The sequence below is a fragment of the Haematobia irritans genome, chromosome 4 (assembly GCF_050003625.1).
Source record: "Haematobia irritans isolate KBUSLIRL chromosome 4, ASM5000362v1, whole genome shotgun sequence".
NCBI classification, from domain to species: Eukaryota; Metazoa; Arthropoda; class Insecta; order Diptera; family Muscidae; genus Haematobia; species Haematobia irritans.
Genome location: NC_134400.1, coordinates 65274742 through 65345893, shown reverse-complemented (window position 1 = coordinate 65345893; position 71152 = coordinate 65274742). Strand labels below are relative to the sequence as shown.

The 71152-nt window shown below is 35.3% G+C and overlaps 4 protein-coding genes across 4 annotated transcripts; 1 reads left to right on the top strand and 3 right to left on the bottom strand.

Annotated features, from left to right (window-relative positions):
* Nucleotides 1–18: 18 nt before the first annotated feature.
* On the bottom strand, nt 19–494 carry LOC142235499 (neuronal calcium sensor 2-like). The gene is made up of 2 exons (XM_075306750.1): nt 224–494; nt 19–174 (listed from the first exon to the last, which is right to left on the bottom strand). The coding sequence occupies exons 1-2, from the start codon at nt 332–334 to the stop codon at nt 19–21; spliced, it is 267 nt and encodes an 88-aa protein (XP_075162865.1). The 5' UTR covers nt 335–494.
* A 41807-nt stretch (nt 495–42301) lies between these two features.
* Nucleotides 42302–43375, top strand: LOC142235497 (uncharacterized). The gene has a single exon (XM_075306749.1). The coding sequence runs from the start codon at nt 42302–42304 to the stop codon at nt 43373–43375; it is 1074 nt and encodes a 357-aa protein (XP_075162864.1).
* Nucleotides 43376–43520: 145 nt separating this feature from the next.
* LOC142234530 (uncharacterized) lies at nt 43521–50488 on the bottom strand. Its single transcript, XM_075305697.1, has 2 exons — nt 50400–50488; nt 43521–44345 (listed from the first exon to the last, which is right to left on the bottom strand). Exon 2 carries the CDS (start codon nt 44341–44343, stop codon nt 43741–43743), a length of 603 nt encoding a protein of 200 aa, XP_075161812.1. The 5' UTR covers nt 44344–44345; nt 50400–50488; the 3' UTR covers nt 43521–43740.
* LOC142235496 (uncharacterized) lies at nt 44398–49620 on the bottom strand. Its single transcript, XM_075306748.1, has one exon. It carries the CDS (start codon nt 49618–49620, stop codon nt 44398–44400), a length of 5223 nt encoding a protein of 1740 aa, XP_075162863.1.
* Nucleotides 50489–71152: the final 20664 nt, after the last annotated feature.

Here is a 71152-nt window from a genome sequence, read left to right as displayed (position 1 = left end):
TTAATACATATCGACTTTCTACTCAGTTACCTTAAAATCTATGTATCCATTTTTATCCATATCGAATGTCCGGAAAACATGATCACAAAATTCCTCTGCATTACCAGATGGGAAAAACATTTTGTACATATCAACAAATTTAGCAGGAGTCAACCTTCCATTTGGGCAATCTTGCTGCAAATGGAATGTATTATTATTGGAACATATGTATTTCAAAATTTACCTTGAATCCTTTATACCACTCCTTTATTGTTGATTCGTCATACCGAGTATGGGACTTTAAAAATTCCATATCTTCTTTGGTCAAACGGTCTTTGCTACTTAAACACCCCATTCTACAAAAAAATTATGTTGAACTGTTTTAATTTTATTACAATTTACAATTCTAAGTTTCTAAGCCTGGTTACTATGCATGTGTGAACAAAATTAAAAAAAATCTTCAGAGAGAAGTGGGAAACAGTAGCCGTTGTACAAGAAACAATGTTATTCTTATGTTTCAGGCATGCGCGATGCCACTCTGAAATGTATGTATTTAAAATGAATGGGCTCAGTGGGCAATACGAACGTTGCCCATTAAACACAAAGATTATAAATCCTTACCAATTTACAAAGAGGTTGTTCGTATTGTAATAGGCGTGAGAGCAATGAAATTACTTAGACCTACACTGAAAAAACTGTGAACAACCAGGAAATTTTAGTTAATTAAAAAAAAAAAAATAGATTAACTTTAGAAAATTTTATCCAAACTGTATTAGAAACGCAGATGTCACGCCGATTTCATAAAATTAAGTTAATAGTTTTCGACAAATTCAAGAAAATTTATTAGACATTATTATTATTTTTCCCTTATTAAAGAAAATTTCGTAGTTGGCAGGAAAGAATTGGAGTTCAAAATTGCAAAAATGTCTTTAGTGCCATACGAAGTTAAAGATGGGAGCATTATTGGTAAAATTTACTAATTTTAAGAAATTCTGAACTATTTTGTGGGAGACACGTATTTAGTTCATCTTTATGCTTCATTTTTGTATAATTTGTTCCTCTATTTTAGTTAATTCAACTAACGTACGCAACAAATGATTAAAGTCATGGAAACGTTATAAAAACGTAACGTAATGAACTAAAATAGAATTAAATCGACTGTAGTGAAATATAGGGTTCACCTTTTTTAGAGTGTAGAAATCTTTTTTTTCTTCTTTTGTTTCTTACCCAAAAAAGTGAACCCTATATTTCACTAAAGCCAATTGAACTTTATTTTCGTTCATGGAATTATTATTTTTGGAGAAAGTTTCCTTTACTCTAATAATTTTCTGCGTTAGTTAGTTAAATAAAAAAAAATGAGAAAAAAATACACACAAATGAAGCATAAAGATTTACTAAATTCGTACTTCTAACAAAATAGTTCATTATTACCTTAAATTTGTAAATTTTACTACAAAGGAACCTATCTAAAAACATTCTTGCCATTTTGATTCCAAGTTTTTCCGTCAAACTACAAATTTTTTTTAACAAGTGGAAAAAATAGTTCTGTCTAATAAATTTTCTTGAATTTATCGAAAAACATTTACTTATTTTTGTAATATCTGCGTTTGTAATACTGTTTAATTAAAATTTTCTAAAAATAATTTAAATTTTCTAAAATTAACCAAAATTTTTCTTCCTGGTGGGTTCGCCGTTTTTTCAGTGTAAAAACATTTTTATTCTAAAAATGCGTGCCAAAATTTGTTGAAATCGGTTCAGATTTAGATATAGCTCCCATATATAGCTTTCGCCCGATTTACACTCATATGACCACAGAGGCTAATTTTTTGTTCCGATTTAGTTGAAATTTTGCACAGGGAGTAAAATTAGCATTGCTGCTATGCGTGCCAAATTAGGTTGAAATCGGATTTAGTTGAAAACAGATTTAGATATAGCTCCCATATATATGTTTTTCTGATTTCGACAAAAATGGTCAAAATACCAACATTTTCCTTGTAAAATCGCCACTGCTTAGTCGAAAAGTTAAACTTCTAATACATATATATCGAGCGATAAATCATAAATAAACTTTTGCGAAGTTTCCTTAAAATTGCTTCAGATTTAAATGTTTCCCATATTTATACCCTTCGTTTGTGCATTTGTATGTAACGCCAAGAAGGAAAGTCTGAGACCCATCGTTTAGTATACCAATCGTCTTAGAATTAAATTCTGAGTCGATTTAGCGATGTCCGTCTGTCTGTCTGTATGTCTGTCTGTCGGTCTGTCCGTCTGTCTGTTGATGTATTTTTGTGTGCAAAGTACAGCTCGCAGTTTTAATCCGATTGTCCTAAAATTTGGTATAGGGTCCTGTTTCGCCTCAAAGACGATCCCTATTGATTTTGGAAAAAATCGGTTCAGATTTAGATATAGCTGCCATATATATTTTTCACCGATCTGGTCATAATTGGCGTGTATATCAACCGATCTTCCTCAAATTCCGTACATACGAATATTTTATGAGTCTCGAAAAACTTGCAAATTTTCATCCAAATCGGTTCAGATATAGATATAGCTCCCATATATAGCTTTCGCCCGATTTACACTCTTTTGTCCACAGAGGCCAATTTTTTGCTCCGATTTAGTTGAAATTTAGCACAGGGAGTAGAATTAGCATTATAGCTATGCGTGTCAAATTTGGTGGATATATAGCTTTCGCCCGATTTACACTCATATGACCACAGAGGCCAATCTTTTACTCCGATTTAATTGAAATTTTGCACAGGGAGTAGAATGAGCATTGTAATGAGCATTGTTGAAATCGGTTCAGATTTAGATATAGCTCCCATATATAGCTTTCGCCCGATTTACACTCATATGACCACAGAGTGCTTAAGTCTAAAGTCGGGCGGGCCGACTATATTATACCCTGCACCACTTTGTAGATCTAAATTTTCGATACCATATCACATCCGTCAAATGTGTTGGGGGCTATATATAAAGGTTTGTCCCAAATACATACATTTAAATATCACTCGATCTGGACAGAATTTGATAGACTTCTACAAAATCTATAGACTCAAAATTTAAGTCGGCTAATGCACTAGGGCGGAACACAATGTTAGTACAAAACCAGTAAGGAAAGTCTAAAGTCGGGCGGGGCCGACTATATTATACCCTGCACCACTTTGTAGATCTAAATTTTCGATACCATATCACATCCGTCAAATGTGTTGGGGGCTATATATAAAGGTTTGTCCCAAATACATACATTTAAATATCACTCGATCTGGAAGAATTTGATAGACTTCTACAAAATCTATAGACTCAAAATTTAAGTCGGCTAATGCACTAGGGTGGAACACAATGTTAGTAAAAAAATATGGGAAACATTTAAATCTGAAGCAATTTTAAGGAAACTTCAAAAAAGTTTATTTATGATTTATCGATCGATATATATGTATTAGAAGTTTAGGAAAATCAGAGTCATTTTTACAACTTTGCGACTAAGCAGTGGCGATTTTACAAGGAAATTGTTGGTATTTTGACCATTTTTGTCGAAATCAGAAAAACATATATATGTGAGCTATATCTAAACCTGAACCGATTTCAACCAAATTTGGCACGCATAGCAACAATGCTAATTATACTCTCTGTGCAAAATGTCAACTAAATCGGAGTTAAAAATTGGCCTCTGTGGTCATATGAGTGTAAATCGGGCGAAAGCTATATATGGGAGATATATCTAAATCTGAACCGATTTCAACCAAATTTGGCACGCATAGCTACAATGCTAATTCTACTCCCTGTGCAAAATTTCAACTAAATCGGAGCAAAAATTGGCCTCTGTGGTCATATGAGTGTAAATCGGGCGAAAGCTATATATGGGAGATATATCCAAATCTGAACCGATTTGGCTGGTATGTTGCAAGTTTTTCGAGACCCATAAAATATTCGGATGTACGGAATTTGAGGAAGATCGGTTGATATACAGGCCAATTATGACCAGATCGGCGAAAAATATATATGGCAGCTATATCTAAATATGAACCGATTTTTTCCAAAATCAATAGGGATCGTCTTTGAGCCGAAACAGGACCCTATACCAAATTTTAGGACAATCGGACTAAAACTGCGAGCTGTACTTTGCACACAAAAATACATCAACAGACAGACAGACAGACAGACAGACAGACAGACGGACAGACAGACAGACGGACACCGCTAAATCGACTCAGAATTTAATTCTAAGCCGATCCGTATACTAAAAGGTTGGTCTATGATTACTCCTTCTTGGCGTTACATACAAATGCACAAACTTCCCTTCAGTTCTTGGGACTGGTCCCAAACCGGTCGATTCACCTGTCCTTTATAGCCGGTACAGGTCCTTTAACTGGTTAGGTGACCGGTGAAATTAACATGGGGTTGTCATAGGAAGGGTCAATTGACCCCCACATAGATACCTACAAACCAATCCTTTAACCGGTTGTTTTCAACCCATCAATTAACCAGTTCAAATAGACATGTTAGAGAGACAGTTCTAAAAAAACAAATTTTCCACCAATTTTACTTCTTATTTCTATCAATGTTGTTTTTTACTTTTATTTGTCTTATTATCTAATTTTTACAATTTGAAAAACTGTTTCGCTCCGCCCAGGTTTTGAACCTGGGTTTACTGGCAGCATAACAGAACGCCTTAACGCATTCAGCCACAAACGCCATTGAACACACAACATTGAAACGTCAATTTAAATGTTTGTGATATTGGTAGAAAATGAACAAATGTAGGGAAAATATAACAGACAAAAAATCTAAAAATAGAACTGTCCCTGTTATAGATGCAAAAGGGCCAGAAATGTGTTAATTAACCCTGTGATAGAGACATTTGAACCGGTTAGGGGATGGGTTCATTGTGGTCTAGAGACAAATGCATGAAGCGGCTACCAATTGGCTAAATACAACCAGTCCCATGACCGGTATAAAATTCCAATTGCTTGGAAAAAGGGGTCAATTGGCACCAAAAAAACTGAAGGGTTATTATACCCTGTACCACAGTAGTGGTGAAGGGTATAAAAATATGGGAAACATTTAAATCTGAAGCAATTTTAAGGGAACTTCGCAAAAGTTTATTTATGATTTATCGCTCGATATATATGTATTAGAAGTTTAGGAAAATTAGAGTCATTTTTACAACTTTTCGACTAAGCAGTGGCGATTTTACAAGGAAAATGTTGGTGTTTTGAACATTTTTGTCGAAATCAGAAAAACATATATATGGGAGCTATATCTAAATCTGAACCGATTTCAACCACATTTGGCACGCATAGTTACAATGCTAATTCTACTCCCTGTGCAAAATTTCAACTAAATCGGGGCAAAAAATTGGCCTCTGTGGTCATATGAGTGTAAATCGGGCGAAAGCTATATATGGGAGATATATCTAAATCTGAACCGATTTCAACCAAATTTGGCACGCATAGTTACAATGCTAATTCTACTCCCTATGCAAAATTTCAACTAAATCGGAGCAAAAAATTGGCCTCTGTGGGCAAATGAGTGTAAATCGGGCGAAAGCTATATATGGGAGCTATATCTAAATCTGAACCGATTTTGCTGATATTTTGTAAGTTTTTCGAGACACATAAAATATTCTGATGTACGGAATTTGAAGAAGATCGGTTGATATACACGCCAATTATGACAAGATCGGTGAAAAATATATATGGCAGCTATATCTAAATCTGAACCGATTTTTTCCAAAATCAATAGGGATCGTCTTTGAGCCGAAACAGGACCCTATACCAAATTTTAGGACAATCGGACTAAAACTGCGAGCTGTACTTTGCACACAAAAATACATCAACAGACGGACAGACAGACAGACAGACAGACGGACATCGCTAAATCGAATCAGAATTTAATTCTAAGCCGATCCGTATACTAAAAGGTTGGTCTATGATTACTCCTTCTTGGCGTTACATACAAATGCACAAACTTATTATACCCTGTACCACAGTAGTGGTGAAGGGTATAAAAATATTATATGCAAGCGCTGTTCTTTGCTGAAGAATGAATGGTTTTACGCCACATATAGCACATCTTGAACATTTTTTAACTGAACTCCCAGCAGAAAGTGTCTTCGAAACTAAAGGAAAACAAGTATATACGACCAGGCCGAAGATTACGTACCCTCCACCATGGATTACGTAGAAACTTCTACTGAAGACGGTCATCCACAATCGAATTACTTGGGTTGCGGTAACACTTGCCGATTAAACACCTCTTGTGTGAGTGTCCTGCTTTTTGTGTAAGGCGTAAGCGAATTTTAGGAGCATATAGCTTTAGATTACTGGCGGACCTGGAAAACGTTAACTTAAGCAGTTTGTTAATGTTTTTTTGGAGCAATCTGGTTGGTTCCACAAAAGTAAATAATAGAGAAGGTTCAGTGGTTAAGACTAGAAGTGCCCATATGTAATAGGTACTTTTAGTTAAATGTGGTATCACAATGGACTGAATAGTCTAAGTGAGCCTGAAATTTAATCGGGCTGCCACATTAACCTAACCTAACCTAACACTTACCGATGGCAAGGTATCTTAAAACTTCCTAACACCGTAATATATACCACCCCAGCAAAAAAAGTGTCGCCAAAAAAGTAATGAAAATGTTCTTTTTGGATCCGGAAGTGGTGCAAAATTGGCGCAGAAGCGATGAATTTAACATGGGCTTGTCATAGGACGGAAGTCCTCCATTTCAACAGCCGTTGCACTGAATTTGCATCATTTCTTTAGGTATGATCCGAATTCAATGTTTTGGATGTAAATTAAAAAATTCTGTGATATTTTGTCAAAGAAATAATTTTTATAGTTTTTTATTCTTTTTAATGGATTCTAACGCTTGTCGCAAACGTTTGACCTCAAATATTTTCAAAAATTCACTATTTTTTCTGATTGGATTTAGCATGTTCCTTCCTGGGTAGTTAAAATAAAGATCATCATTGGAAGTGCATCTTCTGGAAGTGCTTTTAAAGTTGTGCCTGTGGAAGAACTCCCAAATGTTGTTGCTGGGATAGTCCATACGTGGTATATATGAAACTAAAAAAGGACGATTAAATACGTATATAATTAAGTTTAAAGTTTCTATAGAAATAAAATTTTGACAAAATAAAATTTTGACATTTTCTATTTATTTATTTTTATTTATTTACTTATCTTCTTGGCGAATCCAAGCCGCACAGCCATATACGGATTCCAAAACTACACAAACATAGCAATAATTACAAATTATAAAAATTATGAGCTTAAAAACTAGAAATTAATAACAAAAATAGTATCAATAAGTGACTAAACAGAATTTGAAACAAACAAATACACAATAATTAAAACAATTAACAAAAAAATTATGAAAATTAAAATTATTAATAAATATAAATTAAATTATCAATTTAAAAAATAAGAACAATAAAAAAAATAAAAAAGTAAAAAACATGAATATGTGAGTAAGACAGCAAAACTAACATAAAAAGCTAGTAAAGAGACTCAATAAAATAAATAAAAGAAATTATACAACATAATACAAACTAAATAAAAAAAAACTAAATAAACAAATATATATATAAATAAATAAATAAAAATTAAACAAATTAACTAAGGAATTTACAGCTACTCAGTAGTACTCTATAGAAGTAAAATTTGGTACAAAAATTTTCTATAGATATAAAATTTGGAAAAAAAATTTCTATAGAAATAAAATTTTGACAAAATTTTCTATAGAAATTGAAATGGGCTTCTTTCGAAGATCATATCTCTTCATTAAAAAAATAAAAACACTTTGTTTAAACTTTAATGAAGTATATTTATTTATCAAATTCTTTCATAAGTCTTTACAATTGGTTGGTGTCCGGTACTTGTAAAAGCCTGGACAAAGAACCTTTCGCTTAGACGGCAGAAAGCTGACTGATTGAAATGGTCGAGCTGTGCTCCTTTTATACTGTTTTCTGGCCGTACAATACCATGGTTGCAAAATAAAGTATTCATTATTGATATATTATGTTATGCCTATACAGAGTTGCTAATATAGCCGTTACATTTGAATGAATATTTATATTATACAGGGTTGCATTTGATCATGTAAACAAGAGTAAAATATAAAGGCGCAGAGTTGCATTTCATCATGTAAACACTTAAAGGACAATTCATATAAACATAACAAAAACCAGTAAGGAAAGTCTAAAGTCGGGCGGGGCCGACTATATTATACCCTGCACCACTTTGTAGATCTAAATTTTCGATACCATATCACATCCGTCAAATGTGTTGGGGGCTATATATAAAGGTTTGTCCCAAATACATACATTTAAATATCACTCGATCTGGAAGAATTTGATAGACTTCTACAAAATCTATAGACTCAAAATTTAAGTCGGCTAATGCACTAGGGTGGAACACAATGTTAGTAAAAAACCAGTAAGGAAAGTCTAAAGTCGGGCGGGGCCGACTATATTATACCCTGCACCACTTTGTAGATCTAAATTTTCGATACCATATCACATCCGTCAAATGTGTTGGGGGCTATATATAAAGGTTTGTCCCATATACATACATTTAAATATCACTCGATCTGGAAGAATTTGATAGACTTCTACAAAATCTATAGACTCAAAATTTAAGTCGGCTAATGCACTAGGGTGGAACACAATGTTAGTAAAAAAAATATAGGAAACGTTTAAATCTGAAGCAATTTTAAGGAAACTTCAAAAAAGTTTATTTATGATTTATCGTTCGATATATATGTATTAGAAGTTTAGGAAAATTAGAGTCATTTTTACAACCTTTCGACTAAGCAGTGGCGATTTTACAAGGAAAATGTTGGTATTTTGACCATTTTTGTCGAAATCAGAAAAACATATATATGGAAGCTATATCTAAATCTGAACCGATTTCAACCAAATTTGGCACGCATAGTAACAATGCTTATTCTCCTCCCTGTGCAAAATTTCAACTAAATCGGAGTTAAAAATTGGCCTCTGTGGACATATGAGTGTCAATCGGGCGAAAGCTATATATGGGAGATATATCTAAATCTGAACCGATTTCAACCAAATTTGGCACGCATAGCAACAATGCTAATTTTACTCCCTGTACAAAATTTCAACTAAATCGGAGTTAAAAATTGGCCTCTGTGGACATATGAGTGTAAATCGGGCGAAAGCTATATATGGGAGATATAACTAAATCTGAACCGATTTCAACCAAATTTGGCACGCATAGCTACAATGCTAATTCTACTCCCTGTGCAAAATTTCAACTAAATCGGAGTTAAAAATTGGCCTCTGTGGTCATATGAGTGTAAATCGGGCGAAAGCTATATATGGGAGATATATCTAAATCTGAACCGATTTCAACCAAATTTGGCACGCATAGCTACAATGCTAATTCTACTACCTGTGCAAAATTTCAACTAAATCGGAGTTAAAAATTGGCCTCAGTGGACATATGAGTGTAAATCGGGCGAAAGCTATATATGGGAGATATATCTAAATCTGAACCGATTTCAACCAAATTTGGCACGTATAGCTACAATGCTAATTCTACTCCCTGTGCAAAATTTCAACTAAATCGGAGATAAAAATTGGCCTCTGTGGTCATATGAGTGTAAATCGGGCGAAAGCTATATATGGGAGCTATATCTAAATCTGAACCGATTTCAACCAAATTTGGCACGCATAGCTACAATGCTAATTCTACTACCTGTGCAAAATTTCAACTAAATCGGAGTTAAAAATTGGCCTCAGTGGACATATGAGTGTAAATCGGCCGAAAGCTATATATGGGAGATATATCTAAATCTGAACCGATTTCAACCAAATTTGGCACGTATAGCTACAATGCTAATTCTACTCCCTGTGCAAAATTTCAACTAAATCGGAGATAAAAATTGGCCTCTGTGGTCATATGAGTGTAAATCGGGCGAAAGCTATATATGGGAGGTATATCTAAATCTGAACCGATTTCAACCAAATTTGGCACGCATAGCTATAATGCTAATTCTACTCCCTGTGCAAAATTTCAACTAAATCGGAGTTAAAAATTGGCCTCTGTGGTCATATGAGTGTAAATCGGGCGAAAGGTATATATGGGAGATATATCTAAATCTGAACCGATTTTGCTGATATTTTGCAAGTTTTTCGAGACTCATAAAATATTCGGATGTACGGAATTTGAGGAAGATCGGTTGATATACACGCCAATTATGACCAGATCGGTGAAAAATATATATGGTAGCTATATCTAAATCTGAACCGATTTTTTCCAAAATCAATAGGGATCGTCTTTGAGCCGAAACAGGACCCTATACCAAATTTTAGGACAATCGGACTAAAACTGCGAGCTGTACTTTGCACACAAAAATACATCAACAGACAGACAGACAGACAGACGGACAGACGGACATCGCTAAATCGACTCAGAATTTAATTCTAAGCCGATCCGTATACTAAAAGGTTGGTCTATGATTACTCCTTCTTGGCGTTACATACAAATGCACAAACTTATTATACCCTGTACCACAGTAGTGGTGAAGGGTATAAATATGGGAAACATTTAAATCTGAAGCAATTTTAAGGAAACTTTGCAAAAGTTTATTTATGATTTATCGATCGATATATATGTATTAGAAGTTTAGGAAAATTAGAGTCATTTTTACAACTTTGCGACTAAGCAGTGGCGATTTTACAAAGAAATTGTTGGTATTTTGACCATTTTTGTCGAAATCAGAAAAACATATATATATGTGAGCTAAATCTAAACCTGAACCGATTTCAACCAAATTTGGCACGCATAGCAACAATGCTAATTATACTCTCTGTGCAAAATGTCAACTAAATCGGAGTTAAAAATTGGCCTCTGTGGTCATATGAGTGTAAATCGGGCGAAAGCTATATATGGGAGATATATCTAAATCTGAACCGATTTCAACCAAATTTGGCACGCATAGCTACAATGCTAATTCTACTCCCTGTGCAAAATTTCAACTAAATCGGAGCAAAAATTGGCCTCTGTGGTCATATGAGTGTAAATCGGGCGAAAGCTATATATGGGAGATATATCCAAATCTGAACCGATTTGGCTGGTATGTTGCAAGTTTTTCGAGACCCATAAAATATTCGGATGTACGGAATTTGAGGAAGATCGGTTGATATACAGGCCAATTATGACCAGATCGGCGAAAAATATATATGGCAGCTATATCTAAATATGAACCGATTTTTTCCAAATCCGATTTTTTTTTTCTTTGAGCCGAAACAGGACCCTATACCAAATTTTAGGACAATCGGACTAAAACTGCGAGCTGTACTTTGCACACAAAAATACATCAACAGACAGACAGACAGACGGACAGACAGACAGACGGACACCGCTAAATCGACTCAGAATTTAATTCTAAGCCGATCCGTATACTAAAAGGTTGGTCTATGATTACTCCTTCTTGGCGTTACATACAAATGCACAAACTTATTATACTCTGTACCACAGTAGTGGTGAAGGGTATAAAAATGATTGAATGAAAGATATTTTAATTCAAATACAAATACGTTAATGAAATAAATGTTTTAAATGTGTGCATAACTACATATGTACACGGATGAAAAAGACTGTTTTTCATATGTTTGGCTATAAACATTATATGTTTGGAACACAATTTTTTAAACACAATATTTTTGAGTGCAAGCATATAATGTTCATAAACTAGCATAACATGTTTGGGACATATATGTTAATATGTTAGAACATATTATGTTTGGGACATAAAATGTTTGTAAATATAATATGCTTGGATGCAAACATATATTAATTTAGAAATAGCCTATAGACATATATGTGTTTAGTAGCTTTGAGCGCTATTTAACAGGGAGCGATATTGAATTAAGTTGGTCGTTGTTGCTTGTTATTACAAAATTAACATTTTATTTTTCCTTGGGCAATTGATCAGCTACTTCTTTGATCCTTACAAACTGTGTGGTCCGCTGTTCGAATCCCCGTCCGGCAAATTAAAATAAAAAAAGGTAAAATTACAATAAAAAAAAATCATAAAATTGAATAATTTCTTCTACAATGTTTGTATTACAGAAAAAGGTGCTAAGAACTAAAATATCTCGTGGAAGTGAGAAAGATGTCGGGGAATATACAATTGGGCAGAAACAAAATTTTGAGCATTCAAGTCGAAAACCTATGTTGTTAGCACCTATATTACCAGTTTATTTTCATAATTCATTATGATTGTAAATATATAAATAAATAAATAAAATTTTGAGCACGATATTGTTTGGGAGAATTTTTTTTAAGCATATAATATTTTTGGGTGCAAAATGCTTCCAAACATATTATATGGTCACATAATAACAAATTGTTTTTTGGAAGACACCATTATTGAATTTGGATGCAAAAATACAAAATGTTTTGAACTTAGACTTCCCAAACATATATTGTTTAGACCAATATGCTTTCAAACATATTATATATTGGTAGAGATCAAACATATAAATGTTTAGGCAATACCTAAAAATGTATATGCTTGAAGCAAAATATGTTTGGGAGTATATGTTACAGAAGCGATTTTTTGTGAGGGTGTATAAGTGGAGTAAGTGCCGATGCGTGGTAAGTTCCCAATGGTAAGGTGATGTCATCTTCATGAGCAATTACATACGATGTTGAACCAGATTTTCCAATGATAACGTAAGGCCCATCTCTCTTTGGAATAAATTTGGATGTAATCCCTTTATTGCTGTTACTGAGAACGTGTGTAGTTACGAAAACCTTAGATCCAATATCCAATAATGGTTGTGGACGTCGATTATCATTGGTTTGCCGTTTATTGTGATCCTGTTGCTGGTGTACGTTTTCTTTCACCTCATTAAAAACGTTCACGAGGGTGTGAAGATATGGTGTGATCTCGGCCACGAAATTTTCGGATTCAATAATACCTTTGAGATCATGTTGAACGTCGTCTAAGGTTCTTAATTCTCGACCAAACGTCAAAAATGCGGGAGTATATCTTGTGCTTTGGCATAGGGTTGTATTCATGGCAAAACGAATACATGGCAACTTCTCGTCCCATAAATTGTGATCGTTCCCAACTAAAATGGCCAATTGCGCTTTCATGTCACGATTCTTCCGTTCCACGGGATTCGCCTCGGGGTGATAAACAGGAGTTAGCGTGTGGCGTATCTCAAGGCAGTAAACCAGCTTCTGCATTACAGCTGAAACGAATTGGACTCCATTGTCACTGATGATTTTTCGTGGAACACGATAACGCAAAAATACATCGTTTATTAGAGCTTTAGCGCATGCTTCAGCGGTAGCTTGTTCTAGGGGAAATAGCTCGACCCATCTACTGGCGATATCTTCTACAATGAATATCCACTGCAAACCTCTTGGTGTTGTAGGCAATGGACCGAATAAGTCTATGGCAATTACTTCGAAGCGTTTGTTGCTGGATACAGTCTGATAAAGGCCCGCTGGGTTCAAATTGGTTGCCTTATATCTTTGACCTTCCATGCACTCCTTTACATGCTTCTCAATGTCTTTTCGCATACCAGGCCAATAATAACGTGATGTGATCCTTTGCATGGTCCGATCAATTCCGTAGTGCCCAGCTGTGGCATTATTATGGTAATGATTGAGAATCTCCATTCTTTCACCTTTGGGTACTACTAATTGGGCGTCTTCAGAATCATCATTGTAATAACAAAATAGTACTCCATCATTCATCACGTATCCTCGATTTGACCAGAGGGGTACATCATCACCGTTGGTTTCGAAAATGTCAATTATCTTCTTTAAATCAGGATCACCAAGTTGACTATTTCTAATTTGAGCAGCACTTTTCCTTGGCATTTCTATTCCAAATGCACAAACTTCACATGGCTTCTTGTCGTCATGAAGTTCATTGCAAGGGGGTCTGGATAAGGTATCAGCTATTAATTGGTTTTTCCAGGCTTGTATTCGATCTGTAAATCATATGGCTGCAGCAAGAGCGCCCACCGAGCCAATCTGCCTGTTGGAGACTTAATATTCATCAGCCATTTGAGTGGCTGATGATCGGTGACGAGTTTAACAGAAGCTCCCTCAACATAGCCTCTGAATTTCTGTACTGCCCATACGATTGCAAGAGCCTCCCTCTCTATGGTGGAATAATTTCGTTCAGCGCTTGAGAGGAGTCTACTCGCGTACTCAATTGGGTGTTCATTGGGGCCCTCCCCCTGGAGCAAAACTGCTCTGAGACCGTATGCACTGACATCGGTTTTCAAAACAAACAGTTCATCATCCATGGCTTGTTTAAGAATTGGTGCAGTTGTTAACAAGGTCTTCAGTTGATCAAACGCCTTCTGATGATCGGATGTCCATGACCATGTTGCGTTCTTCTTGGATAGTGATGACAAAGGTTTCGATACTTCAGCAAATGATGGAATAAATCTGCGATACCATGAGCAGGCTTGTAGAAAGGAAAGCATCTCTTTAACATTCCTTGGCTCCTTGCGATTTCGTAATGCGCTTGTCTTCTCCGGATCAGTCATGATGCCCTTTGGAGTCAAAACGTGGCCGAGGTATCGTACTTCATTGCATGCAAATCGGCATTTCTTCATGTTTACTTTAAGGCCAAATTCTCGCAGTCGTTGGAAAATCAATTGTAGATCATGAAGATGCCTCTCAAAACTGGGAGAGCATGAGATGATGTCGTCTATGTATGCTAGTAAAATCGTTTCGCCAAGATATGTCTTCATGCGGTCTATCAGACGCTGGAATGTCGCCGGCGCATTTCGTAGACCAAATGGCATTCTCGTACATTTGTACATACCAAATGGCGTAACGAATGCTGTCTTCTCCTGATCGTCTGGGTGTACTCCAATTTGCCAGTACCCACTTTGTAAATCTAGGGTGGACATAAAGTTTGTGGCTTTCGCTTCATGCAAGATATCATCAACTCTCGGTAGCGGGTATCGATCTGGTTTGGTGATAGCGTTCAGCTCTCTGTAGTCTATGCATACTCGTATACCGCCCGTCTTCTTCGGTATAATAACAATTGGAGCGGCCCATGGAGATTAGCATTCGACTATTACCCCAATTTTAAGCATTCTGGCTATTTCTTCTTTAAGAGCGATTTTCCTGGATGGTGATAACCTGTATGGTGGAATCGCAATAGGTTCATGCTGCTCAGTGTGGATTCGATGTATTGCAAAAGGTGTTGCCCCAGTAGATTCTTGAAAAACATCGTCATTTGCCAGCAAGAGCTCGTCCAATTTGACTCGTTGTTCATAATCCAACCCTATTCCATCGGTATCTTTGAAAATGTGGAAATCCAATGAATAGAGTGGAATAAAGATGTCATCGATGCTCTCAACTCGCTCAGCTCTTCTTGCTTTCATAGGGGGTGCAAACAAATGTGATGTTTCTCCCGGTGTTCTCTCTCCGACTGGCAATGCACTTTTGAATATATTTTGGACAGAATGTGGTGAATACTCATTATTTACCAACTGTTCTCCCTGGTAAATTCTGTCATCTGTGACTTTAGCTCTAGGTGGTGGCGTCATCTCCACAATGGGAATTCCCTTGCGTGCTTGTGGAGTGGAATTCACTTTAGGCGTACTTTGCAGTGGTGAGATAATATCGTATCCCTACATAAACTTGATGAATGGTGACAATTCCTTCAATATCTCATCTTGAGGGGAGGTCTCCTTGTCTCTCACATCGATGGTACAAACTTCAACTTCACATGGGCTGGTAAAGGAAAATTTTGTTTTGGGACAGTCCTCAAAATACCAACATCTTTGAGTCATATTCAACACAATTCCTGCCTGTTCCAAAAAATCTGCTCCAATAAGTGTCAGATTTTTGGTTGCATGTGGGAGATAAACGAGTCGGATCTTCCTCACTCTATCGCCAATAAGAACATCGCAGATAGTGAACATTACTTTACGGGTTGAAATGGTTCCATCAGCTAAAGTAACGTCAGCAACGACATTTTGAAAAACAAAACCATTTGCTGTCAAAATCTTTTTCAAATTCAGGCTGGGTACGCTAGTTCGTGCTCCACTGTCAAATACAGCCTCTCCTTTCAGACCAAAAATTTCTATGTGTGTTGTGGGTAGTTCATGACCAATGGTTGAAGACAATGAATTAAACGTCAAGTACTGAGGGCTGTTCTTGTTGTGTTTGCTGCATGTAGTACAATTTGCACGATAAACACCAGGAGCACCACAGCCGTAGCACGAAAATGTTGGCTTCTTCATTAATGACTGTGCTTGGCTAGCTGGTTGCGCTTGTTGCTGGCTTGCGGGAACATTCTCTAGTTTCTGTTTATTTTGAAGCTCTGCCCGCTTCATCTTCTTCAAACAATTCTCGACAGTGTGTCCCTTTGCTCGACAGAAACAACATCGTTTCGTTACACTGGCCTCTTCTTTTGTATGGGAAACTTCTGTGGTGGGTGTTCTCTCATTCAAAAACATCTCGGCTTCTCGGCAAGCAGCAATAAGGTCTCCAAAAGATTTTACATGGTCGCGAGGGACTCGTTCTCGAACACTGACATTAAGAAGTCCATATATCATGTTAATTTGAACATCCTCAACTATGGGTACCTTCAGCTGGGATAATAATAGTCTCTTCTTGCATACAAAGCTATCCGTTGGTTCACTGCGTTGTTGCTTGTTTTCAAATATATTGACGAATATTCGCCAATCTGGAATTGGTGGTAAAAATGTGGTTCGTATCAGGGTTTTCGCATCCTCAAAACACGTCACTGTGTCCTTCACACCAATCCACCATGTAGCAGCATAGTCTTCAAGCAATAGGGGCATTCCACGTATTGCGTCGGCGTCCGAAACTTTCTCAATATCTTTGAAAACACTAATGGCAGCCAAAAATTCCTCAACAGCAGCTGGATCACGTTGCCCTTGGAAACGATTCTTGCATTGGGTAAACGAACCACCTCTGGTATTGCCACCCATTGCAGCCAGAATTTGCCGAAACTGCTCTTCACAGAATGTTGCCATAGTCGTCTCTTCGTTTGGATTTAGCTCGTAGAAAACTTCGTCTGATTCGTCTGGTTTTGTTTCAATTTCTTTGGAAAGTAGTGGGGTGTCCGCAGCTACAATGTTGTTGGTGCTTTCGAAAACTGGCGAACGTTGTCGGATATCCGCAATTACAACGTTGTTCCTAGTCTCGATGCTTGTTGAAACTGATGAATGTAGTGGGATGTCCTCAGCTACTGTGTTTGCTGCAGTCTCAATGAATTTAGTAACTGGTGGGGATTCGAAAGCTACTAAGTTGGGCGCCAATGAAATGGTCTTCTTTCGAAGATCATATCTCTTCATTAAAAAAATAAAAACACTTTGTTTAAACTTTAATGAAGTATATTTATTTATCAAATTCTTTCATAAGTCTTTACAATTGGTTGGTGTCCGGTACTTGTAAAAGCCTGGACAAAGAACCTTTCGCTTAGACGGCAGAAAGTTGACTGATTGAAATGGTCGAGCTGTGCTCCTTTTATACTGTTTTCTGGCCGTACAATACCATGGTTGCAAAATAAAGTATTCATTATACAAAGTTGATATATTATGTTATGCCTATACAGAGGTGCTAATATAGCCGTTACATTTGAATGAATATTTATATTATACAGGGTTGCATATGATCATGTAAACAAAACTAAATGATAAAATGCACATAGTTGCATTTCATCATGTAAACAAGAGTAAATTATAAAGGCATAGAGTTGCATTTCATCATGTAAACACTTAAAGGACAATTCATATAAACATAACAAAAATGACTGAATGAAAGATATTTTAATTCAAATACAAATACGTTAATGAAATAAATGTTTTAAATGTGTGCATAACTACATATGTATATAATAATAATAATATAAGTAATAGGCTGCTTCAAAATAAAATTTTGACAAAATTTTCTATAGAAATAAAATTTTGACAACATTTTCTGTAGAAATAAAATTTTGACAAAATTTTCTATAGAAATAAAATTTTGACAAAATTTTCTATAGAAATGAAATTTTGACAAAATTTTCTATAGAAATAAAATTTGACAAAATTTTCTATAAAAATAAAATTTTGGTAGATTATTTTTGGCTCGAGTGGCAACCATGATTATGAACCGATATGGACCAATTTTTGTGTGATTGGGGATCGGATATATATAACTATAGACCGATATGGACCAATATTGACATGGTTATTAGCGGCCTTTTACTAACACCACGTTGCAAATTTCAACCGGATCGGATAAATTTTGCTCCTCCAAGAGGCTCCGGAGGTCAAATCTGGGGATCGGTTTACATGGGGGCTATATAAAGGGTGATTTGTTAAGAGCTTGATAACTTTTTTTTTAAAAAAACGCATAAAATTTGCAAAATCTCATCGGTTCTTTATTTGAAACGTTAGATTGGTCCATGACATTTACTTTTTGAAGATAATTTCATTTAAATGTTGACCGCGGCTGCGTCTTAGGTGGTCCATTCGGAAAGTCCAATTTTGGGCAACTTTTTCGAGCATTTCGGCCGGAATAGCCCGAATTTCTTCGGAAATGTTGTCTTCCAAAGCTGGAATAGTTGCTGGCTTATTTCTGTAGACTTTAGACTTGACGTAGCCCCACAAAAAATAGTCTAAAGGCGTCAAATCGCATGATCTTGGTGGCCAACTTACCGGTCCATTTCTTGAGATGAATTGTTCTCCGAAGTTTTCCCTCAAAATGGCCATAGAATCGCGAGCTGTGTGGCATGTAGCGCCATCTTGTTGAAACCACATGTCAACCAAGTTCAGTTCTTCCATTTTTGGCAACAAAAAGTTTGTTAGCATCGAACGATAGCGATCGCCATTCACCGTAACGTTGCGTCCAACAGCATCTTTGAAAAAATACGGTCCAATGATTCCACCAGCGTACAAACCACACCAAACAGTGCATTTTTCGGGATGCATGGGCAGTTCTTGAACGGCTTCTGGTTGCTCTTCACTCCAAATGCGGCAATTTTGCTTATTTACGTAGCCATTCAACCAGAAATGAGCCTCATCGCTGAACAAAATTTGTCGATAAACACATTTCGAACCGAACACTGATTTTGGTAATAAAATTCAATGATTTGCAAGCGTTGCTCGTTAGTAAGTCTATTCATGATGAAATGTCAAAGCATACTGAGCATCTTTCTCTTTGGCACCATGTCTGAAATCCCACGTGATCTGTCAAATACTAATGCATGAAAATCCTAACCTCAAAAGAATCACCCTTTATAATAATGGACCGATATGGACCAATTTTTGCATGGTCATTAGAGAACATATATCAACACCACGTACCAAATTTCAGACGGATCGGATGAAATTTGCTTGTCTTAGAGGCTCCGCAAGCCAAATCGGGGGATCGGTTTATATGGGGGCTATATATAATTATGGACCGATGTGGACCAATTTTTGCATGGTTGTTAGAAACCATATACTAACACCATGTACCAAATTTCAGCCGCAAAAGTAAAAGTGGACCGATATGGCCCATTTGCAATACCATCCGACCTACATCAATAACAACTAATTGTGCCAAGTTTCAAGTCGATAGCTTGTTTCGTTCGGAAGTTAGCGTGATTTCAACAGACGGACGGACGGATTTCACCACGACCCAGAATTCGACTCAGAATTTCACCACGACCCAGAATATATATACTTTATTGGGTCTTAGAGCAATATTTCGATGTGTTACAAACGGAATGACAAAGTTAATATACCCCCATCCTATGGTGGAGGGTATAAAAACATTCATCAATTTATTTCCATTAAGTTAAATTTCTATGTAAAACAATAAAATTTACTTGTTTCAGTTAAAAAATATTAAGTAGAAAGCAATTAGAAATAGTTCATTAACTTGAACAAGGTATGGAATTTTACAAATACTGATTTCTTCTCGGGGTATAGGAATTTACAACTGAAAAAGAAACTTGTATTTTCTGATAACAACGCATTTATTTAAGTGAACAAAAAACGAACTAAAAGCGGATTTCCTCAAATTTCGTAAAATTTCTTATAATATGATAAATCTGACTTCCTTTATTATAGAGACTTAGCATAGAAATATATTTTAGTTCACTTTTACTAAATCCTTTCAAAACTTAAGGAATCACACTTGTTAGAATATAGGAAATTGTCCGATATTGCTTCTAGTTGTCATCGGGTTGTGTTTTTTTCAGTTGGAATCGTTTTGTTATGGAGCGTCACAAAATTTAGCGATTGCTAAATAATAATATAAATCAATAAAAAAATAAAATATATAAAATATTTGTTTAAATAGGAGAGTACATTTTTTGGTTTGTTTTGAAAATTATTGAAAAGCAGTAACAAAATAATGAATGTGAATGATGGTATATGTTTAGCGCGCAATCTATTTTTTGTTTTGCCTTTCGAAATGACAAGCTGTTAGATTTAGTTTCAAATTTTACAAAATTTTATTTAATAAATTATTGATATAGAAATTTCACTTATATTTAAAACAATAACAATGTGCAATAATTCAATGTGCAATAGAAAGGGAAAATCAATGTGCAATACAAAAAGGGAAAATAATGTGCAATAAAAACAAAGATGTGCAATAAAAATTCAGGGAATTGTGCAATATTAGGATTAAGATTAGTTTAAGTTTTAATTCAATAGTTTTTATTAGTGTCCAGCACTTTCACTTTTGTGTTGTATGTGTCCATCACTTTCACTTGTGTTCTCAGTGTTATATGTTTGTTGGGTCACTTTGTATTAACGTCTTCCTAGAAAAATCTTTGTTTTATTTCTGTTGTTTGTTCACTAAATGTTTATTGTTATTTATTATAAATGTTTATACAAAAAAAAACAACACACACTTGGCACTTCCGATACTTCACTTTACGGGGGGAGCAGAACGGAGAAAAACGATTTTAAATAGTCGACGCGCGAGATTCAACTAACTTCATTTGATCATTTGTCAATGTTTGGAATCTTCCCATTAAACGGAGATTTTCCAATCACTATTCCAAACATTCCAAATAAACAAATGAAGGACAAAAGGAAATTTCGAAAATTGAAGTTGTCCGCTATGTACAGTGGAACCCAAACATATGAATCCACAGTGGAACCCATATGTATGAATTCCCTGTTCAAGTGAACTTTGAACAGTATATAAATGTGCGTGATGGTATATAAAGAAACCTTATAGAAAGAAAACATTGCTTTAAGTTTTTTTTATCAAATCAACTTACCGGACAGACGTGTCCCTTGTTGCTGCGTCTAAATTTTACAGATATACCTCTTTCTGAGCGTTTTGTAATCGGTGTTTGGTGTGTACTGGAACTGGATTCCCCATCTGTATCCTTTCACTGAATTGGAAACATATGAAACTGTGAGATTTTCCTTCAAATTTCCTTTTTTATTTGCCAAAAATTGTAAAAGCAAATAAAAAAATTTTAAACATCTCGAAGAGAAAAATAGCACAATAATCAGCTGAATACATCACTCAATACATTGATCGTATCAGCTGGTCGTGTGTATCAAAATACTGGTCTATCAGTTGTATTTTACTGGTACTGGACCATACAGAGTTGTATTATAATAGTATATGTGATTTGAGCGGGGTCGATAATGATGTCGTTTGTGGTGTGTGTCCTCTATAAGTACTACAACATGAATGGAAATTACCCTGTGTTAAATCAAAGGGAAGACACACCACGAAATAGCATTGGTTCTTTCCGATTGAACAAGTTACAACAATTGGAAAAATCAAATGCTGAACTAATTTTAAGAAATGAACAATATGAAATTCTGTGTTCTCAACTTCGAAATGATGTGGAGATCTTAAAGCAGCAATTACACAAGCAATCGGACACCTTTGAAACCGATGAGAAAGAACTGCAACAAGAAATAGGTCACTTTGATCAACCATCCCAATCAACAAGTAATAAAAATAGTGATGCCAGATCTGAATTTCAATGGAAAACGGTAAATCGAAAAAAAAGAGTTATTGAAAATAACTCATACTCAAATGCAGTAAGAAATATAGATCCTACGCAAACCAATCAACAAAACCTTGAATACCAACCACAAAACCTGCAAAATCCCCAACCCAATGAAATACCGGAAATAAAAGATATGCTGAGCAACCTAAACAAATTAATGCAACAAATGACAAACCTTCTTATGAATATTACCTTGATACTTTCAAATATATAGGATGGAATGTCTTAAAATAGTATTCTGGAATGCAAACGGTTTATCAGAACATACCTCAGAACTGAAACAATTTTTGACATTAAACCAAATTGATATCCTACTCATATCAGAGACGCACTTTACTCATAAACACCATTTTTCCATCCCAAAGTTCGATTTCCACCACGTAATGCATCCGTCTGGGAAAGGTCGAGGTGGGTCCGCTATCTTAGTAAAAGATACCATCAATTATCAACAGGGTATTCACTACTGTACAGAAGAAATACAGGCAACAAACATAATCGTAAAAATGCTGCAAGGCTCCTTAACTGTATCGTCCCTTTATAGCCATAACATTAAACAAGTATATACGGCCGTAAGTTCGGCCAGGCCGAAGCTTATGTACCCTCCATCATGGATTGCGTAGAAACTTCATCTAAACACTGCCATCTACAATCGAATTACTTAAGTTGCGGTAACGCTTGCCGATGGCAAGGTATCTTAAAACCTCCTAACACCATCTTCTAAATTGTATGTAAGTCCATACGTGGTATATATTAAATCAAAAAAGATCGATCCAATACGTATATAATTCAGTTTGACAAAGTAGACATAAAATTTTGACATAATTTTCTATTTTCTAGAAATAAATTTTTCACAAAATTTTCTATGGAAATAAAAAATTTGACAAAATTTTTTATAGAAAGAAAATTTTGACAAAAATTTCTACAGAAATAAAATTTGAACAAAATTTTCTATAGAAATAAAATTTTGACAATGATGAAAATTTTATTATGAACCGAATAAAATTTTAACAAAATTTTCTCTAGAAATAAAATTTTGACAAAATTTTCTATAGAAATAAAATTTTGCAGCTTATTTTTGGCTCTAGTGGCAACCATGATTATGAACCGATATGGACCAATTTTTGTGTGATTGGACCAATTTTGGTATGGTTGTTAGCGACCATATACTAACACCACGTTCCTAATTTGAACCGGATCGGATGAATTTTGCTCCTCCAAGAGGCTCCAGAGGTCAAATCTGGAGAATGTTTTATATGGGGGCTATATATAATTGTGGACCGATATGGACCAATTCTGGCACGGTTGTTAAAGATCATATACTAACACCATGTTCCAAATTACAACCGGATTGGATGAAATTTGCTTCTCTTGGAGACTTCGCAAATCTGGGGATCGGTTTATATGGGGCCTATATATAATTATGAACCGATGTGGACCAATTTTTGCATGGTTGTTAGAGACCATATACCAATATCATGTACCAAATTTCAGGCGGATCGGATGAAATTTGCTTCTCTTTGAGGCTCTGCAACCCAAATCTGGGGACCGGTTTATATGGGCGCTATATATAATTATGGACCGATGTGGACCAATTTTTGCACGGTTGTTAGAGACCATATACCAATACCATGTACCAAATGTCAGCCGGATCGGATTCAATTTGCTCCTCTTTGAGGCTTCGCAAGCGAAATCTGGAGATCGGTTATATGGGGTCTATATATAATTACGGGCCGATGTGGACCAATTTTTGCATGGTTGTTAGACACCACATACCAACATCATGTACCAAATTTCCGCCGAATCGGATGAAATTTGCTTCTCTTAGAGGCTCCACAAGCCAAATCTGGGGATCGGTTTATATGGGGGCTATATATAATTAAGGACCGATATGGACCAATTTTTGCATGTTTGTTAGAGACCATATACCAACATCATGTACCAAATTTCAGCCGGATCGGATGAAATTTGCTTCTCTTTTAGGCTCCGCAAGCCAAATCTGGGGATCGGTTTATATGGGGGCTATATATAATTATGGACCGATGAGAACCAATTTTTGCAAGGTTGTTAGAGACCATATACCAACACCATGTACCAAATTTCAGACGGATCGGATGAAATTTGCTTCTCTTTGAGACATAATTTTCTATTTTCTAGAAATAAATTTTTCACAAAATTTTCTATGGAAATAAAAAATTTGACAAAATTTTTTATAGAAAGAAAATTTTGACAAAAATTTCTACAGAAATAAAATTTGAACAAAATTTTCTATAGAAATAAAATTTTGACAATGATGAAAATTTTATTACGAACCGAATAAAATTTTAACAAAATTTTCTCTAGAAATAAAATTTTGACAAAATTTTCTATAGAAATAAAATTTTGCAGATTATTTTTGGCTCTAGTGGCAACCATGATTATGAACCGATATGGACCAATTTTTGTGTGATTGGACCAATTTTGGTATGGTTGTTAGCGACCATATACTAACACCACGTTCCTAATTTGAACCGGATCGGATGAATTTTGCTCCTCCAAGAGGCTCCAGAGGTCAAATCTGGAGAATGTTTTATATGGGGGCTATATATAATTGTGGACCGATATGGACCAATTCTGGCACGGTTGTTAAAGATCATATACTAACACCATGTTCCAAATTACAACCGGATTGGATGAAATTTGCTTCTCTTGGAGGCTTCGCAAGCCAAATCTGGGGATCGGTTTATATGGGGCCTATATATAATTATGAACCGATGTGGACCAATTTTTGCATGGTTGTTAGAGACCATATACCAATATCATGTACTAAATTTCAGGCGGATCGGATGAAATTTGCTTCTCTTTGAGGCTCTGCAACCCAAATCTGGGGATCGGTTTATATGGGCGCTATATATAATTATGGACCGATGTGGACCAATTTTTGCATGGTTGTTAGAGACCATATACCAATACCATGTACCAAATGTTAGCCGGATCGGATTCAATTTGCTCCTCTTTGAGGCTTCGCAAGCGAAATCTGGAGATCGGTTATATGGGGTCTATATATAATTATGGACCGATGTGGACCAATTTTTGCATGGTTGTTAGACACCACATACCAACATCATGTACCAAATTTCCGCCGAATCGGATGAAATTTGCTTCTCTTAGAGGCTCCACAAGCCAAATCTGGGGATCGGTTTATATAGGGGCTATATATAATTAAGGACCGATATGGACCAATTTTTGCATGTTTGTTAGAGACCATATACCAACATCATGTACCAAATTTCAGCCGGATCGGATGAAATTTGCTTCTCTTTTAGGCTCCGCAAGCCAAATCTGGGGATCGGTTTATATGGGGGCTATATATAATTATGGACCGATGAGAACCAATTTTTGCAAGGTTGTTAGAGACCATATACCAACACCATGTACCAAATTTCAGACGGATCGGATGAAATTTGCTTCTCTTTGAGGCTCCGCAAGCCAAATCTGGGGATCGGTTTATATGGCGGCTAAATATAATTATGGACCGATATGGACCAATTTTTGCATGGTTGTTAGAGACCATATACCAACACCATATGCCAAATTTCAGCCGGATCGGATGAAATATGCTTCTGTTAGAGGCTCCACAAGACAAATCTGAGGGTCCCTTTATATGGGGGCTATACGTAAAAGTGGACCGATATGGCCCATTTTCAATACCATCCGACCTACATCGATAGCAACTACTTGTGCCAAGTTTCAAGTCGATAGCTTCTTTCGTTCGGAAGTTAGCGTGATTTCAACAGACGGACGGACGGACAGACGGACATGCTTAGATCGACTCAGAATTTCACCACGACCCAGAATATATATACTTTATGGGATCTTAGAGCAATATTTCGATGTGTTACAAACGGAATGACAAAGTTAATATACCCCCATCCTATTATGGATGGTTAAAAATGAGCAATATATTAGCTACTTCAAAACTGTAGGAAATAAATTTCTGGCATGTGGAGATCACAATGCCAAGCATACTCAGTGGGGGTCTCGCCTAACAACTTCAAAAGGAAACAGCTATATTGGGCCCCAACTTACTGGCCCTCTGACCTAAACAAGTCTCCAGATCTTATAGATTTCTGTGTTTCAAAAGGTATCCCACCAGGTTCCGAAAGGTGTGTATCAACCCATGACTTGTCATCTGATCATTCACCGGGTTTCCTTACCTTGTATTATCAGCAGCACAAAGAGTATCAGAAATGCAAACTTAACAATAAAAAAACAATTGGGACAATTTTCGTTACCTTGTTAGTAATTCCATAAATAAAAATCTACCACTGAAAACATAATATGACATAACAGGAGGCGTAGAGCACCTTATAAGTGTTATTCAAAATGCGTCATGGAACTCCACACCAAAGAACAGTTTTGTAACCCCTCCAAAAGTCTCAAATTTTGTGTTAAGAAAACTATCGGAAAAGAGAAAGGCAAAACAACGATGGAAACAAACAAAACCATATACCAACATCATGTACCAAATTTCAGCCGGATCGGATGAAATTTGCTTCTCTTTTAGGCTCCGCAAGTCAAATCGGGGGATCGGTTTATATGGGGGCTATATATAATTATGGACCGATGTGGACAAATTTTTGCGTGGTGGTTAGAGAGCATATACTAACACCATGTACCAAATTTCAGCCGGATCGGATGAAATTTGCTTCTCTTAGAGGCCTCGCAAGCCAAATTTTGGGGTCCGTTTATATGGGGGCTATACGTAAAAGTGGACCGATATGGCCCATTTGAAATACCATCCGACCTACATCAATAACAACTACCTGTGCCAAGTTTCAAGTCGATAGCTTGTTTCGTTCGGAAGTTAGCGTGATTTCAACAGACGGACATGCTCAGATCGACTCAGAATTTCACCACGACCTAGAATATATATACTTTATGGGGTCTTAGAGCAATATTTCGATGTGTTACAAACGGAATGACAAAGTTAATATACCCCCCATCCTATGGTGGTGGGTATAAAAAGCCAGAACTTTTGCGAATCACTTATATAATGTGTTTTCTGCAAATAGTATTGAAGAAACACCATATTACATCCAATCTTACACTGTTAGAAAAATATGTAATGTTCCTAAACTAACACTAAATGTTTGGGACACATATGTTAATAAGTTAGAATATATTATGTTTGGGGCATGAATGTTCCATAAAAATAATATGTGTGAATGTAAACATATATAAATTTACAAATTTTGAGTAAACATATATATGTTGTTATTTTCGGAAAACTGTTTTATGATAAAGCCAAAAATTTGATATGCTTAAGTCTAAATATTATTTAATTTGAATATTAGAATGAGTATTCGGAGTAAAGAGAATAGACATTCGGAACCAAGCATGTGTTTTCGCCTTGAGAGCAACATTTTATGTATGTGTGGACATCCCAATAAACACAAACGTTTGAAAAATGCTAAATTTCAACAATTTTTCAAACATTTTTTCAAAGGATTAAGGTAATATTCAAGTTGAGAAAATCGCGTTCTCAACAAAAAACAGACATTACCCTCAACAGTGAAATTCAACACATTAGCAATAATATCTCAAGTGTTATCCTCAAATTGAAATGCATCGCTACTCAATAATTTATCAAACAATTTTCTATGCGAGTCAAATTCAAAATTAACACCGTTGCAAATACTTTTCAACCTAAATTTGTATGAATGGTATCCCCACTTCAAATTGAAAGTCAAAGCCAAAATTCTATGAATTTTGTATAATTTATTCATTTTCATCAAAATAAAATATATAATAATACACTACACTACATAATACACTACAATACCAATTGATAAATAATAATCTTATTAAACATATCAACAAATAAGAACAAAAACAAAACTAAACTTTAAATATCTTAAACATTATTAGTAAACACTTTTGCATTGATAATTCGATTTCCTTCCTTCCTTTTGACATAAAACAGCATTAAAATTTATTAACATGCGGGCAATTTGAAATTAGGAACGTACTGGACCGCGTGTTAGAATTGATTTCCAGCAGAAGGAATTCACAAAATATCCATTTTAAACTGATAATAGCATATGAATTAAACTGACGATGTGATGCACATTTTCATCCAGAAGTTGTCGATTTCAACAGTTTGTTGTTTTTTACCAATTTTAATTGGTTGCACTTGTAATGTTTCTGGAAACTTTTTCTTGTCGATAAGCCACTCATTTTTCATTGGTCAGCTTCTTAATGTTTGCATCCAAAGATTTTAGTTCTCTGCAAGAAGATTTAAATTTAGTGACTTCTCTAAAGTGTTGATTTAATTTTTCATATTGACGTACCAATTATTATAACCTATTTGAAGCAGTTCCAGTTAATTGTCCACCATTTTTTCATCGGTCAGCTTTTTAATGTTTTCAAGAATGTAGAATCCATAATTTTAGTTTTCTGCAAAGAGATATACATTTAGAGACTTCCTTAAAGTTTTATTTCATTTTTTATTTTCACTTACCTATTTTTATAAACTATTTGGTTATTTGTCAAAAAATTTCCATTTTTTTATTTCTTGCAATTGACCACGAACTTCGTTGCACAAATAAGTATTGAAAACCACATGGTTTTTTCGTTGCATTTTAGGGTAGTGTTTTGTCAAAGTTTTCTCATATTATTTTCAACACCTTTTCAAATATTTCGTCAACATTTTGGCAAATTCGAAGTAATTCACAAACAATTTGAAGATGTATTGAAGATGAACTATTTCAAGTCAAGTTGAATTTATGTTGAAAATTATATTTACCATCAAACTGAAAAGTTGTTGCATTTGAAAAACGCTCATCCTGTGTTTATTGGGATGTGTTTTGTTTATCATTTTGGCATTATGGGCACAATTTTTTTCTTGGTTCGTTAAAAGAAATAGGAACGTACGAGGAGTAGTTCAAAATAACATTCAGTGGTAAGGGTATATGTTATTCAGGCAAAGGAAATTTAAAAAAAAACGGTGGAAAATATACAAAAATTACAAAGGGATCTTCATAAAAATAACGAAAGGGCACTATACTCTTTTTATAGTTGGGACTGTAAAATGAAAAAGGGAGGAAATAGTGAAAAATTAAACAGTAAAATGTATAAAAACAAAGTTTAGTTCCCCTTTATTAATAAGTAGTCCAAGAGGACTTGATGGACACCTTCAAATATAAAAGCGGGCATTAAGTTAGGGTTTTGCAGATAAAACAATTGAAAAAGTTTACTTTCTTTAAAATGAATTATTAAAGAAAAGTAAAAGGTAAAAGGCACTGGGCTACGTAGCCCAGTGGATAGTATGTTGGCTTACAAACTGTATGGTCCTCGGTTCGATTCTCCGTCCAGGCTAAAGGTAAAATTTTAAAAAAATTATAAAATTGAATAATTTCTTCAACATTATTTGTATTACAGAAAAAGGTGCCAAGAACTAAAAAATTTCGTGGAAGCGAAAATTATGTGAGAGAATGAGCACAATCTTCTTTGGGGAAAATTCTTCCAAGCATATAATATTTTTGGGCTCAAAATGCTTCCAAACATATAATATTTTCACATAAAACAAACATATTAATGTTTCGGCAGTATCCAATAATATATGTGCTTCCTGCAAAATATGTTTGGAACATATGTTAGAGAAGAGATTTTTTTTGAGGGTGTACCTAAATAAAACACACCAGCTTGAATTACCTATTAAGAAATTCACAAAAAATGAAGTTTTACAAGCAATAAAGTCTTTAAAATCTGGTAAAGCACCAGGTTATGATTTAATCACTCCTAAAATACTGAAAGAACTACCAACTGAAGGCGTAGACTGCATCACTTTTATCTTTAATGCTTGTCTGACTCGAAATTTTATCCCTCCACAATGGAAAGTAGAACAAATTATAATGATACAAAAACCTGGAAAACCTGTCCATCAAGTAAAGTCGTATCGACCAATAAGCCTACTACCCATACTATCGAAGCTAATAGAAACGCTTTTTAATAGCAGGCGAATGCCTATTATTGAAACTGAGCATATTATTCCAAATCAACAATTTGGTTTCAGAAAAAACATGGAACCATAGAACAAATACATCGTCTTGTCGAGACAATCAATGCGGCTTTTGAATCCAAAAGCTATTGCACCTCAGATTTTCTAGATATTTCCCATGCTTTTGACAAAGTTTGGCACGATGGGTTGTTGTACAAAATCAAGAGACTTCTTCCCATAAATTACTACCTGTTTATTAAATCGTACCTAGAAAATACACTGTTTTATGTTCATGAATCTGGCGAAATGAGTGAGTTGAACCCTATAAGAACTGGTGTCCCCCAAGGTAGTGTAATGGGCCCAATCCTATACCTTTTATTCACATCTGATATTCCCCAAACAGAAACTGCTGTTATTGGAACATTTGCTGATGATACACCTGTCTTAGCCACAAATAAAAATTGTACTGTTTTGCTCTACAATTTGAGATTTCCACAAAGCGTGGTTAAAACCAGGAAAATTTAATGCCTTGTTAAACTTTTCAACTGCAGTTCACGAAATTACATCCTCTCATGGAAGAAAAAATGAACTAAAAATAAAGAAGAAAGTCATTGGCGCCAAATCATCACCATTTTAACTATACAGTAGTTCATTCTTACTATTTTTGGGAATCGTACGAAAATCTTCGTTTGCTTTAGTTCATATTGAACTTATGTGTACGGTCATTGAACTTTATACCCACGTTTAGTTCATAAAATTTTTGAGACATACTTAATAAAGCTAAGATTTCATTAAGCTGTAGAAAATTTCGAAAAAAATAATAAAAATTAACTACTAGCAAATAATTTTTTTCCTATAGAAATAAGTTACTTTTAGCATTAGTTTAACTACGGAAAATTTTTTTCTGTGTATTCCCTATATTCACTATATCAATAAATGATTTTTGTTTTACTCCATAAATAAGCAAATGCACGCACAGAAAAAACATGTTTGGACATGGTTGCCGCATCCACTTAATGCTTATTTAGAGTATGTAATTGTCGCGAAAACCATTTTTTGTCTTTGTAAAAATAATTTTCGAGCGGAGAAAAATATATGTTGGCAATAAGCATTTAAATGGTTCTCAAATGCCGCAAACATGTTCTATTATTTAAATGATAGAATTTGAGATCATTATATGGTCAGGAAAATCATGTACCTGACTATTCCATTTTTTTACTTTTTTGCAGAGAAAAAGGTATTTTGATAGTTTACCTATAGACATGTCTACAACCATTACATGGTCATAAAGACCATGTAGATTGTTTTCGTGACCATTTATTTTTTTTGCAGCGACAAGAATTTTATAAAAACATTGAGCAGGTACACACGATTTTAATTTTGCGCGTCAGTCGTGTGATGATTGTTTCTTGGAATGGAGGGAGAATACGGAATTATTGTGTTTTGTGTTAATTTATTTATTCAGAAATGGCACGTGGTTTTATGTGAATACAAAAAAGGAAAGCGTAATTGAAAAAAATGTACCTGGTTTTTGTTCTGCATTTTGATATATGGTATAATTTATTTTTATTTGCAGTTACATGATGTCTGCGTTTGTACATTTGATGGGCACGAAGTAAATATGGTATGATTACTTATTGTTGAAATTGAACCAAACTAGAGTGTGTAAAAATATGTGATGTTTGCTTGCACGACATTATAAATACAAATAAACAATGAATTAGTTTATAAATAAATAAAAACAAATAAATAAAGTTGATTTTGTGGTTTCTTTTCTCAAGTGGCGTCCTTTTTTCGACGACGAAAAAAGTTTTTTCATAAAAATCAAAACATTTTAGGTTGTGACCATGTTCTTTTAACTAGAAGAAAAACATTTTTGACGAATAACATAACATTTTAGATCGTGTCCATTGTCTTTTAATGGAAACAAAATTCTTTTTATCAATATAATAACATTTTAGATGAGGACAATTGTATTTTTCTTAGAACCATGTTCACTGAGCCAACATGGTTGCAGGTTAAAATGTTACATGGTCGCCGCAAAAATAGCTGCTATCATATTATTTTGCTCTTCGAATATGATTGTGACAATCATGTTTCTTCTCTGCGTGTAACTTTACTTCCAATTGCAAATATGTCATTAAGTCCGTCTGTCTGTTGCTGACCCTAGTTGGACTAACCCTCCCTTTAACAGTACACATCACATCCAGTCATTAGCGTAGCTAGACAATTTTCCTAGGGGGGAATATAGCCCCCCTAGCTAAAACTTTATAGACTGAACTTATAGGTTCAACTAATGTTTTATTTCGTAAAATTGAATAAAAAAATAGACATAAAAATAACTCGACAATCAATTTATAATAAAGCAACTAAAAGTACCCTACGGGAAATTGGTGCAAATTGCCACTAACGGACCTATCACAGAACTGGTACCTCTGCTCCAGTTAGTTGCAATTTTCACATTTAGTGAAATAAAATTATCAGAATAACCTTTTGTTCGACGTATTTCAAAAGTTTTTTTTTTTTCATTTCGGGTTCAATTAGGAGCCCAAATTGAAAGAGATTTCTAAGAGTTTGTCCGAGACTGGTTCCTGAGGACCTGTTTATGGGCTGCTCCTGCTAAATTGTCCCAGAACGTGTCCTTTGGGATGAGTCCAAGACGCGTCCTAAAATGTAAGTTTACTCCGCCAATGACAAACCCATGTTAAAGTGGACGGTCCCTTCCATACGTTTTGATCAGAACTGGGACTGATCCATACACACCTGGGACTAGTTCTGTACCAGTTCTGTGCTTGATCCATTTCCCATAGGGTAGTTCCACACTTTTCCCAGCAAAAAATTGGGAGTTGTTCTAAAGGCACAACTTTAAAAGCACTTCCAAAAATGTCCTCACAAAGAAGTTAACTATTTTAACTACACAGGAAGTTTTTTACTTATTTTTTTTTATATTTTAATGCGTAATTTTTTGTTTTCTTTTTTTAAATAGTTAAAAAAAAGAGTAAGAATAAATAAAATGGTACAAATTATTCAAATTTTGCCACAAAAATGTTAAATCCATTATAGAAAAATCGATAATATTTGAAAAAACGTTTCAAACAAGCGTTAGAATGCATTAGAAATCATAAAAAAGTATAAAAATTATTTATTTGGGAAAATATCACAAAATTTTTAATTCACATTCAAAACACTGAATTCAGATCAAACCTTAAGAAGTGATGCAAATTCATTGCAACGGTTGTTGAAACGGTGGACATTCGTTCTACGACAAGTTCATATTACATTCATCGCTTCTCCGCCAATTTTGTACCACTTCCAGACCCAAAAAGAACATTTTCACTTCGTTTTTGGCGACGCTTTTTGGCAGCATTATTAAGATATTAATTTATGAAAGAATAGTTTTAATATCAATTACTATTTTTTATTCAACTAAATTATAAGTTCAACCACAGCTTTATTTCATAAATATCAGACTTCTACCACAACCCAAGTAATTCGATTGTGCATGAAAGTCTTTAGTGAAACTTTGTGCGTTCTACGAGTATATACTTGTTTAATTTTTATAAAAATGTAAAATCGTAAAAAGGCCAAGCCTCTTCCCCAGAGGCCTTCCTACGCTTATGCATCCAGTAACCATCTCTTAGTCCAGTATCTATAAGATCGGTTCCCTATCGCTAAGACCAGCAGCCTAAGTTAAACCCCCAACTGTCCATTAATTTAGCATGCATTGCAACAAAATCATATCATCCTGTCATTAACCAACATCACCTATCTAAATTATTTACTCAAACATGGCAAAAAATAGAAATAAACCAAGGCAAAAGTTTTCATTTATTTATTCGTTGTTTTTTTTCAAATCACTGATTTTATTTTAAATATAATATGTAGATTTACGATACAACTCATTATTTAGTGTTTATGTGTATATAACCAAAATTTAAATATTCCTTTTAATTCCTAATAATAATAATAATACTAATAGATTTCATAATAAAATTTCAAATTTTTATATACTACTTTGTTGTTTATAGGGTGACTCAAAGAGAATAGTAAACAGTATCGATTTTAAATTAATAACATTTTTTTTCTTTGGGTGTGCTTCGAACCCAGGCTTATTGTTGTGGCTTATTATTTTTGTTAAACAAATCTCTTAATTTTACTCTTAACTCACCACTCTTTACGGGATGTTGGCGCCAGCATCATGATGAGTATAACGCATTCCACAAATATTTACTCTCTTGAAATGTAAATAACATTAACATGCATATCATTGAAAAGATTATTAAAAAAATCATTCTTTCTCTTCTTTTTCTTTCTTTCTGCAGAGATTTTTTTTGTTTTGATTATTTGGGTTTTCTTATTTTTCTTGTTTTAATTATTTGTTTTTAATTCAATTTACTTCAATATAAATTAACTTCCTACATTAAAAAAATCATGCAAATAAGATATATGTCAGAAAATAAATACATTTGGGCTCAAAATTTTAGTTTTACATACATTATTCCTACAATTGAAAAAATAGTAGTAACTAAAGCAATATAAAAAGAGGTTTAACCTATTTTGACATTTCTTTTCTATTGTGTTTTGTCTTATTTTATTAATTCATATCAAATTCAGAACACACAATTTAGATAAAATTCAGACGAAATTTATAAAATTTAGATAAAATTCGGGCAAGATTTATAAAATGTAGATAAAAACATTTTTATTGTAAAATTTATAAAATTGATTTATTGTAAAATAAAAGCAGGACTGGTGGAAGAGGAGAGGGACATCCCGTTTCACATGCCTTCTTGATGTTTCTTCTTCTTCACTTCGGACTTGATTTTTCGTCACACATAACTTGCTTCTATTTTCTTTTTTTTGCAGTTAACAGAATTGTTCACATGTACCGATGTATTTGTTCTTATTTCGTGTTTTCTTTCATATTCATATACATTTTCTCCCATAAACTTATTTTTGGTTGTCAGTTAATTTTGTTATCTTTTGTTATAGATTACAGGCAGTCAGATAGAGATTATGTTCAAATACATTATTGTTTTCACTTTTCTTTTCAAAAAGTCTTAGAATTTTGCTATTGTCTCAGACGTTACAAAGTTCCGGTAGAAAAATTTAGCAAAATTTTTTTTAAGGGTACATCTGGGATACTATTTTTTAATATTATGTCTGGGCATTACACGTCGCGAATTAATATCTCAGTTTCTTATTATGAATTTTATTTCTGATGTAATATAACATTTTTTCTCTAAATTTTGTTAAACAATTTCGTTTCATAAAGATAAGCGATGTTATCTTTGTCTTAGCCAACGTCCGAATGACTCTATCGCCGACTCATCAATCTCTTTCTCTTACATACATTGCATTGTATTTTAGTTCATTTTTACTACGATATGGGATGATATTATTCACAGTCTTTCAAAATATTCCTGCTATTCGGAAAAATTTTATGGGAAACCTATATTATAAAGGAGGTTTCTAATAAACTGTTTGTCAGTGTAATTTTTAACAAATTAGAGAAATTAAGGAATCAAAGCTACAATGAGCCTTAATACAAATAAGAAATTTTTCGTACAATAAAGTTCAAATTTCTATAACCACCACTACTTTATTTCAAGAACGTATTATTATATTACACAAACCAATTGCTAATAATATACAATAATGGAAATAATTTTATTCACACATTGGATGTAGTTAGAGTATTATTCTTAGTTAGTAAGACTAAACTAATTAATTTTTAATACTGTGGCCATGTTTTCTATCCATATGAGGTATATATATACCACAAGTTTTTATGTCCATTGAATTGTTGTCCATTTTCCATCGATTTGGCAAGTATTTGTGGTTTTCCATTGTATGCATCTTAAATTGCAAAATTATAAAAAAAAAATATGAATAATGCCGATTTCCATGTACGTATTGATTTTTAACTTACCGTTTTTAGAACATTTTCCTAGGATATCCGCTTAATTACCTGTAAACAGTAAACAGTAAGAAAACACCCAGAAAAAAGTGTCTTCGAAACTAAAGGAAAAAATGTTCATCAATTTAGTTAACCGTTTTATTTCCATTCAGTTAAATATTTGTGTGAAATAATAAAATTTACTTGTTTCAGTAAAAAAAATCCTAAATTGAAAGCAGTTAGGAATAGTTTATTAACTAGAATAAGGCATGGCATTTTACTAATACTGTTTTCTTCGCTGGGTATAAAAATTTACTACCGAAAAAGAAAATTTTATTCACTGATAACAAAGCATTCAGAAAAATAAACAAAAACCGAACTAAAACCAAGTTTCCTCATATTTAGTAAGATTTCTTATAAAATGATAATTCTGACTTCCTTTATTATAGAAAGCTTATCATACATACGAATCACACTTGGCATAGAAAAATATTTTAGTTCACTCGTACTAAGAAGTATTCAATCCTTTCAATACTTAAGGAAACACACTTGTTAGAATATAGGAAAATTTCCTATATTTCTTTTATCTACCTGTAATCGCTATCTGTCATCGATGTAATCGATGTGTTTGCGCGTGGGTTGTTTTTTTAGTTGGAATCGCGTTGTTATGGAACGATGTGATTTTCGTAGAAATTAGGTAGAATGCATTCCATATATTAGTTAACATTTTCCTATATTTATGTACCACTATACTACAGAATGAAAAATTTAACTGAATTGAATTCATATATGGAATGATTTTATTGAACTTTTTTCATTCATTTGGACAAATCTTACATATTTGTGGTAAACCTTTTACTTCAAATTTAGAACTGCTTACCTTCGTTTTTAAATACAATTTTATGTATTTATATAAGCAATTTTTTCTTCAATAAAAGACATGCTTTATTAATATATTAAATATATTTATTTAGAATCAACAGCATCGATTGGTCTTGAAATATTAAAACATTTTTTTTCTTCTAGTACCTTTCACTTTGAATAAGTTGCTGCCTAGCAATTTTGTCCAACTTTTACAATTTCAATACCTACAAATATAAACAAAAAATCCTAAACCAATTTTTTTCACAAAAGGTTAGCGTCACTGAATATTACCTGTTAATTGAAGATTTCAAAAATGAAGTGGAATTATGTTATTCTGCCGGCGTTTTCGTTTTTATAAACCAATTTTCAAAAAAAAACGAACATTTTTCTCACTAGTTTATATATATATATATATATATATATATATATATATATATATATATATATATATATATATATATATATATATATATATATATATATATATATATATATATATATATATATATATATATATATATATATATATATATATATATATATATATATATATATATATATATATATATATAATTTCCAATATAGTATAGTAATAAATATTTCTATCATGGGAAACGCCCAAACAAAGGTCACTGAAGTGATTCAGGCGAATACCAGTGCTCCTAAGGCGGTTTGCATAAGTTTAGAAATTCTTATTGTTATTATAACCGCGATAATAATAACCCTAATTGTACGCTATTTAAAAAAATATGTAAAGACACAAATTAGGAGGCAGATAAGAACCAATGTACTTGGTTAAATTGTAATAATAGAAATAAAAAAACAAAAAAAAAATATAACACACCCAAAAATATACACAAAAACTACTGTATAAAATTGAATTAAATTTTGAAGTTAAAATTAAAACATTAATGTATAAGTAAACAAAAAAAGAAAAAAAATTATATACAAATAAACAAAATCATAAATGGGGCATGGATGGTGTTTTCAGCTCACTAGAAAATATTATAGCTAATGCGAAGAAATCTATAAATAGGCCATATACAAGAGAGACAATAGATTCAAAATTTAAGGATTTGCAGTTACTTCAAGAGGAATTTAAACAATTAGTGGATCGAAAAGATCTCCCAGAATTAGGAGATTTGCTGACTAGGTATAAGAGATTAAGGAACGAGGCGGTAGAACTTTTGGGAATTCATTCCAAAGGAGGCCACTCAACAACTTTGGATCAGTCTGCGACATCAGACCAGTTAAATCAGGCTACGAATTCAAATTTGTCCACACCAACAATTGCAGCCATGGATATTGCAGAGCTATCTGCAATTACGAAATTGGTGCCAGTTTTCAGTGGCAAAAGGGAAGAGTTACATAATTTCATCGCTAATTTAGAAATTGTAGCTCAGACCATCCCAAGTGAGAAGAAAGCATTTTTCTTCCAGTTCGTTTTCAACTCTCGATTGGACTTAAAAGTCCAGAACAGGACAATACAAGACTCCATCCCCACCACAATTCCTGAATTAATAAATTCACTAAAGAAGGCATACAAACCAACAAGAAATGCCAATGCTATACTTGACGAGTTGACCGGGCTGAAGCAAAGAAATAATAATCTTTCAGGCTTTGCCACAAAAATTGAGAACCTCGTTTCTGAGCTCAACGAAATTCAGATTTCACAGCAGGGTGAAGAAAGGAGAGCAGGTATTATTGTGTCCAATAACGCACAGAAAAAAAAGTGTCTCGTAAATTTAAGAAGATTTTTACAATAATTTATTACAAGAATTTTCCAGAATTTTAGTTCATTTTTCGTATCTTCAACGAAAATTAACTACTCGAAAGGAAATTTTACAAATTCTAAGTAGCAATCGTTTAGTTCATGGCCTACAAAATACGATGGAAATTTTCTTAAAAAATTTCTTAACTGGTAGTTAAAAATTCGTTTGTCATGCTATAAAACTACTTGTGAAATGTAAAGTATTTTCTAAATAATAAGTGCAATTTACCATAAGATTTTTTTGTATGAGAAAATATTTTTTTACGAAAAATGAACTTGAAAGTGGATAGCAATTTCTTACTGACAATTCCTATGGTTAATAATTGTTGGTAAAAAATTTCCCAATGAAATATTTTTAGTTCACATGTAATTAAATTTATAGACATTTTCGTCAAAAATGGGTAGATATCATTTCATGAAGTTTTTGCTAATTTTAAGTTAAACGTTTCATCGTTCTTATACTGATATGCATTTAAGAGTATTGTTTTTAGAGTAAATTGTGGACAGATGCGATGAACTAATGCATGGTACAGAGATCTTTCTCGCCAAAGTGGAATATGTTTAATGTAAAGATGATGTTACTTGAATTTTTTTTGAGAGTGAGAGCATGCAATGCAATAATGAGAAATGGTAGCGAGTGAAGGGGATGTTGTGTATATCTGAGCGTGGGGTTGTTTTTGTTCTTTCAGTGGTTTGTGTGTGTGTTTATTATTGGCGAATGGTTTATTTGTCTGGATGAGGTGTTGTTTTCAATGAAGGTGTTTTTGTTGTTGTAGGAATGTTTTGGTTTTGCTTGGTTTTGTTTGGCATGCTTCAGTTATGTAGTTGGCGTTGGCGTGGGCTGTTGCATCTTTTTAGCCAGTATACAACAAGGGAATATAAAGGTATGGAATATTTTGGTTTTTTTAGACATATATTGGTGTTTGTTTATTAAAACTTTGAAATGAAAGTTATTAATATTTTAGCGATGATATGTACGATGGCGAAGTGATGATCGGTAGCTTAGAAAAAAGTTATTAAGAATGTTCAATATTTAGGAAAAAAATGCTGAAATGGAAAGTATATTGAAATTGTTTTATCTAATTTAATTTTTATTATTCAATGTAAAAAATAAATATTCAATTTCAGAGTAACTCCAGATGAATTTGGAAAATTGTTTGTTACACCTCAGCGTATAGTTTAATGATAAATAGGTAAGAGTTCTTTTTCAATGTGGTTTTCTATTAAAAAATAATATTCTTTATGTATATTATTATTTGCTAATTATTATTATTATTATTTTTTTTTTTAACAAGTTTCATGTTTTTCTTTGTTGTAAAAAAATATCTAAGTTAAGAGCAACTCCAGATAGATTCGGGCAAATTTTTATATTTCTCCTCAGCGTATAATTTAATGGAGAAGTGGTAAGTTTTCTTTTAAAAATTGGCTTTCTTCTCACTAGAATATTTACGTTTTAATGACATTTTTATTGTCAAAAATTACAGGTTTTTAATACCTTATTTTAGTATTACTTTAATCAAATATTTTTGGAAAATTTTTGTTACACCTCAGCATATAGTTTAATCATAAATTGGTAAGTATTCTTTTTAAAATGTGGTTTTCTTTTAAAAAGGATATTTTTTATTTATATCATTATTTGCTAGTTATTATTATTATTATTTTTTTTTTGAAACTAGTTTAATGTTTTTCTTTGTTGTAAGAAAAATATTTAATTTCATAGCAACCCCAAGATGGATTCGGGCATATTTTTATATTCCTCCTCAGCGTATAATTTAATAGAGAAGTGGTAAGTTTTCTTTTAAAATTTGGCTTTCTTTTCACTAGAATATTTAAATTTTTATGACCTTTTTATTATCAAAATTACATGTTTTTAATACCTTATTTTAGTATTACAATAATCAAATATTTTTGGAAACAAATTTAATATTTTTATTGTAAAAAACAAATATTTAATTTCAGAATAACAATTTGGAAACATTTTTATGAATTGGTAAGCTTTCTTTAACATTCTTTTAACCAGAATATTTAGTTTTTTTATGCATATTATTTCTTTAATTAGATTTTTTGGAAACCAATTTAATGTTTCCTATCCCCAAATGAATTTCCATAACTTTTTAACCTCAGCGTACAATTTAATAGAGAATTGGTAAGTTTTATATTAAAACTTTGGCTTTCTTTTGACAAAAATATTTATTGTATTATGTCCTTCACATCGATAACAACACAGTTTTATGAGTTAATATATTACTTAATTCATTATTTCTCTAATTGTTTCAGGTACAAACTTTATGAGGTACGTTTATCTAAGAAAAGTTGAATTCCTTACACCATTTAATAAAATGCCCCCAAATATGGTAAGTTACAAGCTAATTTAAAGAGATTAAAAATTGTATTTTATTACATGTTAATTTTTAACAATTTTCATTATTCCTTCCATTTTTTTCAGCAAGATATGTGAATATACTAACGATAAATAAAAAACTAAGGAAAAGTCAAAATGTCAAAATAGCGAGTTAAGATAAACTACTTTCTTGTTCCACGTGGTCATAATTTTTATTCACAAAAACATTGTATTAAGAACTTTCATCATAAGTTTTTATAATAAAGTACTTTTGCTTAAAGAAAGCTGAATTTTAATGTATGAAAATTTTCATAATAGTAAAACGGGTTGTTGTTCCTTTAATTATTTAATTTCTCTGTACTGTGTAATATTGATTTAAAAAAAGTTTAGTCGTCGACATTTTAAAGAGACTGTTAACCACTTTTTATTATCGGGTTTCCCAAAAAATAAGCAGGTAAACCAAACTAATACTGACTTTTTAACTTGGTAGGCGTATATAAATCTTATGGTGTTGTGAAAATGAACTAAAATACAATGTTATAGATTAACTAAAATTTAAGAGAATTATAAACTAGACATGTTGAAAAAAATCTTAAGGGCTAAATCATGGTCAATATTACTACAGTTTAGTTCATTTTGCAATGGAAAAGGGTTCACTGTTTTTTCAGTGCGCTATAGCTTTCAATACATTTTTGAATAGATTACAAGACCCAGCTCTGATCCAGACTATTGAGGCAAGTCAAGTATCAACCTTTTACGAAGCCCTACAACTAGCAGAAAAATCTGTATCTCGGGTGAAACAGAATATGATTTTTCATCAGAAATCCAATCCTACCCACAAATATATGAATAATAATACATTTAAAAAAATAACAATTTTAATAATTACAACAGTAATAATAACAATAATAATTATAGATTTAATACCAACAATAATAGCAATAGAACTAGAGGCAAAAAAAATAGGAATAATGACAATAACAACAGGTATAATAATTACAACAATAGAAATAGTAATGCTACTAATAATTATAATAATAGGAATAATAATAGAAATTATAGCGGGAGGAACCAATATGTTAACCATGTCCAGGAAAAGGGAAACTTCCATACACCGGATATGGATCCTCCTGCATCTTCGGGGATGTTCCAATAAATGAAAAAAAAATATATTGATTATGATATGTATAAATACTTCTTTAATTATTAACTGTTATACATATAACACTTATACGTTGTATTTATTTTTATCACATATTATTGTCTCTTTTATACTATACAGTTATTTGATATGTTGTAGGCTAAGCTTATATTTGACAATAAACGCAAGTTCAGTTCAGCAGAACCCTTCGTGTTGTTAACATCGCCCTTGGGATACATATCAGTTTTGGCGACGGAGTAAAAGTGGTCCAAATCAAAAGTCTCGAACATTCTAATTGAACAATTTTGAAAACAAAACAAAAATGGCTGAGGGACCAGTTGCTTTAATTGGAACAATGGAGGTTTATAACGTGAGGGAAGATTTTTCCCTTTACATCAATCGATTAAATCACCTCCTGTCGTTAAATAAAATAGTAAAAGACAATGACAAAACGTCTCTTTTAATAAGTCTTGGAGGTGCTGAGTTGTATAAAACCATGTGTTCCCTGCTCGCACCCAAGAATGAGAGCCACTTCGAATACCAACAAATTGTGGAAATACTGAAGAATCACTTTAAACCCAAAAAGAACATAATAGTTGAGTGCTTCAAGTTTTTTAAGCGGGATCAACATGTGGGAGAAACCATAGCCGACTACATTGTAGAATTGAAACAATTATCGCAAGAATGCCATTTCGAGTCATTCCTTGAGAAGGCCTTAATTATAAAGTTTGTATGTGGATTATCAAATGACAAAATCCAGACCAGAATTCTCAATGAAGCTACAATTGAGTCATTCGAAAAAGTTTGTCAAATGGCGTTATCAATGGAGTTGTCAAATAATGATATGGAATTAATGAGAGGCCCTTCAACCGTTAATCACATATCGCGCTCACGTGATGATAATAGAGAGTCTTATGGTAGAAAGAAAAGGCAAGAAAAAATCCAGAGAAAATCAACCATCGTTTGTTTCTACTGCAAAAAACGCGGACATATGGAGAAGTATTGCTGGACAAAACAAAAAGACGAAGAAGAAGAAAACCGTCCCAAGAACTTGGTAAATACAAGACGCGAAAGCAAGTATGTTAAAAAATGTGATTATAGTAGCGATTGTTCAGAGGAATGTGATTATTTAAATAATTTGTTTTCATGTAATTATACAAGTTCATTATTTGTTTCTGTTAAAATTGAAGATAACATTATAGACATGGAGGTAGACACGGGGGCGTGTGTCTCAATACGTCATATTACATATTATGATACATATTTAAATAATATTAGATTGCAGAGACAAGAGGAAAATTTAAAAGTTGTTACTGGTGATAAAGTTGACGTTGTTGGTTATGTTGTTGTTAATGTGGAGTATAAGGGAAAAATAGCTGAAAAGGCGGGGAGTTAAATAAAATAATTTATCAATGAGGGGGGAAATAAATAAAAACACAATTAAATTTCGGGTTTTAAAAAAAAATAAATTAAAATTTAATTTATTGGCGGGGGTATTCGTACCTTCGGGTATTTGAGCGAGAGAGTAAGTAAGCGAAAGTTTCGATAAGTCATTTGTCATTTTTTCAGATATCGTTATAATTCAGGGGTGTATTTTACAATTCATGAAACTTAAATCTAACAGGGTGTCAACCTGAACATCCCGCCCCCCTTGCAGGAATGCAACATAGGGGCAAGCAGGAGCTAGGGGACAATAAAAAAACGAGAATTCAATTTACAATTCAATGGACATACAAATACAAAAAACATAAATAAATAAATTCAATGGGACCCAGAATGGACGTGAATCACAATCGTAGCAGGTCCACTGCTGGTGTTGGGGCTAACAGTGGAAGTGTTGACCGGATTGTGACCACAGGTGCATCGTCCGCCGGCGGCTCGAGGTTGATGCGATTCCGGATTTGTCGACATCCTATTGGCTGCATTGGTGTTGCTACGAGCATCTAGCGAGCGCCTTTGGTGGGTGTCTCGTCGTGGAGTTTTCTTCCTAGGTTTAGCTTTTTCCGTGGCCTTCCTAGAATTCTGGGGTCGGCTAGCGACGGCACTGGGGGGATTTTCACGCTTCCCAACAAACCTCGGGTGGAGCATCGTATGGTGCTCACCACAGCATTCCATACATCTTTCACGGCTCTTGCAATTCAAGCGTTTATGGGACTCCGCCAAGCAGTTGAAGCAAAAGCCGAGCTTCATCACTGTTCTCCGACGTTTTGCCGAATCCATCGCACGAAAACGAGGACAGAGACGAAGTACGTGAGGCTGCAAACATATCTTACACCGCACCTCACTACCCTTCTTCGTGCGTTGGGTGACGTCTTTATCTGCCTCAGGGCGTTCATTTGTGAGACGACGTGATGGGCCAGACATGTCTGGAAATACGAAAAATGGGGACAGCACACACACAAAGAAAATAAAATGTTATTAATTTTGTCCATCAACAGGTAGTAGTACGAGTTTGACAACGGGCCTTGTAATAGTACAATTTCCAACCCTGATGTCAACAACTCGCACTTTGTTGTCGGGGCCTAAGTAGATCTTTTCGATTCTACCTACTTTCCACTCTGGTGGAGGCAAATTATCTTTCCTGATTACTACCAGGTCACCAACGGCAAAATCTCTTTGAGGAAATTTCCACTTATTTCGCTTATGGAGTTCAACGAGATATTCCTCTTTCCACCGTTTGGCGAAAGAGTGATAAAGGACTTTAAGTTTCTGCCATCTATTCACATAACTTAACGACTCAATTGTCGTGTCGGGCTCCGGTGGGGAGAGAAGGGCAGAACCTATAAGGAAGTGTCCTGGGGTCAAAGGAGCCAAATCGTTTGGATTATCGCTCATAGGACTAAGGGGCCTAGAATTAAGGCATGCCTCGATTCTAGCTAGCATTGTGCTGAACTCTTCAAAAATAAACTTCTGAGCGTGAGACACTTTCTTAAGATGAGTCTTGAAACTCTTAACTCCTGCCTCCCAAAGACCACCCATATGTGGCGCACCAGGGGGAATAAATTTCCATTCTAATAATTGGAAGGCGTTAAGCGAAATAAGATTTTGCTTCACTTCAGCGAGAAATCGGGCTTGGTCTCTACCAAGAACATTAGAAGCTCCTACAAAAGATGTCCCATTATCCGAAAACATCTTAGAAGGGCAGCCTCTTCGGGAGAAAAATCGGGTGAATGCAGCAATAAAACAATCAGTCGACATGTCATTTGTCGCTTCCAAATGAATTGCCTTAGTCGCAAAGCAGACAAACACAAGCACATATCCCTTAGTGATACGGCAACCTCTACCAATATAGGTCTTTATATCAAAGGGGCCTGCAAAGTCGACTCCAGTGCATGTAAACGGGCGAGACAGCGTAGTTCTCTCAGGGGGAAGAGCGGCCACAATTTGGTCTACAGTTTTCTTCCGAAACAATACGCATGTACGGCAATTATGGATGATTGTTCTGACGAGATTCTTCAATCTGGGTACCCAAAATTCCAATCTCATTAATCTCAACATTAATGCATTTTCACCATGCACCGTATTCTTGTGAATGTACTCCAGGTACAATCTGGTAAACCGGGCATCATAGGGTAGAATTTTGGGGAATCTCTCGTCATAGGTGAGAGTAGGGGAACGCGCAAGTCTACCATTCATCCGCATAAATCCAACAGAATCTATAAACGGATTGAAATTCAACAGAGGGCTCTTTCGAGATAACTGCGCATTGTTCTCCAGCGCCACATATTCAGGGAAATGTCGACGCTGGCAGAGGACAACAAGACGACCTTTCACAAAGTTGATCTCACCCTGTTCCAAGTTGAAGGATGAATGCGTCTGTGTCGATTTAAACTTCGGGTGTATTCGATGAAAGAATCTGAATACATATGACAAAACTCTTAGGGCTCTGGATAAATCAGAGAAACGGGCCAAAATATCCTCAGGAGGGGATAATTGGTTCAAATTGACTTGAATCGGTTTAGTTTCAAGATTAGTCATGATTCTAAACGTAGATTTTGGCCATTCGGAGCGAGGGCGACATAACCAAGCGGGACCTTTCCACCAAAGGTTATTTGTTAGAAGATCGCGCGCTGAAGAACCTCTCGAGGCTATATCAGCGGGGTTATCGTGTGACAGAACATGATGCCAATTACTAGTACCGATTTTCGTAGAGATGTTAGCTACTCGATTCGCAACAAACGTAGGCCAGTGGCACGGGGGCTTCTGAAGCCACGACAAAACTATCGTCGAATCAGTCCAATAGAATGTCTCAATTTCTGGGAGACTCAGCTCGGAGCGAATAGTCTCAACCATATCAGCCAATAGAGTTGCACCGCAGAGCTCTAAACGGGGCAAGGATTCAATCTTGATTGGCGCTACCTTAGTTCGTGCTGCGAGCAGATGCGTGACATAATCACCAGGGGCGTTTTTAATTCGGACGTATAGTGAAGCCGCATATGCTTTCTCAGAAGCATCACAAAATGCATGAAGCTGAACTTCATGGTCTGGGCTGAAACCAACCCATCGGGGGATCTCTATCCGTTCGATTTCACTATAATCGTCCAAAAACGCAAACCATCTATTCAGAGTCATGGGTTTCAAACATTCGTCCCAATCTGTTTTGTCCTTCCAAATTTGTTGCATTATAATCTTAGCAACTATTATCTTAGGGGCCAGCCAACCTGCTGGATCGAACAATTTAGCTATCTCAGACAAAACAGCTCGTTTGGTGACGGAAGATCTAGTAGGGGCTGAAACCAACTTGAAAAAGAAAACATCTTTTCCAGCGTTCCAACGTAAACCCAGAGTCTTGGCGGTACTTTCATTGGAAATATTCAAAAAGTCATTATCCAATAAATATTCGGGGGGTAAATCTAACAAAAGACCCTGCACATTAGAAGTCCATTTTCTTAGATTAAACCCAGCAGAACCTAGAACTTCCATAAGTTCATCACGGCTCTTCATGGCATCATCTAAACTGTGAGCTCCTGCCAAAATGTCATCGACATACATCTGCGAACGTATTATCTCCGCAGCAGTCGGGAAGTCACCCTCGACGTCATCAGCAAGTCTAAGTAGGGTCCGAATAGTAAGATATGGGGCACAGTTCACACCAAATGTGACCGTGTTCAATTCGAAATCTTGGATTATATCATCAGGGGCTAGACGGAAAACAATTCGCTGATATGACGCCTGATCGGGATGAATCAGAATTTGCCTATACATCTTCTCGATGTCGGCATTGAAGACAAATCTAAATAATCTCCATCGGAGAATCAAAACAATTAGATTTGCTTGTAGAACGGGTCCAGTATACAATACGTTATTAAGACTAACGCCATTAGAAGTGACACTGGAAGCATTAAACACCACACGTAATTTAGTGGTGGCGCTGTCAGGCTTGAAAACAGCGTGATGGGGTAAATAATACACAGTATTAGAAGAATTTACCTTATTCTCATCAACCATGGTCATATGTCCCAAATCAGCGTACTCTTGTAGTACCCTGTCATACTGAATCTTCAGCTCGGGATTTCTCATTAACCGCGACTCATTTCGCTTAAATTGAGAAATGGCATTATTCCGGGACAAACCAAGTTGCAAATCTTTGGGGTATTCACGCTTAAAAGGCAGTGAAACAACATATCGACCATTATCATTACGATAAGTCGTTCGTAGGTATAATTCCTCACACCATCTATCCTCTTCTGACATAGTGCATACTTTCGGTACATCTTCGATTTCCCAAAACCTAGCAAGTTGATCATTCAACTCTATGTGGCTGTAAAATGATACCACCGACTGTAGGGGCTTGGTTTGGGAGACTTTGCCAGTCACGATCCAACCGAAAACTGATTTCTGGGCAATAAGATCACCATTAGGGTGCTTATGAACATCAGTATGCATTATCCGAGAATATATATCACCACCCAGTAAAAGGTCCATATGAGAACACTTTAGATCACACATCGTGACTTCGGGCAGATCTACATCTAGTAGCTGTGACAATGAATAAGTAGGCAAACGACCAGTTAACTTGTCAACCACATACGCATCTGTCGACAACTCAAAAGTTGGGTCAATAGGGGAGCACAAAGAGATCCTACAAACATTAGTAGACTTCGCCGATATCGTGCCGTTTAGGCCAACAATATTCGCAGAAGTAACTGGGAATATCGGCAACTTTCGGGAAATAAAAGTTGCTTGCGAGGCAGGATCTATCAATGCTCTAGCAGAACACTTCACGCCATGACAACACAAATCTACCACAGTAGTTCCCAAAAGAACTGTAGAAAACTGTGATGTTTCCATAGCAGTTGCAAAAGTTTGCAACGAACGGACAGCCTCTGATGTAGAAGGAACATCGTCAGAAGCTGATCGGGCTGGATTTCCCATATCGCGGGACATTCCAGGTCGTGAGCTCGAATCTCGACTTACTTGTGCTGAGGATTCCCTTCTATGCAAGTGAGAATGATGTTTTTGTTTGCAGAAGAAACATATATTTGAGCTCTTACAATTGCTAAAAGTGTGCGACGAAGCCAGACAATTCGTGCAACATTTGAGTCGCTTGATTGTTTCCAATCGATTGTTAACCGACATTTGAAGAAATTCTTCGCATAATCGTAGGGGATGCGATTCGGAACAAAGAGGACATTTCTGCTGAGGATTAGATGGTATAGTAGTAGAGAAGATCTTAAAACTTCTATTACCATTATTATTAGTAATTAACTTTCTCTTTGGGCTAGTAGGTTTCCTTACATAACTCGGACCAGAAGACGTCGAAATATTATGGGCGCCTTTAATGTCAAAGACGGACTCAAGGGTCTGATACCGAGCAGTCAAAAACTTATCCATTGTTTCCCATTTAGGTAGGTCAGAACTTGACCCTTGAGATTGCTCCCAATGTCCTAGGGTAACTTCAGGAAGACGGGTGGAACATATGAAAACAAATATAACGTCCCAATTCTTCGTATCAATGCCCAAAAGAGACAAATTAGTTATGCAGTCGCTCATAGTACGCTGCAATTGCTTAATAGAGGGGCCAGATTCCTTGAAAACGGGTGCAAGATTGAATAAAATCTTGAGTTGGGCGTTTACAAGAACCCTTTTGTTCTCATAACGATCGACTAAATTTTGCCAAGCCATCTGAAAACCCTCATTAGTAATCGGACATGTTTTGATAATATCGCGGGCTTCACCTTCCGTCTTTTGCATCAGATAATACATTTTCTGAATATTACTGATATGTTCATTATCTTTATATAGGGCAGAGAACATGTCTCTGAACGTAGGCCAAGATTTATAATCACCAGAAAAAATCTCAGTATCACAAGGGGGAAGGTGAATTGGAAGGGATGAACTAGAAGACTTCTTCTTCGCATTGAGCTTTTCAATTAAAGACTCAATAAGGGCTAGTCCACGCACATACGTCTTATATGTTGCGATATATTTTGCCTTAACTTTGGCAATATCATCACTAGAACCCATAGTGTCACACAATTCCTCATAAATTTCACGGAAATTCTCCCAAAGTCGAATAATTTCCTGTTTATGAATGTTGAGGCTGTGGACGGTGTGATCATCCTCCTTGAGCGAAGTCACGAACATATCCAAATCAATTAAGCGGTCTGCGCTTTTAATCAAATTCTTGATATCAGACATTATTATTTTCAATAAAATTCAAATTTCGAGTAAAAAGTTTAATTTGGTATGAAAACGGGGTTGCAGAACTCAATTCCAACAACAAACGTAAATAGGGTTCAAAAAAATTCAAAAAAGTTATGATTTTTTTTATTATTGGCAATAAACAAATATTTAATGCCTTTGAATATTTTTCGTAAATTAAAAAATATTTCAATTTTGGTCTTACCAACACCACTGTGCAACAAAACTACGTATTAGTATACGATACAATGTGCAAGAATCAAAAATATTTCAAACGGGTGAAACTACGGGGTTAGTTCGATATCACTATTATTTATTATACGAAACAGTCACAATTGCCTTTTACTTGCAATATTTTCCAATAATTAATCAATTAAAATAATTAATTTGAATATTTATTTTTCAATGTAAAATAATTTTCAAAATTATTTAATGAACAACTTTTGTTCCTATCGGGCCCACTGTGCAATGTTCAGTTACAACTCACTCGAACATGCAATGCAACATGTAGTACAATTGAATGCAACACACACACGTATGTCCGTATAACAGTCAACCACACTACTTGATAAGAGAGACGGGAGTGGGGGTAATAATGCAAGCTGTTGTTTTCGTTTGGTTGTTAGAAACCAAAGCGTATGGGCAAATGAAAATACAACAACAACACACAGGCAAACGAAAGAGTGACTTTGTATTTATTATTTCTTTTATTTTATTGATATTCTTGCACTTTTGTTTACTTTATTTTCACCACTAATAAATGTCAACAACCTTACCTTGGTATGATGAATATTATAGGGGAAAACAATGGTGATAGCCAATAATTTAGGGGGTAAAAAATACCAAAATAACCAATTGATTTTCGGGCTCTAAAAAGAGAAGCTCAATGATAAATTATTTTATTTTAAATCTCGGGCGGTTTTATCCGGTTCGAAGGACCAATGAAAAGGCGGGGAGTTAAATAAAATAATTTATCAATGAGGGGGGAAATAAATAAAAACACAATTAAATTTCGGGTTTAAAAAAAAAAAAATTAAAATTTAATTTATTGGCGGGGGTATTCGTACCTTCGGGTATTTGAGCGAGAGAGTAAGTAAGCGAAAGTTTCGATAAGTCATTTGTCATTTTTTCAGATATCGTTATAATTCAGGGGTGTATTTTACAATTCATGAAACTTAAATCTAACAGGGTGTCAACCTGAACAATAGCAATGTTAAAACTAGTAGTTCTCAATTCAACGCATAAGTTTAACCCATTAATCGGAAGGAATTGGTTGGATGAACTTATTCCCGATTGGAGAGAAAATATTCTAAAGATAAATTCTGTGCAAAATGTAGATTTGAACCAACCATACCATGATTTTTGTTTTAAAAAATATGCCAAGTTGTTTTCTAGACAACATTTCTCGACGATAAAAAACTATGTTGCTGAAATTGCACTTAAAGACGAAGCCTATCCTATATTTGCAAAGGCTTATTCGGTACCTTTTGGTTTACGGGAAAAGGTGGAAAAAGAATTGGAAAGGTTATGCTCAGAAAGTGTACTCGTTCCGGTAGTCAGAAGTCGATGGGCTAGTCCGATAGTAGTTGTGAACAAAGGTGACGGGTCTATTAGGATATGTGTAGACTGCCGTAAGACACTAAATAAATTTGTTGAGAATGAACACTACGTAATTCCCCGGATAGACGAGATATTATCTAGTTTATCTGGCTGGAAGTACTTTTGTAAATTAGACTTGACCGGAGCTTACTTACAGGTTAACGTCTCACAACGTTCTCGCGAATTGTTGACCATAAATACGCATAGAGGGCTTTATCAATATAGGAGACTTGTTTATGGATTAAAGACGGCTCCACAAATGTTTTCCAAAATTGTATGTGAGATATTGAAGGGGATGAACAAAGTCCAGGTATACTTCGACGATATTCTGGTGGGTGGAAGTGACCTTAGTGACTGTAAACGGAACTTGGGTGTCGTTCTTGAAAAATTACTTGAGTACAACGTAAAAATTAATTTTGATAAATGTAAATTTTTCCGAGATGAAATTGATTACTTGGGGTATACCATTAATTATGATGGGATTTCACCATCAAAACAGAAGATTAAGGCAGTAGTAGAAGCACCACCACCGACGAATAGGAGTCAACTGAAATCGTATCTCGGCATGATAAACTATTACAACCGTTGTGTACAAAATCTGTCATCTGAATTATTTTTATTGCATCAATTGACCAGAGAGAATGTGCATTGGACCTGGACAAATGAACATCAAAAGGTTTTCGATAATAGCAAGAGGTTGATAACGGGAATCGGAATTTTGGCTCATTACGATCCCTCTAAACCAATTGTAATATCGTGTGATGCTAGTTCATACGGTGTGGGGGGCGTGCTATCACACATAATCGATGGACAGGAGAGACCTGTTATGTTCATGTCAAGTTCATTAAAATCAAGTGAACAAAATTACTCTCAACTTCACAGAGAGGCTCTTGCTATTGTCTCCTCTGTACGCAAATTCCACAAGTACATATACGGGTTACCCTTCATTATTGAGAGCGACCACCAACCTTTGAGAGAGATATTCTCCGACAAAAAACATTTGCCCTCCCTAGCAGCGAATAGGCTCCAAAGGTGGGCAATATTTCTTTCATCATATGATTATACCATTCGGTACAAAAAGGGAGAGAAAATGAGTCATGCAGATGCACTTTCTCGATTGCCCCTACGTTGCGGGACGGGAGATGATATTGACAGCATAAACATATTCAATTTAGTAGATGAACTACCAGTAAAGATCGAGGATGTAAAAGAGGAAATGGGAAAAGACTGCAATCTTAAGAAAGTATACGGCTACATTCGGTTTGGATGGCCAAAGGTCATTCCAAACGACTTATTATGTTATTATAATAAGAGAACGTCTATAGCAAGTGAGGAGGAATGCTTATTCTATGGGAAAAGACTGGTAATACCGAGTGCTTTGAGAACCAAAGTCCTTGAGTTGTTACATAGTGGCCACATTGGCGTGGTTAGAATGAAATCTCTAGCGCGAACGTATGTATGGTGGCCTGGAGTTGATCATGATGTCGAAGAATATGTACGAGAATGCCAGATATGCTCAACAAATCAGAATTCGAATAAACCGATTTTGACATCATGGCCAACTCCTCGCCATCCTTTTGACCGAATACACATCGATTTTTGTAAAATTGGAAAAGTGACTATACTGGTTATAGTTGATACTTTTTCCAAGTGGATAGATGCGAATGTTTTGAAGTCAATGTGTGCTAGTACCGTGAACGAGACCTTAAGGTCATTTTTTTCAGTTTTTGGTTTGCCGAACCAAATAGTAAGTGACAATGGCCCTCCATTCAGTTCAAAGGAGTTTAAGGAATTTTGTGCTAAAAGTGGAATAGAATGTTTGAAATCGCCTCCTTACCACCCACAATCAAACGGTTCCGCCGAACGTGCAGTTCAAACTGTAAAACATTCATTAAAGAAGTATTTGTTGGATCCTAAAACGAAACATAAATTATGGGAATTTAAGATAAATAATTTTTTATTAAAATATAGAACAACACCGTCTACAACAACAAATGTTCCACCAGCAAGTTTAATTTTTAATTATAATCCAAGAACAATGCTAGATATTTTGAACCCTCTATCAAAAGCTCCATATATAAGTAAAGAAAAAGTGTTCAGAAGGACGAATGATGTGGAAAAAGAAACAAAAATTATAAGTTACAAACCAAATGAAATTGTGTTATATCGAAATGTTTCAAATAATTATTGTAAATGGATATGTGTAAAAATTGAGTCTAGAATTAGTAATGTTAGATATTATATTAATATAAACGGAGCAAGAAGGGTAGCTCATATTAGCCAGCTTAAAAAATTTTTTGGAAAGGTTGTAAAATATTTACCCCGTGTAAATACCTATAAGAGGGAAGAGAAAAAGAGAAAACGAAGCTCGTCCATAGAAATAGAATTAAGGAGATCCGAACGCTTAAAGCGACTTAAGAATAAAGAATAAAAAAACAAAATAATAATAATAAAAATAATAAGCAAATAAATATATGTATGTGTAATGAAGTCAAGTTAAATCATATTTTGTAGACAAATGTATGTAAGATTAAGAGAAAATTACTTTGTTTTCTCATAAAAAGTGGTGAGGGAATGATATGTATAAATACTTCTTTAATTATTAACTGTTATACATATAACACTTATACGTTGTATTTATTTTTATCACATATTATTGTCTCTTTTATACTATACAGTTATTTGATATGTTGTAGGCTAAGCTTATATTTGACAATAAACGCAAGTTCAGTTCAGCAGAACCCTTCGTGTTGTTAACATCGCCCTTGGGATACATATCAGATTATTCTCTAGCTTACGACTACGTAAAATTAAAATTAACTACGTAAAATTAAATGTCGCAAATACAGACAAACCACTTACTTTCCTAATAGATACAGGAGCTGACATCTCCTTATGCAAAGAACCATTTTTACAAAATTATCAAGCGGACACAGAGGATTATTGCAATTTAACAGGAATAACGAGAGAAGTAATTAAATCATTTGGTCCAACCATTATTAGTATAGACACTAATGGCATGATTCTGGAACAAAACATACAACTCGTTCCAAATGACATTCCCATTAGTACAGACGGTATATTAGGAAGAGATTTTTTATTAAAACATAGGTGTAATATAGATTATGATAAGTATGTTTTGACCTTTGACATTAATAATGAGACCATCACTATCCCAATACATGACAATTCTTTAAAGATTAATCAGATAACTATCCCTAGTCGAAGTGAAATAATAATTCCTATTAGAATAAATATTAATCATGATGCAGTTGTTCTAAATCGGGAAGTAAGACCAGGCATATTCATAGCGAACTCTATCATCCCCTCTAAAGGTAATCAGCATATTAAATTATTAAATACCACAGATAAAGATAAATTAATAAAAAACTTAAGAATTGAAACTATTCCTTTACATAATTATGAGATAATAACGGCACATCAGAATTTTAAAATCACGGGAGAAGAACGTTTTGAAAAATTAATGCAAAAATTTAATTTAACCGATTTAAATGATGAAGAACGAAAAGAAATTATATCTATCTTAAGAAAATATCAATCAATATTTCATCTTGATAATGAGGATTTAACCACGAACAATTTTTACAAACAAACCATCAATTTACATGACAATACACCAGTATACATAAAAAATTACAGATCACCACAAACCCACAAAGAGGAAATTGAAAATCTAGTTCAAAAACTACTGGATAGCAGAATAATAGAACCTTCAATTAGTCCCTACAATGCACCATTATTACTTGTACCTACAAAAGGACAATCAGATCTGAAGAAATGGAGATTGGTAGTTGATTTTAGAAAATTGAACGACAAAATCGTAAACGATAAATTTCCGTTGACACGTTTAGACGATATTTTAGATAGATTAGGAAGAGCCAAATATTTTTCAACCTTGGATATGACTAGTTCTTTTAATCAAATCGAACTAGACCATAAATCAAGACCGTTGACTGCTTTTTCCACACCTAATGGACACTATCAATACACTAGACTACCATTTGGTCTTATAATATCATCCAATAGTTTCCAACGCATGCTGACGATAGCTCTATCTGGTTTAGATTCCGAAGCTTTTCTATACGTAGATGACATCATTGTTTATGGATGTAGCTTCAGACATCACAATGCTAATCTTATAAAAGTATTGGATAGACTAAGCAAATATAACCTAAAGCTCAACCCAGATAAATGTTGTTTTCTAAAATCAGAAGTAAATTATTTAGGTCACTTAATAACACCCAATGGGATAAAGCCAGATCCTACCAAATTTGAAGCTATTACCAATTACCCAATACCTAAAAATTCAGACGATGTAAGAAGATTTGTAGCTTTTTGCAAGTACTACAGACGTTTTATTAAAAATTTTGCCGAAATTACAAGTTGTTTGAACTCATTATTTAAGAAAAATATTAAGTTTGTATGGACTGATGAATGTCAAAAAGATTTTGAAACTCTCAAAGATAGACTAATAACACCACCGATTCTACAATATCCCGATTTTAATAAACCTTTTGTATTAACAACGGATGCTTCCGATTTTGCACTGGGTGCTGTATTATCGCAAGGAGAGATAGGAAACGATATGCCAATATCTTACGCTAGCAGATCTTTGAACAAACATGAGAAAAATAAACCTGTTATCGAAAAAGAATTATTAGCTTTACACTGGGGAATTCAATTTCCACCCTTATTTATATGGTCGAAAATTTATAGTAGTAACTGACAATAGTCCATTAATAGCATTATTTTCGCACAAAAATCCAAGTTCTAAATTAACTCAAATAAGGTTAGAATTATCTGATTATGATTTTGATATTATTTATAAAAAAGGGATAAACAATACTAACGCTGACGCACTTTCACGCATACAATTAAACTCCGACACTCTGAAAACTATGATACCTCAAAATATAGATGACAAAATAAAGAAATTGCTGGTGATAACACGAGTTATGAAAAATAAAATGCGCATAAAAAAAATAATAAAAATGAGGAATATATGCATGCTAATAAAAATAAGATGTCTTCTCATAGTGAGCCTGATCAACTCAAAGTTTGGGAATGTACATCAATAAAAGATATTAAACTCGCGAGAAAAATAAAATTTGAATTATGTAAGTCGACTAATGAATTTAAGATTCTTAATAACCCTTCTGTGAACGAATTGGCCATAAGGTGTAGCGATAATCCCTATTACTCAGGTAATCTTTGGGAGAAGCTATCATCTGAGTTAAGCAGAATGAGTATTAAGACTTTCGCACTAGAAAAAGGTGACGAAATATTTAATATAATAACCCATGGGAAATTTAAAAAAGAAATGAATAAATATTTGAAAAATATTTATAAAATTATATCACGATACTCCATGCGGAGGTCATTTTGGAGTTAAAAAGACATTAACAAAACTAAGACAAAAATACATATGGAAAAACATGTCTCAAATGATAAAAAAATATGTTGCTACATGCGATTTATGTCAAAGAAATAAACAAACAAAAGATACTAAAGAACCATGGCTGAACAAGAAGGTTAAATCATGGGGCCATATGATTACAATTTTTTTATTTCGACCAAATTTTAAGATGTCAAAATCATATGTTTATGGTGATTGCAGCTCTCCAAATGACACTACATAGCAAATGCATCTCAAACAAACTCGCGCATTCATAGCTGGAGAATTGTTCAAAGATGACTTGAGTATCTTGATAACATATTCCAGACCCAAAATACCACGCACATCAGTTTTTAAACTGCATCATAAACTGTTTTTGTTAATAGATGGCGAATATCCATTTGACTGACTTCCATTATTAACTTTGGTCTCATATCGGCGTTCCTCGGATGAATTATCCACTTCACAATAACTCATAGGTGACGCAATTAAATTTGAACCTTTATTTTTCTCTGGATTTGAGTTATTTTTTCAGGACAATTGAAAGAATAAATAATTGCCACTTTTACCAATGCCATACGATTCTTTTATCAGCTGATTTTGACTTCTTAAAATTGTAAACAACATATTGAAATTTGTTGTTTTTGTTATCGTGATTCAACCTCCTTATTCAGCCATGTAAAGAACCTTTAATGAAGACAGACACACCTATGGATAGTGTTATGTTTTTATATTTAGGCGTTTTTAATTACCCGACAATTAAAACACAGTTCTTTTAAATAACGATAATCTACAATTTATTTACTATGACTTCACACTTTACAATTCGTTCACACTGAAGTTATTCGTTTGACCCTTTAATTAAGACTGACTCGTTAGCAGCATGCGAGCGCTTTTATATATGACGGTGTGGCAATACGAGAACATTCTGGTAGCACTACAATATTCTGGCAACGCCAGAACATTCTTAGACAATGCTAGAAGGATCTACGACCATTAAGTTGTTCATCTGGTGGCTGCCAAACACATACACACTCACATAGATATATGCTCGCATTACTACAACAACAACAATAATGACAATAGACAATGAGATGAAATGAAATGAAATGAGAATGCAGAATAACAAAGCAAAGGGGTTGCTATTCTATGAGAGAGTAAGAACTAACATTTCGGTAAGCAAACAAAAGAACATAAAAGAAATTCAGGAAAATACTAGAAAATGAATAGATGATTCCAACAAGTGATAGCGAAATTTTATCGTTACAATTTGAAATTTGAAATTAACGGAAACTAATTTAAACAAACTTATATCTATAATTATCAAATTCGTAACACTGCCTCCCGCTTAAGCCTGTTCGTCCGAACAGGCACAGAACCTGTTCCGTAAGGAGCCAATCGTTCCAGATGTACAACTTTCATCTTTGATCTAGGGCTGTCGTCCTTCTGAATCCGGTATACAACATCATTGATCTTCTTGATGACTTTGTATGGGCCTTCCCACTGTGTTTGCAGTTTAGGACACAATCCTTTCTTTCGTTGCGGGTTAAATAGCAGAACCAATTCTTCTTCTTGGAAGCCCTCAGTATTTACAGCACGATCGTATCTCGCCTTCATTCTGTTGCTGACCATTTTTTTTTTGTTGCGCACTGATTCGTGAACTTCACCGAAAGTGTTGGGGATGTCGTTTCTGTTTTCTTCCATGGCGAGCTCATTAGGTTTAGCGCCGAATATCAGATCTCCAGGCAACTTTAACTCAGTTCCGAATAGAACATTGGCCGGTGTTCGAGTGGTGGAATTATGAATGGCAGATCTATAGAACAGCAAAAACTTTGGTATATGCTCGTCCCAGTCCCTCTGGCCGTTGTCCACTACTTTTCGAAGATGTTCCTCCATAGTGCGATTAAACCTTTCTACCATGCCATCGGATTGTGGATGTAATGGCGTAGTGCTCGTTTTCTTGATACCAAGGGATTCACACATCTCTTTGAATATGGCCGATTCAAAATTTCTTCCCTGGTCTGAGTGAATCTCGGACGGCACACCGTAGCGACATATCCAGTTTTTGTTGACCACATCCACAATCGTTTTTGCCTCTTGGTTTGGAATTGCATACACCTCCGGCCATTTGCTGAAGTAATCCATGACCACGAGGACATAACGGTTTCCAGAATCACTTACTGGGAAAGGGCCTGCCACGTCCATTGCTATTCTTTCAAACGGGGCTCCTGGTCTATATTCTTGCATAGGACCTCGACTTTTCCTTGTTGGACCTTTCGCCTTCATGCACTTCTCGCAATTGGCTACCCATTCAGCAATTGATTTCTGGCATCCAACCCAGTAGAATCGTTGCTTCACTTTCTCGGCGGTTTTGGTAATTCCCAGATGACCTCCACTGGGACCATTATGGAACTCCGCCAAAACGTCTCTTATTTTGGAATCTGGAACGATGATCAAATTTCGGCTGCTCTTGCCATCTTCGCTTTCCCATTTACGTTGCAGGGATCCATTGACTAGAACTAAACTATCCCATTGAGCCCAGTATGATTTTATAAGTGGACTTTCGGCTGCGTTGTCTTTCTTACTGGGCTTCTCGTTCTCTTCCTTTGCCGAAATAATTTTGTTCAAAATGGGATCTTTACGCTGTTCTGTTGGCCAGTCCACTCCAGATTCGATGTGTAACAGCCGAATATCAACAATCTCCTCCTTATGTTCAGCTTTCGAGCAGTGTTTGCATTCTATACTGCAAGGTCGACATGACAAAGCGTCAGCGTTACCGTGTTTTCCACCTTTTCTATGCTCGATACTGAAATCATAGCTTTGGAGCCTCTCGATCCAACGTGCCAGTTGAGCTTCCGGATTCTTGAATTGGAGCAACCATCGTAGAGCTGAGTGATCAGTCCTGAGCAAGAAGTGTTGTCCATACAAATATTTATGATAATGTTTTACACTCTCTATGACGGCTAGCAGCTCTCGTCGCGTTACACAGTAGTTCTTTTCGGGCTTGGACAACGTTCGGCTGAAATATCCGATGACCTTCTCCTTGCCGTCTATCTGTTGGGATAGCACACCTCCAATACCATGCGCGCTAGCATCTGTATCCAAAACAAATTTTTCGCCCGGAATAGGATACGCTAGAACAGGAGCTGAACATAAAAGTTCTTTTAAATGTTGGAATGAATCCTCCTGTTCGTCGCTCCACTGGAACTTCTGACCTTTTTGCGTCAATTTATGGAGACTAGCGGCGATGCTGGCGAAGTTTGGGACGAATCGTCGGTAATATGTACATAACCCAAGGAAACTTCTTAATTCGTGGAGATTTCGGGGTCGTGGCCAATCTCTGACAGCTTGGATTTTGTCTTCATCGGTGGATATGCAGTCACATGATGACCTAGGTATTTAACTTCCCGCTGGAAAAGGGAGCATTTCTTTGCGTTAAGACGTAGACCAGCGGCTGACAATTGCTGGATAACGTCTTTCAAGTTCTTAAGGTGCTCGTCAAATGTTTTGCCCATCACTATGATGTCGTCCAAGTATATCAAGCACGACTTCCAGTGCAACCCCTTCAGTACCCGCTCCATCAATCTTTCGAAGGTAGCCGGAGCGTTGCAGAGCCCGAACGGCATTACATTGAATTGCCAGAGACCGCCATTAACGCCAAAAGCCGCTTTTTCCTTGTCTTTCTCGGCGATCTCTACTTGCCAATATCCACTCTGCAAATCAAGCGTAGAAAACCATGTTGTTCCGGCTAGTGTGTCCAACGTGTCATCAATGCGTGGAAGCGGATAACTGTCCTTTTTGGTGACATCATTCAGTTTTCTGTAGTCCATGCAGAATCGGGTACTTCCATCTTTCTTTTTGACCAGCACAACTGGGGAACACCAAGAACTTAATGATGGCTCGATCACTCCACTCTCCGCCATTTCCTTTATGAGCTTTTGAACTTCGTCTGTTTTTGCCAGGGGAACACTTCGTGGTGCCTGTTTTATGGGTCTTTCTTCTGCGGTTTTAATTTCATGTTTCACTACAGATGTTCTTCCTTGATTTCCCTTTTCAGAAGCAAAAACAGAGGCGTTTTTCCACAACAATTGATTGGCTTTATTTCTCTCTGACGGCGATAGATGACGTGTCCAAGCCTCGAAATACCCTTCTAGATGTTTTCTCACTGCTCCACGTGTCTTTGATGAGTTGCCTTCCAAATTGACTATTGCCTCGGCTGGTGTACATTTTCCAATATCAGAAAATTTTACAATTTGCTCATGATTGTCAGACAAGTTCAAGACACGAACTGGTATTAGTCTCTCTTCGTTCGCTGTTACCAGGGCATTTGCTATCAAGATGTTGTTGATTTTGTTTTCTGCTGGTTCAACAACCCACAATTGGCCGACTTCACAATCTCCATTCATAGAAACACATATAATTGCTTCGGCATTCGGTGGTATAGGCTCTGACTGACTCGTTGTCAAACGTCTGACAGGTGTATTCTCGTCGTATCCCACGTTAACGTTATTTCGGCATCGCACCATGTCATTACACGACGCTTCATATCCAATTTGAGACCAAAAGCAATCATGAAATCCGCTCCAAATATATCTTCGTCTACTATATCGGCCACAATGAAATCATAAGTAACGGATTTGTTAGCAATAGTTAATTTTACGGTGACCTTTCCATATACGGTTGCGGGTTCCCCTGTAGCCGTGCGTAGCTTGACTCCAATCAGTGGTATAACTTTTCCTTTTACTAAATCAGATCTAATGATAGACTTTGATGCACCAGTATCCAACGTCAAAGTACGCTTGTCGCCATTAATAACAACCGAAATAGTTAAATTGTTATTTTTCTGTTGAACTATTGCTATGGAGATGGTGGGGCCATCGTCTGTGGGAGCCAGCTCTTGCCCCGCTGAACTAGCTCGATTTAGTTTAAAGGTGACTCACTTGACTGTGGGGTCACCTTCTTATGGCTATTGTTTAATGGAGATGGTGATGTGGACCTTGACCGTTTGCGTCGTGCTTTGCATTCTCGAGCTAGATGTCCCGGCTTATCACAGTTATAGCATTTGATCCGGGATTTATTTGCCTCTCGCTTCATTTCTTGCATTGCCTGCTTCATGGCCTCTTTCATCGACTCAATAACGGACTTTGATTCATCACACTCTGTCTCTACTTTACGTACCTTGTGAATTTGAGGCCGCGCTAGCAATCTCGCAGTCTCCTGTGCAAGTGCGAATGTTACTGTTTCAGCGAATGTAGCCTTTTGTGACGCATATGTTGCACATTTTATATCTGGGTCTCGAATTCCATTGACGAAGGTTTCAATCTTGATGCGGTCCACAAGAGGATGACTCTCACCTGGGTATGTCAAAAGAACTAGCCGCTCAACTTCTGTTGCGAAATCTTGTAGGGTTTCATTCGATTTCTGTATTCTTCCTCTCAATTCCATTCTGAAGATGTCCTGATTGTGCTCTCCACCATACTTGCGTTGAAGTGCCGCTATTACTTCATTATAGTTATTTCTAGAAGCAGCGGGAATGCTTTGTATCACATCAGCAGTATTGCCCTTTAATTCCAATAGAAGTTCAATTGCTTTATCATTGTCATTCCACAAATTTCTACAAGCAACCATTTCGAATTGGAATTTGAAGACATCAAATGACGTTGAGCCATCGAAAACAGGAGTTTTGATTTTTGAGCCCTCGATGACGCGCACTGGACCACCTTTAATTTCCAGCTCTGACATTTTTTTCTCGATGTGCAGAAACTTCTCATCATGAACCATAATTTTCTCATCCACGGAAAGAACTTTCTTATCCAATTCCACAATTTGATTTTCTATATGGTCCACACGTTTCTCCATGCCTTCAGAAATTAGTTGTAATTTTTCGTTGACCATTCTAGAATTTTCGTCGAATTTTCTTCCAATTTTCTAGAATTTTCATCCATTTTTCTAGAATTTGCTTCCATTTGTAGGGCATTTTCTTTCAGCAATTTTCTAGAATTTTCTTCCATTTTTCTAGAATTTTCTTCCATTTTTCTAGAATTTTCTTCCATTTTTCTAGAATTTTCTTCCATTTTTCTAGAATTTTCTTCCATTTTTCTAGAATTCTCATCCATGATTTTTCTAGAGTTTTTTTCCATCATTTTGTTCAAAACATTGAGCATTGATGTGTAATCCACAACACTCGAAGCCACAGATCGAGTTTCTACACTGCTTGTATTGACGAGTATTGATTCATCAATGTCTTCCTTATAATCAAACTCATGCGTCGCAATGTCCATATTACGCCGTTCAAACTCTTCCAGTAGACGCTTTTGAAGCTGGGCCTTATTGCCTGTTGTCGGCAGCTCCAGTTTGCTCAATTCCTTTTTTAAGTCTTCCACACGAAGCTCATTAAACTTCATTGATTTTTTTTCGTTATCCCACTTCTGACACCAATTGTTACGTTTTTATATTTAGGCGTTTTTAATTACCCGACAATTAAAACACAGTTCTTTTAAATAACGACAATCTACAATTTATTTACTATGACTTCACACTTTACAATTCGTTCACACTGAAGTTATTCGTTTGACGCTTTAATTAAGACTGACTCGTTAGCAGCATGCGAGCGCTTTTATATATGACGGTGTGGCAATACGAGAACATTCTGGTAGCACTACAATATTCTGGCAACGCCAGAACATTCTTAGACAATGCTAGAAGGATCTACGACCATTAAGTTGTTCATCTGGTGGCTGCCAAACACATACACACTCACATAGATATATGCTCGCATTACTACAACAACAACAATAATGACAATAGACAATGAGAATGCAGAATAACAAAGCAAAGAGGTTGCTATTCTATGAGAGAGTAAGAACTAACATTTCGGTAAGCAAACAAAAGAACATAAAAGAAATTCAGGAAAATACTAGAAAATGAATAGATGATTCCAACAAGTGATAGCGAAATTTTATCGTTACATTTTGAAATTTTAAATTAACGGAAACTAATTTAAATAAACTTATATCTATAATTATCAAATTCGTAACAATAGTTTTAGCACAGTTGTCATTGACACCGTTGGCCCCTTACGTCCATCAGAAAATTATCATTATATTCTGACTATGCAATGCGAATTGACAAAGTATGTAATAGCTGTACCTATGGAAACTAAAGAAGCCAAGTCTATAGCAAAAACTTTGATTGAAAATTTAATTTTGCGATATGGCATATTTAAATCCTTGAAATCTGATAGAGGCACTGAATTCGTTAATGAATTAATGGACGAAATGTGCAAACTATTAAAAATTGAGCAAAGGCTTTCGACACCATATCATCACGAGACTTTGGGCACAATTGAAAGAAACCATAGAGTTTTAAATGAATACTTTTTGTCTTTCGTGAATGACGATAATTGGAGTAATTGGATACCTTACTATGCATTTGCATACAACATAACACCACATGTTGATACTGGGTATTCACCTTTTGAATTAATTTTTGGCAAGCTACCGACCTTGCCAGGGGAGAGTGTGATGAATGACACAAAAATCTATGACACTGACAATTATCCTAATGAATTAAAATTAAGATTAAAGATATCATTAGAAAATGCTAGAAAGTTAATAGAACAGACTAAAATCAAGAGAAGTCAGACATCATTATTGAATACAAATAGAATAGATATAAAAATAGGTGATTTAGTTTTAGTAAGGAAAGAAAATAGAAAGAAAAATCAAGCACCATACCATGGTCCATATGAAATAACTGAAATCAAAGAACCTAATGTAAAAATAAAAATAGAAAACAAAGATAAAATATTACACAAAAATCTGTTAAAGAAATACCAAAAAAAATATCTCATCCCAATAAACACAAACGTTTGAAAAATGCTAAATTTCAACAATTTTTCAAACATTCTTTCAAAGGATTAGGGTAATATTCAAGTTGAGAAATTGTTGAGAAAATCGCGTTCTCAACAAAAAACAGACATTACCCTCAACAGTGAAATTCAACACATTAGCAATAATATCTCAAGTGAAAAGTTGTTGCATTTGAAAAACGCTCATCCTGTGTTTATTGGGATAAGTCAAAAATATATATATATATTGTATCAAATTACTATAAGAACAATTATACTAAAGAACTTATACTACTTGAAAAATCAAAACACTAAATATACCACTTAAACAATTGTACCTATTAAATTTCACAACCAAGAACATTGTAAACAAAAATAAGCAACATAAGAGAGACCGATATGAAAGATCATGTGACACATTCTTGTACCAAATTTGTTTCGTATAGACCACACAAATTGTGAACAATTCTCTTTAGGGTGAGGGTGTAGTGTGATCATTCACACATCTCATTCATTTTCGTTGTTGTACATAAAATTGCATGTTAACATTCTAAACATTTTTAACATACGCTGCATCTGCACTTAACATTGTTTTTTCATTTCATTTTATTGAGTACCTACACAACAAGATTAAAATCTTATAATTACAGTGCAGGATTATAAATGTTAAAACATCTCCGATTAATAATAAGTACAATAATTAAATTTAAAGATAAAAAGAAAATAAATTAATTGTTTACTATGTTGATTCATCGACATACTTTGGTATTCGATGACTGCATCAACATATGCATATGTCCAACTGACCTATATATTATTGCCGTTCTTGTTACTCTTAAATAGAACATTGAACTAAGCAAGAATATGGGCAAATGGGTTCAAAGCAGAGCAATGCTGCGCAGTCAGCATAAATGCAATTGTAACGTAAAAAGTGAAAGTAAGAATGAGAAACACATGAGTGTAAGAATGTGTGTAATCCATGACTTATCATTGGTCAATTCATTAATGTAAATATGTATTAGTAAATTTAAGACTGAAAAATGTAAAATAGTTTTAAGAAGAAATTAGTATAAAAGAGGGACCTTGAGCCCACAATAAACAGAATTGACTTAGACACAAAGTAATTCACTTGTGTTTTATTTATCAAGTTAGTTCAATTCTATTACAATTGTTGATTTCCCTGGGGCAGAGTCCGGAAACTCATTATCAAGCCAAGTTTTTGCTTCCCTTCAAAAAACAGTATTTTATAAATTTTTTTCACAATAACAAAAGATGCTTCACAAATGACGCTCTATCTCACAAACTAATTGACTTACAGACGTCAAATTTTGACACGAATCATTTGAAGGTTGGTACTATATAAAAATAATACGCATTTAATACTAGCGACGCCATCTATGTGTCAGACTGGGGACTTATCAGCCAACCTGTTACATCCCAACAAAAAAATTGGAAGTTGTTCCACAAACATTTCCTTTAAAGCGCATCCTGGAATCCCCCATTAAGTTTTTTCCACTTCCGATGCAGTCCTTTTGGGCAAGTCTACAAACATTTCTTTTAAAGCGCATCCCGTGACCACCTATCGAGTTTTTTTCACTTCCGATGCAATCCTTTTGGACAAGTCTTAAAAAGTATGGAATTAGACCGCATTAGGTAAGTCTAAATGCAGTATTCAAAGTGAACAGACGCGTTTAAAACCGTATCGGGTATCAAACCAATTTTTTTTTGTTTTTTGAAAGAAAACCAGTCACTCGAGTTCAGTTATGAACCTATATGACTGCAATTAAAACAACGGTTCTGCTATATTAAATACCGGCAGATCAATAAATAAACACTACAACAACAACACAAACAAATATACTAGTGAAATTCATAGCCAATATTTACTGTATAAAACTTGTTGCAATTTACGGGAATGATCCTTTTGTTGTAGGACACGATGACTATTCGGTTATGCTCGTCGGCTTTGGGACGGGGTTTTGTCAAAAAAAATGCAATCTCTAATTTACAACATAAAATTTCTCGTGTCCAAGAAATAAGAACAGTAACTAATATTAAAGCCCCCTTATTTTGTCTCTGTCCGTCCGTTTTCACGTCCAGTTCTTTTTCTTTTTTTTCTGACTTGAAAATCTATCACCAAAAAAGCTTTTTCTCCCTCTCCAAAACATTCGGTCACCACTCTCTCACAGCTATTTAAAATATTTCCAGGATTACCATGTAGTCTATATGAAAGGTATTGTATAATTATATCCCTGCTGGCTTCATACGAACGGTCGTCTTACTGAATTCCCAGCTGGCTTTCGCAAGAGTTATTTGACCGTGGACAATTTATTCTGCTTAGAATCTATAGTTCGTTTACATTTTCTTTCGGATAAAAGAATTTACGCTTTTTTTGTTGATTTTTTTGCGGCGTTTCATGTCGCTTATGGTGTCAAACAGGGATGTCTTCTAAGCCCTACCTTGTTTTCGATTTATCTCAAAGATCTTCCAGATATTTTGTCACATAGTGTGTCAATTGCTGGTACTTCAATCAAAGTCTTAATGTATGCCGACGACATTGTCCTACTGTCGGATTCTCCATCAGAATTACAAATTATGATTGATGAACTTTTTCGTACTGTGTCTTATGGGCTTTAGATATAAATCTTAACAAGTCCAAGGTAATGGTTTTCAGGAAAGGCGTTAGAATCAGTAGCAATATGGGTTGGTATTATGGTGAGCATCACATCGATATTGTTAACGAATATAATATTAATGAAGGAACATTGGATGGTATGATTCCAAGGCAAAAATGGGGGGAAATTGAGAACGCGATGTCTGGTGTCTACACCAGAGGTGCGAAAATTTCCCGGACCAAGTCCTCGACGGCAAGATGCTGGGTGGTATCAAGGACGATATAAGTTAATAGCTTTTGCGGACCAGAAGTCTATGGATTGCTTTAAAGCTGCATTGATGCTAATTGGTGAAGTTTGGGAAGGAGCCGCTTTGGAGTTAGTCGATAAAAAAGACATACCTGCTAAACCTAGAGCACATGCATGGATACCGGCAAACCCTCCTGATCCTGAGACAATACTAGAGAGACTAAAAGAATGCAACCCAGATCTTCCAACCGCCGATTTGAATGTTGGTCGTTTGGATGAGGTGGATGGACCAAGACGACATGCGGTGTTTTTATTAAACATAGAGTCGCTGCCACATCTAGCCTAGACTCAAGGACGTGCTTTCATGATATCCAAATGAAGGTATACAAAAGCGATCAGCCAAAGGATTCCAAAACGGACAAGCCTCCGGTAGAGTCAGCAGTGAAAAATTCTCCTAGCGAAGCCGAAGGAGACATAAAACCTGCAGACTATGGCGAAAATCATATGCGGGAAGTTTCTACAGGCTCAAACCTCACCAAAGTTGAACCGCGGATTGATGCGAGAGTCACCGAGATCTGTGAAGAGGAAGCCCTTGATGACTTAATTGAAGCGGCTGATGTGACGGTGGTTGACAATTTGGATGGTTCTATGGTTCCTCCAGATAAATCTTCACCATTGTAAGGCCGCTTGAGCTGCCTTAAAAGTTCTCCTGATGAAAGGAGACATAGATATAGTTCTTATTCATGAACCATACATATATAAGAACAAGATCTGTGAATTAAGCACTCCGGGTTTCAAACTTTTGCATAATACCGGTAACGATATAAATCGAGCATGTATAATTGCTAAAAACGAACTAAACTTGTTTCTGCTTCCTTCATTGAGCAATGCAGACACTGTCGTAGACAGTCTAGAGATATCCAAATGCAAATATTGAGTATCTTCGGTCTACATGGGACATGATAGGGGCCGTTAAGACCACAGTTGAGGAGTCACTAAAAACAAAGACAAAACTCATTATGGGATGCGATGCAAATGCACAACATAGTATTTGGGGAAGTAGTGATACTAATGCAAGGGGAGAGTCGCTAATAGAGTTTATTTTGCGTACTAAGGGAGATGTACCAACCTTCGTCACCAGAAACAGGCAAGTGGTTTTGGACGTCACGTTGACCTCTCCGGAACTGAATGATAAGATATCTGAGTGGCAAGTTTTGAGGGAACATAGCTTCTCAGATCATCACTACATCAGTTTCAGATTGGCTGTTCGTACTTCAAAGACCATATTTCCGCCAAATGTTAGGAAAGCTGATTGAACGATTCCCTATACCCAATAGGAAATCGTTCAATTTGATGATGCCGGAAATGCCAGAGACAAATATGAGCAATGTGCAAGATATCGAACACGCAGTGGAGCGGATTACTAAGGCCTTCAACATGTCACTGAAAGCTGCTTGTCCTAGAGGAAAGCCAAGGAGAAAAAATTGGCCGCCATGGTGGACTACGGAGTTAGGTAATATGAGGAAATCCTGTAGGAAGCTCTTTAACAAAGCAAAGTCCACAAGAGCCGGAGGATTGGGACATTTACAAGATGAATCTGAGAGAATATAAACGAGAACTGAGAAGGTCTCAACAAAACTCTTGGGATGATTACTGTAGCAGTATTGAGAATACGTCAGAGGCTTTCAGACTACGGAAGGTACTAGCATCCACTAACACCGCTCCAGGTTTCATTAAAACATCGGAGGGAAATTGGACAACCTCCAGTGAGGAGACGTTGGAGGTACTTTTGGACACACACTTCCCTGGTAATCAGACGGTTGAACCATGTTCCGGCGGTGTAACAGAGGCTCAGCGATCATTTCCTATCGAGGAAATTGTGTCGGAATCTAGAATAAAATGGGCTTTAAATAGCTTTGTACCATTCAAATCCCCAGGACCTGATGGAATTACTCCGGCGGAGTTACAGGCAGTGGCTGAAAGAACTATCCCCTGGTTGACGGTGATATATAAACGATGTGTAAACTTAGCATATATTCCAGAAAAGTGGAGGGAAACAAAAGTCGTCTTCATACCTAAAGCAGGAAAAGCCACTCACTCGAGTGCGAAGGATTTCCGACCAATCAGCTTATCCTCATTCCTACTTAAGACCCTGGAGAGGATGATAGACATGTATCTTAGAACTAGCGTGGATTCAAGTTTGCTCTCGAAACGACAGCATGCATACTCGAAGGGCAGGTCTACTGAGACCGCATTGCAAAAACTAGTCAGCTTTATTGAAAGCTCACTATCTGTCAAAGAATACACAATCGTGGCGTTTCTAGACATCGAAGGGGCATTCAATAATGTCCATCGGAGCTCGATATTAAATGGACTGACAACTCTGAATGTTGATCCAGGTATACTTAGGCTGTTAGACGAACTTCTAATAAAGAGACGTATTTCAGCCACACTAGGGTAAGCAAACATACAAAGGTATGTGAACAGAGGCACTCCCCAAGGAGGAGTTCTATCACATCTTCTTTGGAATGGAGCTCGATATTAAATGGACTGACAACTCTGAATGTTGATCCAGGTATACTTAGGCTGTTAGACGAACTTCTAATAAAGAGACGTATTTCAGCCACACTAGGGCAAGCAAACATACAAAGGTATGTGAACAGAGGCACTCCCCAAGGAGGAGTTCTATCACCTCTTCTTTGGAATGTTGCTATAAACAACCTTCTGGTTTCCCTAGAAAAAGAAAGGATAAAAGTGGGGCATACGCAGATGATGTGGCGCTAGCAGTCAGAGGAAAATTCCCATCCACAATCAGAGATATTATACAGAGAGCTCTCCGGATGACTGAGAAATTGGCGAAAGATAATGGTCTTGGTGTAAATCCAGCAAAGACAGAACTAGTCATGTACTGCAAAGATCGCAAAACTCCCACGTTTAGGCCTATTTCCTTAGGGGGTACTGAAATTCCCTTTGGTGAGTATGCAAAATACCTTGGCGTTATTTTGGACAGGAAGCTGAATTTTAGGCTTAATATTGAAGAAAGGGCGAGAACGGTAGCTTTGTACTCGTGCAAAAAGGCAATAGGGAAAATGTGGGGACTAAAACCAAAAATTGTGCATTGGCTATACACGGCAGTAGTTAGACCTATAATGCTATATGGTGTTGTAGTCTGGTGGCCGGCACTTCAGAAACCGACTTGTTTAGATAAAGTTCAGCGTATGGCGAGCTTATGTATCTCAGGTGCATTTAGTAAGACAGGAACAGACTCCCTTAATGTCATGCTACATCTATTCCCTTTAGACATTTTAGCCAAACAGTCAGCTGCAACAACGGCTGTGCGGTTGCTCGAGCTATCGCTGTGGTCGGAAAAAATGTACGGTCATAGTTCGGTCCTCAAAGTAATGCCAGATGTGCCTAACGTAGTGGATTACACCCTGGCAAAACCACTTTTCGACAAAAAGTTTGAAACTCTAATTCCCAACAGTGAGGCGTGGTGTACACAGACCCCGGGGAATAAAAGATATATAGATTTCTATACTGATGGCTCCAAATTGAATGGACAAGTGGGGTTCTGGAAATTCGAATAGCGAAAAGATTACCTAATCACTGTAGTGTTTTTCAGGCTGAAATATTGGCAATAAGAGAGGTGGTGAATTGGCTGAGAAGTAATGTTCCAACAAATATTGACATTAATATATACTCAGACAGTCAACCTGCAATAAAATCCTTGGACTCTGTGTTCCTTAACTCGAAAACGGCCATAGACTGCCGCAAATCTCTCAACGAGATGGCTGAGCAGTACGA

What these genes read in the sequence shown, in the direction of transcription:
- LOC142235496 (XM_075306748.1), bottom strand. Translation starts at nt 49,620, where the DNA reads ATGTCTGATATCAAGAATTTGATTAAAAGCGCAGACCGCTTAATTGAT.
- LOC142234530 (XM_075305697.1), bottom strand. Translation starts at nt 44,343, where the DNA reads ATGTCTGGCCCATCACGTCGTCTCACAAATGAACGCCCTGAGGCAGAT.
- LOC142235497 (XM_075306749.1), top strand. Translation starts at nt 42,302, where the DNA reads ATGGCTGAGGGACCAGTTGCTTTAATTGGAACAATGGAGGTTTATAAC.
- LOC142235499 (XM_075306750.1), bottom strand. Translation starts at nt 334, where the DNA reads ATGGGGTGTTTAAGTAGCAAAGACCGTTTGACCAAAGAAGATATGGAA. An exon ending in AGTGGTATAAAGGATTCAAG is followed by an intron (nt 175 to 223) that starts GTAAATTTTGAA and finishes TTCCATTTGCAG; the next exon opens with CAAGATTGCCCAAATGGAAG.